General features: G+C 32.3%; 2 protein-coding genes, 1 long non-coding RNA gene and 1 other non-coding gene across 5 annotated transcripts; 1 reads left to right on the top strand and 3 right to left on the bottom strand.

Moving 5' to 3' along the window:
• Window positions 1-27,026: 27,026 nt before the first annotated feature.
• On the top strand, window positions 27,027-34,090 carry LOC115705860 (putative ABC transporter B family member 8). Its single transcript, XM_030633305.2, has 9 exons — window positions 27,027-27,438; window positions 27,593-27,647; window positions 28,028-28,206; window positions 28,285-28,742; window positions 30,088-30,628; window positions 31,149-31,328; window positions 31,421-32,734; window positions 32,827-33,242; window positions 33,432-34,090. The coding sequence occupies exons 1-9, from the start codon at window positions 27,151-27,153 to the stop codon at window positions 33,787-33,789; spliced, it is 3,789 nt and encodes a 1,262-aa protein (XP_030489165.2). The 5' UTR covers window positions 27,027-27,150; the 3' UTR covers window positions 33,790-34,090.
• Window positions 34,091-34,111: 21 nt separating this feature from the next.
• Window positions 34,112-46,639, bottom strand: LOC133033678 (pseudo histidine-containing phosphotransfer protein 5-like). Of its 2 annotated transcripts, XM_061108705.1 has the most exons (7): window positions 46,531-46,639; window positions 46,111-46,202; window positions 36,132-36,170; window positions 35,941-36,015; window positions 35,119-35,190; window positions 34,608-34,680; window positions 34,112-34,525 (listed from the first exon to the last, which is right to left on the bottom strand). In XM_061108705.1, exons 1-7 carry the CDS (start codon window positions 46,588-46,590, stop codon window positions 34,478-34,480), a joined length of 459 nt encoding a protein of 152 aa, XP_060964688.1. In that variant the 5' UTR covers window positions 46,591-46,639; the 3' UTR covers window positions 34,112-34,477. The 2 variants fall into 2 exon arrangements, with proteins under 2 accessions (XP_060964688.1, XP_060964690.1); XM_061108707.1 differs by lacking the exon at window positions 35,119-35,190.
• On the bottom strand, window positions 38,670-38,776 carry LOC115701668 (small nucleolar RNA R71). Its single transcript, XR_004008658.2, has one exon. It is a non-coding gene; the product is annotated as a small nucleolar RNA R71 (small nucleolar RNA).
• Window positions 46,640-66,525: 19,886 nt separating the features above from the next.
• LOC133029659 (uncharacterized) lies at window positions 66,526-68,571 on the bottom strand. Its single transcript, XR_009683788.1, has 3 exons — window positions 67,856-68,571; window positions 67,673-67,747; window positions 66,526-66,945 (listed from the first exon to the last, which is right to left on the bottom strand). It is a non-coding gene; the product is annotated as an uncharacterized LOC133029659 (long non-coding RNA).
• Window positions 68,572-72,089: the final 3,518 nt, after the last annotated feature.

The raw sequence follows: 72,089 nt of genomic DNA, 5'->3' as shown, positions 1-72,089 counted from the left end.
CTTGTGGAACGCCTGTCATTAGGGTTTGCAATGGTTTTGTTAGGTGCAGACCATACTCAATGGTGCCAGAGAGATACTTAAGAATTCTCTTCTGTTGTCCAATATGATTGAAGAGGATTATGCATGAATTGGCATACTTTGTTGACACTATAAGCAATTTTAGGCCTTGTGGCAACAAGGTATTGTAATCCTCCAACAATGGACATGTAAAACTTCGGATTTTCAACTGGATCACTCCCTTGAGAGAAGAGTCTAGAGTTAGGCTTTGCAAATTGCATCTTTTCCCTTGTGAGAAGAACCTTCAAGTACTTAGTTTGTGAGAGATGCCCCTTTGATGTGTATGTCACTTCTATGCCCAAAAAGTACTCGATTTCCCCCAAGTTTTTGAGGGCAAAGGTATGGTATAGATATGTTATCAAGGTTTCAATGAGAGAGGGGTCACTGTCAGTTACAAGGATATCATCAACATAGTTAAGGACAAATGTTTGAGAGCCATTTGAGTGTCTGCAGAAGAGAGAGTGATCTGCTTTGGACGAGAAGAATCCAAAGGACATGAGAACAGAGGCTAACCTATCAAACCAAGCCCTTCGGGTCTGCTTGAGGCCATATAAGGCCTTGTGAAGCTTGCAGACACCATTTGGCTGAGAGGGATCTTCAAAACTTGGTGGTTGTTTCATATAAACTTTCTCTTGAAGAGATCCATTGAGAAATGCATTGTCAACATTAAGTTGATGCATTGTCCACCCTTTTGTTATAGCCAATGTGAGAATAATCCTAATGATTATAGGTTTAACCACTGGACTAAAAGTTTATGAGAAATCAAAACCTGGTTGTATGTTGATGATACCTTTTAGCAACTAATCGAGCCTTGTGCTAGTTGACAAAACCATCAAGGTTTTCCTTGATTTTATACACCCACTTGCAGCCTACAACTTGTCTTCCTTCTGGTCTCGGGACAACAGTCCAGGTTTATTTTTCTTAAGGGCAGTAATCTCAATTCCCATAGTAGAATTCCAAGGTTTGGACAATAAAGCTTCAGCTTCTTTAGTGGGAAGTAGAGAAGTGAGATACACTTTTAATTTATGAATGCCACTTTTGGATCTTGTCTGCATTTTATGCTGATTTGTAACCACAGGTAGAGCAGGAGCAGCATTTGTAAAAGAGGCAAATGAAGCAGTTGCATTATCAGAGGTGACAGGTGTAACAATAGATGAAGACTTTGAGTATGGAGATGAAGCTGGTTGGAATGAACCTGTGGGAGTACCTGCATTGTCACTGTGAGAGCTAGAAAGAGAGCTAACATTATATTGGTAAGATTGAGAATTTGGAGTAATAGTTATTTCTTTAGGTGGAATGAGTGGAGGAGTAGTTGAGATATTGGGATGTTTAGGGAAAGAAGAGACAGTTGGAGTGGGATTTAGGGAGAATGAAAAGAGTATTCATTAAATGTCACATCTCTGGATAGATATACTCTTCCATATTTGCGCAGGCACTTGTAGCCTCTGTGCACAAGGCTATACCCCAAAAATGTGCACTTAGTGGATCTGAACTGGAGTTTATTTTTATTGTAAGGTATAACATTATGGTAGCATGAGCACCAAAATATTTTCAGAGTTGCGTAGTCAGGGATCGTATGAAATAACATCTAAAATGGAGATGAAAAATTCAGTTTTGGGGTAGGAACTCTGTTTAAAAGATATACATCAGTTTGAAATGCCTCATCCCAGAATTTTAAAGGCATATGTGCATGTGCAAGGAGTGAAAGTCCACTCTCAACTATATGCCTATGTTTCCTCTCAACCACACCATTTTGCTCATGAGTATGAGGGCATGATTGAGTGTGAATGATTCCACATTACTCAAAATTTGTCAAAGGGTTTAAATTCAATTCCACGATCAGATTGCAGGGCTTTAATAGGAAGATTAAATTGTAGTTCAACTTGCTTTTTAAAATTTTGAAAGGTGGAAAAGGCCTCATATTTGATTTTTAATAGATATAACTATATGTACCTACCGTATGCATCTACAAAACTTGTGTAGTATGTGTAGCCATTGAAATAAATTTGAGGTGCTGGACCCCAAAGATCTATGTAGACCATTTGGAGTGGTTGTGTGTACATAACATTGGAATAAGGAAATGGAAATTTATGAGACTTTCCCAAACAAGCATGACCAAAATAAAAAAAAAATTGTTTTATTCCTTGATTGAATGTTACAAGTGAATATTATTTTTTGTACAATAGGGGCAGACGGGTGACCCAATCTGTTATGCCACAACTAAAAAATAGATGGATTGTTTTGAGTAGAAAGGAACGTGATAAAATTACAAGTAGAGGAGCTAGTGATTGGGGGATCTATGGTGAGACTGGTCTCCAATTTGTGTATGATCAAACACATAGAGGCCCTTGTCAAGCTTGCCAATGAGACGTGTCTTCTTGATCACCTGGTCCTAACAAAATAATGTTAGCATGGAATTCAAAGAAGACATTGTTATCTAAGGCAAATTGAGAGACTTAAGAGATTATTTGTGATTGAAGGTACATGTAAGAGATTTTTGAGTGTTAAGAGTTTTGTGTTGATAAGGAGATGAAAAAGAGGATTGACCAATATGATGAATTCTCAAACTTGAGCCATTGCCAACAAAAATTTGCTCCTGGCCAAGGTAGTCAGTGCTATTGAACAAGTTTTGAGCATCTGGAGTTAAATGATTTGTGGCTCCTAAATCAGGGTACCAGTTCGAATTAGACATAGTATCTGGGGTGACAACCATTGCTTGCATTTGACCCATGGATGAAGAGGGTGAACCAGAGGAGGGGGACCCTGGAAGGATTTATCAAATCTGTGAAAAAACTGTAAAACAAAATGACTTGATTTGTGGCATATTTGGCAAATTATTCTGGATTGGTACTTTTGGTTTGACCATTGACCTCCATTACCACGACCTATCTAAGTATTCGGCCAGTATAGATTGTAAGCGAAAAATGGTGACTTTTCATCCAGAAGGTGAAGATCCATTTGTTTATTTTGGATTAGTTCAGGGGTCTTGGATCCCGGTTATTTCTGTACTAAGGGCTAGAGATTTACTATGCAGTGGCTGTGTACGATTTCTAGCAGTAGTAATTGACTCCGGCAGACCTGAAACATTTGGGCCTGAGGCAGTCAGGGTGGTGAAAGATTTTCTCGACGTGTTTCCCGAGGAGTTGCCGGGATTGCCGCCGCAACGAGAAATTGATTTTGTAATTGAATCGGTACCTGGAGTCGAACCTGTTTCTAAAGCTCCATATAGGATGGCTCCAGCAGAACTCAAGAAGCTTAAGTTGCAACTTCAGGGGATGCTTGACATTGGGTTTATCCGACCCAGTGTATCACCCTGGGGAGCTCCGGTTCTATTTGTGAAAAATAAAGATGGTTCCCTCAAAATGTGTATTGATTATCGGGAATTAAACAAGCTGACGATTAAGAACAAGTACCCGTTACCCAGAATCGATGATTTATTCGATCAGCTTCAAGGAAAGACAGTGTTTTCGAGGATTGATTTATGATTTGGTTATCAACAACTCAGAAGTCGAGAGGAAGATATACCGAAGACTGCTTTTAGAACCAGATATGGGCACTATGAGTTTCTGGTAATGTCATTCGGATTGACTAATGCTCCTGCAACCTTTATGGATCTCATGAATAGAGTATTCAAGGATTTCCTCGATAACTGCGTCATAGTGTTTATCGACGACATTCTAGTATACTCTCAGTCAGAAGAGGAGCACGAGCATCATCTTCGAATGGTAATGCAGCGACTTAGGGATCACAAGTTGTATGTAAAGTTTAAAAAGTCTGAGGTGTCTTTTCTGGGTCATATCGTTGGGAAGAATGGGATTATGGTTGATCCAAACAAGGTGGAGTCAGTGAAGAATTGGCCGTGACCAAAGTCTGTGATGGAGGTTCGAAGTTTTCTCGGTTTAGCAGGGTATTATCGACGTTTCGTCGAAGGATTTTCTAAAATCTCTATGCCCTTAACCGAATTGACAAAGAAAAATCAGAAATTTGTGTTGTCAGACAAGTGTTAAACAAGCTTTCAAGAGTTGAAGCAACATTTGATAACAGCTCCGGTGTTAGCTTTGCCATCAGATCAAGAAAAATTCGTGGTTTATTGTGATGCATCCAAACAAGGTCTGGGATGTGTTCTGATGCAAGCTGTCAAAGTCATAGCTTATGTCTCTCGTCAACTGAAAGATTATGAGCAGCGCTATTCAACTCATGATTTAGAGCTTGCTGCTGTGGTTTTTGCTCTAAAGATATGGTGACATTATCTTTACGGTGAGAAGTGCGAGATTTATACTGATCATAAGAGTCTCAAATACTTTTTCACCCAGAAAGATTTGAATATGAGGCAGAGAAGATGGTTAGAATTGGTTAAGGATTACGATTGTGAAATTCTGTATCACCCCGGGAAGGCCAATGTTGTGGCCGATGCTTTAAGCAGAAAAGGTTCCGGGCAGGTTTGCACCACGGTTTTGATAGCCTCTCAACTAGCCTCTGAAATGGTTAGTGCAAGGATTGAGTTCGTAGTTGGGAAATTGCACAATTTGACACTTAAATCTGATCTATTAGAAAGAATCAGAAAGGCGCAACTGATCTCGAGCTAGTTAAAGTTCGGGACGAAGTAATGGCTGGTCGGCCTAAAGACTTTTCAGTCTCAAACAGTGGAATGTTGTTATACAAAGCTCTAGTTTGTGTTCCTAATGTTGATGAGCTTAAGAAAGAGATACTTGATGAAGCTCACACCACACCTTATTCATTGCATCCGGGAACCACCAAAATGTATTAGGAGTTCAAACCTTACTTCTGGTGGTATGGAATGAAAAGAGATGTGGTGGATTACGTGTCCAAGTGTTTAACCTACCAGCAAATTAAGGCTGAACATCAGAGGCCGGCAGGGTTACTGCAACCTTTAGTCCTTCCTGAATGGAAGTGGGAGGACATTGTAATGGATTTCGTAACTGGCTTACCTAGAACTACGGGAATGTATGATTCAGTATGGGTCATAGTGTACAGATTCACAAAATTAGTTCACTTTCTGCTAGTGAAAGTTACATATTCAGTGGATTAGTACGCTGAATTGTATGTGAAGGAGATAGTTCGTCTCCATGGAGCCCCTAAATCTATTGTGTCAGACAGGGATCCAAAGTTTACATCGAAATTTTGGGTGAGACTTTAGAAGGCTATGGGTACCAAGTTAAAGTTTAGTACAGCCTTTCACCCTCAGACTGATGGTCAGACAGAAAGAACAATTCAGATATTGGAAGATTTACTGCGAGCCTGTGTCATGGACTTTGAAGGTTCATGGAGTAAGTACTTGCCTTTAATTGAATTCTCCTACAATAATAGCTGCCAGAGTACAATAGGGATGGCCCCCTATGAGATGTTATATGGTAGGAAATGTCGTTCTCCTATTCATTGGGACGAAACAGGAGAAAGGAAGTACTTGGGTCCAGAGTTAGTGCAGAGGACCAATGAAGCTATTGATAAGATCAAGGCTCGGATGCTTGCTTCTCAAAGCAGGCAGAAAAGTTATGCTGATCTGAAGCGCAGAGATGTTACATTTCAGGCAGGGGAACATGTTTTCCTGCGGGTTTTACCAATGAAGGGTATTAGGCGCTTCGGGAAGAAGGGTAAGTTGAGCCCTAGGTTCATTGGGCCATTTCAGATACTTGAGAAGGTCGGTAGGTAGCGTATCGGCTAGCCTTACCACCAGCATTGTCGACTGTTCATGACGTATTTCATATTTCCAAGCTGAGGAAATACGTGTTAGGCCCGACTCATATCTTGAGTTATGAAGCCCTTGAACTGCAATAAGACTTATCATATGAAGAGCAACCTGTACAGATTCTTGATAGAAAAGGAAAGGTTCTTCGGAACAAGACTATTGCTCTGGTTAAGGTGCTCTGGAGAAACAGTAAGGTGGAAGAAGCCACCTCGGAGTTAGAGTCGGATATGAGGACTCAACATTCAGAGCTATTCAGGTTAGATTTCGAGGACGAAATCCTTTTAACGGGGGGATAATTGTAATGACCGCTTTAGTAATTTGGATTAGTAAAGGCAATTAGCACTAATTTCTGTTATTTTATAATTATTTATGAATTTATTTAATTGTGGACCCCAATAGTTAGAAATAAATATTAGAGTTATAATTTCTCAAATTCTGGAGATTTTATTAAACTCTAGGGGTATTAATTAGATTATATGTGAAATATGTTATTTTTGTAATTTTTTTTGCTCGGCGACAACGGAAAATGCGATGGATGACTAGTTTGATCACATGGGTAAGTTTGGAACCTTATTTCTTAGTGGGAAATATTTTAGGGAAAATAAATTATCGGGATTGAGCGGGGTTATGGGATTTGACCATTTTACCCTAGCTTTAGAAATACCTTAAGTTTTAAGTAAAGGGTAATTTAGTCTTTTTCAAAGAATGGGTTAGGTGACTGCCCTACTATTTGACACCTAGCACTCTAATTAAAATGCAGCAAAGGATTAGATAGAATCCTTTTCATTTGAGGAAAATTAAGAAAGATGGAGAAAAGCCAAAATTGAGGAAATTCATTCCTTTTCCTCTCTCTCTTTGCTCGGCCAACCTAGACCAGAAGGAAACCAAGCTCATCTTCATTGTTTTTCTGGAAATCAACTAGAGATTCAAGTGTTCTTGGAGACAAGGTAACCCTAGCTTCTTTTCCCCTTAAGTTCTTGAAGTTGTATGTTAGTTTCAACATGTGATTTCTAGGTTTACGGGCTGTTAGGTTTGCATATGCTTAGGGTTCGAATTTTAGAGTTTATTTGAGTTGATTTTAGTTCCTAGCAGCTGGTATTATTGATTGGTTTAAGTTTTATGCAACTTTGAGCTTTGAGTTCAAAGCTTTGAGCTTTAATGGCAACTTAGGTGTTGATGGTTTGTTCTGTGATTTGTTGGTTGGAAAATGTTGTGTATACCCTTATTAGGTACTCTGGAAGGTTTCATTGCATTTGGTGGGGAATTGAGCAACAAATGGAGGGTTTTGGGAACTCTGGTGCAAACCGGCTAGCCGGTTTGCAGTGCCACAAAAACCGGCTAGCCGGTTTTGGCAGGGTTCCCCGGGCCTTTCATTTTCTCAATTTTCGTCTTTGCAGTGCCTTAGTTGGGTGTTTCCCCATTTCCAGAGTTAGAATAACCCATTGAGAGTATAACAGAACCTAGGGTTTTAGTTTTGGGTTTCCCGGGATTAGGGTTAAATCATGTAACTTACCCAGTTTCAAAATGTGAATAGGGCATCCATCTAGCACAAGATTTCCGTTCAGGTCGGCCAGCACACTTGAATTCGGAAATAAGGTAAGAACTGAATATAACGTGTGATATAAATATCTGGGTGTATGTATATGTATGATATATATGCATGTTGTGTGTATCATTGTATATGTTTGGGTGATATCATAACGACACAACCATTGTGTCGGTTCAACAGTACAGGCATCGTACTGGTTAAGAGTGATATTCACCCCAAAAAGTATGAATTGGTACTATCATAGCGACACAACCATTGTGTCGGTTCAGCAGTACAGTCATCGTACTGGTTAAGAGTGATATCATGTCCAATTATACTTTTGGGTGCTATTGATGCTATCATAGCGGCACGAACATAGTGCTGATCCTACAGCACGATCATAGTGCTGGTAGGAGTGATATCATGGTCAATAGCACAAGCAGTTAGAACGTTCATGCTCATCTGTTAAGCCCTGTAAATAGGTGTATGGGCGCCTAATTACAGGTCGGAAATTATGTGATATGTTATATGCATTTCTTACTGAGTCTATCGACTCACAGTTCTGCTTCCATGTGTAGGTAAAGGAAAGGCGAAGGCTGAACAGGAGTGAACTTGAGCTCGGATGGGATTGTACATGTCAAAGCAGCGCGACATGGAGTGTTCGGTCTCGGGACATCTGGGGATTGTATTTTGGTAGTCGCTGTGCGACCTGTAATTTGTGTATTTTTGAATATTAACTTTTAAAAGTTTGAAAACGGGATCCCGATGCTTGTAAATATTTTATTATATTATAAAGTTTATTAATTAATATAAAAGTTTTAATTTGACACGATTTTCGAGAAAAATTCTTTGATTAGCAAAGATTGCACTGTAGTTGAAAAAGTAATGTAGCGTGCCTTAGCATTAAGGCGTTACAAAGAGTGTGGAGTTTATGCCATGTTTTTTATCATTTGCTTCATTGTTGAATGGTATTACTTGGACCACTTATTTATTAAGGGGCCCAAAATTTTATATCGTCTTAGGCCCCCATTTTTTCAGGGTCGGCCCTGGGTATAATGGTAAATTTATTCCTATTCAATGTAGATCACCTATAGAGGATCTTTGACTATTAGGATTGTAACAATGGATAATCATAACGTATCTATATCGTAGTACATATAGAGCGTTCTATATAACTCAGAGTGTTATTCAATTCTAAATCTATAGTGGCGCAAGGTGGAATTAATGAGTTAAAGAATTTACTTGGTGAATTCTATATCTACTTATCTACTTATTGAAAGCTCGGTTATATAGGCCTATGGTCTCCTCACTAGTTGAGGTAATACTGCTTGCAGACTCAGTTAATTGGTTTTAATTAATCAATTATAATTCTAAAATTAGACCATGTCTTATTTATGAATTTTCACTAAGCAATGGCTTAATTGTGAAGAAAAGAGGTTTTGGAGTCAATTTATTAATTAAGAGACTTTGTATAGTCTAATTAATAAATTACATAAATGACAATTTTACTTGATAATTAGCTATAATTATTAAATAAATGGTTTTGACATTTATAGGATTGAACTGGAAAATATGGTACTATTGAAAAAAGAATATATGGTTGAAATAAAGTAGCAAAATTGTAACTAGAGATTGGTACTTTATGTGGTCGGCCCTAGTGTTGATTTTTGCCCAATATTTTATTCTTTTTTAATCTATATAGTTTAGCCTTAAGCCGTAGTTGAAACACTATAAAAGGAACATGATGCTCTCATCTCATCCAACTATTCTCTTTAGCCAAACTTAAATCTAGTTTTCATTCTCTGAGAACTAGTAGATAAGAGAGTTCCTTCTAGATTGATTTCAGTCTCCTTCATTGTTCTTCATGTTGGGTTTTAGGCCCTAAATAAAACTCATTTTAATATAATCTGATTTACTTATTAATATAGATCAGAAATAACATTTAATGTTGCATGGTTCACATGATTTATTTCATGATTATATGTACATAATGTATAAATTCATCTGAAACCCTTTTCACATACTTGATCCTGTTTATTGTGCCGTCAACACATTGGAAAGTAAACATGACTATGTGAATAAAGTTTCCTAGATTTATCAGACACAGGGTTTTACTGATATGATAATCTACAACAGAGTTTACTTGCATTTGGAGAAGTGCTATGTTCTTTCCAGAGCATTGGTTAAAGTAAAGCTCAGGTTGGATGCATGGAGTATGCATCGGAAGGGACCGATATTGAACTTTGACTTAGATTTATTAAACTTACCGTAATATTTATTCAAGTCAATATCGCCTAGTTGATCCTAGATCAAATGATCTTAATCCTGATATGATTAGGCTCAATCTCGAGAGGCTATTCGTGTTCTTTGATTTGTTAGTTAAGCCTACTTTTAGGTCAGGGTGATACGTACATTTTGGGAACACGGTAGTGCAATTGAGTGGGAGCGCTATCATAAACATGGAATCTATAGCTTCTATCTGGCGAATAGTAAGCAAAGGATGATCTCCTTCGAGCTTGACCAAACGAACATAAATGGTGGAGTACTCATTTCACATAAGCTGAAATATCATTTATACGGAGTCAAGTGTTTTAAGGAATAAATACATTGTAGGGTGTAACGGTAATTTAATCCCTTTACATTGTAGATCATTCATATAGAAAATCATTGATCGCATTAGGATTATAACAATGGATAACTAATGATGTGGCTATATGGTGGAACATATAGAGCATTCTATATAACTGAGAGTGCAATTCTAAGTTCTATGCGTGTATTCAACGAAGAATTAATAAGTTAGTGAATTTTAGTAATAAATTCTTGATCTACTTATTGGAAGGTCGGTTATATAGACCCATGGTCCCCGCACTAGTTGAGATAATATTTCTTGTAAGACTCATATAATTGGTTTTGATTAATCAATTATAATTCTCAAATTAGACTATGTCTATTTGTGAATTTTTCATTAAGTAAGGGCGAAATTGTAAAGAAAGAGTTTATAGGGGCATATTTGTTAATTATGATACTTTGTATGGTTCAATTAATAAATATGATAAATGACAATATTATTTAATAATTATTTATAGTTATTAAATAGTTAGAATTGGCATTTAAATGGTTGAATTAGAAAATTGGCATTTTTGAGAAAATCAGATGCAGAAAAGATAAAACTGCAAAATTGCAAAAAGTGAGGCCCAAATCCACTCTGTAGGGCCGGCCACTTTTGTAGGGTTTTTCCCTATGATATTTTCATTATTTTAATGCCAAATAATTCAAATCTAACCCTAGTGGAATGCTATAAATAGATAGTGAAGGCTTCAGGAAAATTACACTTTTCTTCTGACACTTAAATTTTCTACTTTTTCATTCATAAAAAACTGAAACTTCTCTCTCTCTATCTTTGGCCGAACCCACTCTCTCTCTCTTCCTCATTGAGATTTCGAAATTCTTAGTGTATGAGTAGTGCCCACACACAGCAAGTGATACCTCAATCATAGTGAGGAAGATCGTGAAGAAAGACTTTCAGCAAGAAGGAGGTTTCAGCATCAAAGATTCAGAGAAAGAGATCCAGGTTCAGACATTGATAATGTTCTGCTACAGAAAGGAATCAAGGGCTAGATATCTGAACGGAAGGAGTCATATTATTCCGCTGCACCCAATGTAAGGTTTCTTAAACTTTATATGTGTTTATTTCATCGTTTTAGAAAGTTCATATTTAGGGTGTTAATCAACATACTTGTGAGTAGATCTAAGATCCTGGTAAAATAATTTCCAACATTTCACCATATTCAAACCCTTAGTGAAAGAGTACCATGTCCACACATAGCAAGTCAAGTACTCAATCATAGTGAGTAAGACGGTGGTAATCAAACCTGAAGGAGAGAAAGAGATCCAAGTTCAAATCTTGATAATGCTCTACGGCAGAAAGGAATCAAGGGCTAGAGATCTTGAACAGAAGGAGTCATATTATTCCGCTGCAACCAATGTAAGGTTTTCTAATCCCTTATGTGTTTATTTTCATTATTTTAGAGATATATCCATATTTAGGATGTTAATGAAATATACTTTTTAGTAAATCTAGATCCTAGTAAAATATTTCTAACAAATATTTACTGAGATTTTTAGAAAATAATTATAAGAAATTAGAACTGAATAAATAAATACTTCAAAGAGAGAAACAGAACAACACTTAGAGTTTTTTACGTAGTTGGGGCATTAAAGAGCCTTACTCCATGAGTCGATATTATTATGTATTTTAGCTAGAAAAGCCTTTGGAAATACAATGCGTATATGTTCTCTGTTTTTCCCTGAGCAAATATTGCAAGAGAATTTAACCCTTAATTTGAAGGATTTGTTGGGTAATTGTAGAGTTTACAGGAATTACACTTAGTTTCCCTCTCCCTTTAATGGGGAGTTTACATGAAAAATACACAAGCTAGGGTTGTATTTGTGAGGCCCAGCCCATGAGGTGATCGGTGTGCAGACTAGGAAGGTTGAACATGATCAGGCTGTCATTACCGTGTCCTATAATTGTGAATTAATTACTCGATCTTTCTTTTAGGTAGTTTCCCTTTTAGCTTGATATGATCTTCTGGCCGAGATTTGTGGAAAGTAACTCTCTTATTCTGTGCAGATTGACAAATGGGAAACTACTGTTGGCCTCCAGATTCATGCTAATGGGTCTCTTCGGCTACGCGGAACTTGAAGTTCTCCCAATACGGATTGCACTTGGCGAAAGCTTACTTAGTTGTGCACCACGATTGCCTTCCCGGAAGGCCAACTTTTATATTGGGCTTGGCTCAATTCTTGTTGTTTAGGGCCCATAGATGGGCTTTGGTCATCTGTCTTGTGTCCACTTGTCCCTTGCCAGAAACACAAAAAATATTTAGGACCAGCCAAATAAGGTCCTTGTTCCAAAGTGGGATAAAAGTCAATACCTCACCCATTAGGGACTTGTTTTCCTGGTAATTCAAAAACTCATCTTTAACTCATTTTTATTGTGTAATTTTTCTTTTTTAAGGTCAAACCAAACACAACCCTTGTCCTTAAATATATCTTCATCTATTAAGTGCTAAATTAAAAAGTGGGATAAAATATTCCAACATACTTTTTTATCCATTTTTTATTTTAAATCATATATAAAAGTGGGATAAAAAGTCTCATTTCTTGTAGTGTGGATGTCCATAATTGGACAAATATTAATTTTGACGCATGGTTTATGGAGCGCACGACTGGGCTTGGTAATGGAGCTTTGGAAGAAGCAATGGTGGTGTGGGCAATATGGTGTGCACATAATGATGTCATTTGGCAACATAAGTCACCAACAACAGGTTTTATTGTTCTTTCAGCTAGACCTCTACTTGATAAATTTTTATATGCACAATTAAGGACTCATAGTTCCTTGTCTTCACCTACGACTGTTGTAAGTGCTCTTGTGCATTAGACTTTAATTGGTATTTCTCATATTAAAGTAAATGTTGATGGAACTTTATTTGAATCAGTTGGTTGGTCTAGAATGAGTTTCTTAGTGCGTGATAATGGTGGTCAAGTCCTGGAAGCTTTCATCGTGGGAAGAGGGGCCACATTAAGCCAAAAATAGTTAAAATTATTGGTATCAAAGAGGTGTTAAGTTGGATAGATAGACACCAATGGGATCAAGTTCTACTGGAAACGGACAACTTAGTTTGTGTCCAAGCTATCGAGAGTAATTTGCATATGCCTTGAGAATTTGATTTGTTGGTTCATGACTAAAGGAGTTTTTTTAAATAATCTTAGTAATGTTTATTTACATTTTGTTGAACGATATTCAAATAAAATTGTCCATTGATTAATGTGTAGCTCTTGTCTCTCTTCAGGTAGGGGTGTTCATTGGATCACATCCAATGGATTTGGACCCAACCGATCCAATCCAATTATTTATTGGATATTGAATTTTGTCATCCGATCCAATCCAATCGAATTGAGTCATCCGATCCGATCCAATGGATGTATTGGATTGGATCGGTTCTAACCATTGGATGCATTGATTGGATTTTTATTGGATTGAATTGGATCCATCCAATCTATTTTAGCTACCATTTAAGTTGATTTCATTAAAAAGAAAAATATATATGTATAAAAAATATAATTTAAAACTTAATAATCCAACATACATAATAAATATTAGTTTAGTCCAATCTAATTCTCATGATTTCATAATAAAACCACTAAAAAATAAAATTTATTCAATATGCATTGATAATTTTATTAGCGTTTTAGGATGATGAAAATTAATATTTTAAAATTTGAATTTTTTTAATCTCATGTGTTAAATGAATATTAAATTAATTAATATATATTTTTTTAAATATAATATATTAAATATATAAAATTATAAATGTATTTTAAAAATATATAAATATAATTGGATGATTTATTGGATAATAATTAGATTAGTTTGGTCGGTTATCCATTGGATCGGATGTCCCATCCAACAACCGATCCGATCCGATTAGATTTTCAAAATTTACATCTGATCCGATCCAATTATGATTGGATATCCGATTCTATTGGATCGACTGAAAATGGATCAGTCGATTGTAATTGAATTGAATGATTTTCTGTACACCTGTATCTTCAGGTAGCATTTTGTAGGTTTATGATTTATTGTCTAAATTATGTATTATTATAATGACTATTTTTTTTTCTTTAATGAATGTTATCCTTTAATTTAATAAATAAATAAATAAATAATAAATTTATTTTGTGTTGTCAAAAAAAAGCTACTACTATTGAATAAGATAAGACACAATAATGAAAAGAACAGAAAACATTACTTAATTAACAAACTTAATTCTAACTGCTTGAAGTGTGTGTGATTATATTATAGGAATAAAGTTTCACAATGTCACCACTTAAATGAGTTCCCATTACCCCTTTGAAAAAAAAAAAAAAAGCGTTCCCATTAGTGAACATATGAAAAGTAATATATGTATTTTTCATGCTGCAAAAATTTCTATATTTTTCAATTAATATTTTTGTATCTATATCTCTGTTATATAAAATGTAGCTATATTTAACAGAAATTGTTGATTTAATGAGATTATTTTTATTTTTCCTTTACAATTAGCAGTTTTTTTTTTCATCAAAAAAATATTAATACCGTTAAATCAATTAGTTAATTATTTTTTTAATTTTTTTTTAAATATCTAAATTTAATTTAAAAGTATCAACAAAAATAAATAATTATGTTTTATATAAATCTTAATTCAAATTTAAATTAGACCTTAATTTAATTAACCAATCATACTTTATAATAAATTTATTAATTATTTTGTTTAAAATACTTAAATTTATTTACTTATTTTATTGTTTAATATAATTAGTTAGATATATTTTTTTATAAATAAATTTAAAACTAGATTAAATTTTATATATTTAAAAATATAATTAAATTGTATTAATTTTAATTTTATTTATTGAAATTTTTACATTAAAAATACAAAATATTAATTTTATTACCAAAAAACCACTACACGGTTACCCAAACATTTATACCCTTTTCTTTTAATTTTTTACATTTGTACCACATGCACACACAATAAATGCTTTCTTGATTGACACGTGAGATTGATGTACCACATCAATCTTTCTATATATCATTTCTCTCTTTTTTTTTCTCTTCTTTTTTCTTTTTATTTTTCATTTCTTTTTCAGTTTTTTTTCTTTTTAAATATTAACCTCCATAGCTAAACACTTCCCCCTCCACAATCCCAACTCGATTTCCCTCTTCTTTTTGTTCTTTAATTTTTTTTCAACTCCCATTACCGAATCCCATAACTGTAATGATTAAGATGATGCTCAGGAAAAAATTCATCAAGATGATGCTCAAAAAATGATTAAGATGGAGCTGGTCTTCGATCTCAGGTTTGTTTTCGGTTTCTTTTTCGTTTCCCCCCTTGTTGAAATTTTTTTCGTATTTGACATTATTGTGTTTTGTGTTTATTGATTTTACTATTTTAGGTTTTTCATTTTAACATTTCTTTTAGTTTTGTTTAGTTTTTTAGGGCTTTTATTTTTTAGTTTAATTTATTTGTTCTTTTTATGAGTTTTTCATTTTCGTTTGTTTAGTCTTAATTTCTGTTTTTTTTGTTTTTTTTTTCTGTTTTTGTTTTTTCAGATGTTTTATTGTTTTTCATTTCAGTTTCTTCATTTAATTATTTCTCATTTTTTAATAGTTTTTTCATAGTTTTTTAATAGTGTAAACACCTTCTGTATGTATTTTTTTTAAATATGTTTTTTGTCTAGTTGTTTCTTGTCCATTTTTATATCATCAATGGGTAACAATGAGATTTATCATGGATGTTGATGTTCAAAGAGTTTTTCCTGTATTTTAGTTTGTATACAGTTGTTTAGTAGTTTTATTATAGTTTTGCTACTTGCATATATTATTTCATTATAAAACTAATATGCAACTATTTCATTATAACTACTATTTTTTGGTCCCCGTCAAATTAAATTCATGCATAATATATAAACTGTAATAAAACGATAATGCAACTATAAGGCAACCAAAACAAAAAATAAACAGACTTATACGTAACTGGTTGTACCTTAATTCGAATTTACTCTTCTTATTGTGTTTCTAAAAAAATATATTTATATTGGAAACCAGTAATCAATCAAAATGCAACTGTATATAACGTACATGTATTATTCATGAGGTTTTTTTTTAAATTTTCACATCATACAGTTTTTTTGATTTTTTTTCGTCATTTTCTGTTGAGATCATTGCAGGTCTTCTTTTCCAGTTTATTTTGCCAGAATTAATAGTTGTATTTTTATCGTTTTGGTTTCATTTTGGTTGTTTTCCAGTTTTGAAACGATCGCGGTATTTTCACCTTCATGGTTCGCTCTGTACAGCTGAAGACTTAGTGCATGTGGTATTTTTGTAAATATTTATATGTGGACTGTATAAATGTTTAATGGGCCGGCCCAAAGTATTTTTGTAATTTTTTTTCCTTTTTTGTATTTTTCTGTTTTTTTCCCTTATTTATTATGTAAATTAATAATTAATTAATAGCAACTCTAATACAACTCTAAGCAAATAAGTGAGTTATCTATGACCAGGATGAAGCTTGGGTGAAACTAAGTGGAGATACTATTACCTAATATATATAAAATAATTTTATGATAAGAACACCTATTTTATCCCTATAGTATAAATATATTTTCTTATTCTTATATATATATATATATATATATATTTATGGAATACTTCTTAATGGGTAAAAAAATTAATAAGGTAACAATCTAATAACCTTTTATGGCAAGTTTCTAACAATTATTTTTTTTTTAAAAAAATTATATTTATTTTTTATAAAACTGGAAATAATAATTACAACTAATAGTTTGAAAAAAAATTATAAATTATTTTTAAAAATTAATTAAAATTACTACTTTATTATTTTATGAAATTGTGAGTTTATTAATAATTTATTATTGTAAAACTAAAAATCATTTACATGTACATTAATGTGTTTTTTTTATTAGGAGAATAAGAGCTTGATTGTGGAATCTAATTGTCTTAATATTATTCATACTCTTAAAAATAAAACGCTACAATACTTCTTAGTTCTTACTTAGGCTATCATTGTTAGAGAAATATTATTATCATCCAATGATTTTTTTGATATTACCATGCATCATTCTCCTGGAATAACTAATGAGGTGTTGTTCATTATTTATATTTTTAGGATTGGAAGATGATAATCTTGTCTAGGGATCAAATATAATTTTTTGTGCTGAAATTCTTGTGTTGGCAATTGCCATTATTCAATAATGTTTATGACACTTTTTCTTCATTCTTTTTTTTTTTGTTAAAATTTTCTTCATTGGTTTTGTTCTTATAGATTTGGTAAGCTCAAGTATTTTAAAAAAAATAAAAACATATAAATAATTGTTAATTATTATAAAATTAAAGATTTTAGGTTTAGAAAAAATCTTATACATTTTATATGTATTACAGTTTAAAGCTTAAAATTATTATTTTTTTTGTTTTCAGTAATGCAATTTAAAATTCTAGTTTGAAGAAATTTTATAAAAAGATAAATATACATTTTTTTTTCTTTTTAATCTTTAAAATAATTTTTATTAAAAAAAATAGTTTGTTAGTTTTTTAGTGTGTTTTATTTTTTAAATAACAATTCCATTTATAAATTTTTTATTTCTATTAATAGTTTTATCTATTTAAGGAATATATAGAATAACAAAATAGAAAATATTAATTTTTTAATATTTAATTAATGATTATAAATATCAACCATTAGATATTTGATTCAATGGTCAAGAATAAAATATGCATGTAATACCCATTAAGAGCATACCCGATATATGTATATGTTACCAATTAATTCAAAGGCCAATTGATTTTTATTTGAGATAATTTTAAAAAAATACGTAAACAACAAAAAAATTAAAAAAAAAATATTGTACGACTTTTTAATATTTTTATAATTTTTTAAATTTTGTGTACATAAAATATGATTTTTTGGTATATTTTTATGTTATATTTTTATTATTTTATTATTAATTTTGTGTTATTTGTATATTATTTTTTTTAATGTTGTTTTAATGTTATTTTCTTATTCTTTTTATATAATTTTTTTTATATTTTTATAAATTATCGTAAAGATGTAAAAAAAAAATTAATTGGAGTAAATTGGTGCTTTTTTACTTTATAATGGGCGGCAAACCTATTAATGTATGGAACGATAAGTAAAATGTTATATAAAAAGACAAGTGTTGTTGTACCAAATCCATTAATTAGAAGCCGGATTTTTACATGAATATGGTGAATAATAATGTACAATGTGTCATTAATAAGAATACATATTAAACCTTTTTATAAATTAATAGTAATATGTTTTTACTTTAAGCTTGAAGTTCTCAGTGGATATTAACTAAATGAGCATATTAATTATTCCTTGAGTTCAAATTATAATAGTTCTCTGGGACTGAATAAGTCAATCAGTTTTGCCTAAACAAATAGGTTATTATTCTTATTAATGTAATGTTTCCGATTTGCCTAACTATAGCCACTATGAAATTAAAATATTTAAATCATTAATAGAGTACTAATATATATATATATACAATTAACATTCTTATTAATTAGTCTCAAATTCAATTAACGCACGTGATTCATATGTTCACATCAGTCACAATATCGGGAAAATATTTTATTCGTATTGAAAGCAAAAGTTAAATAACATTCGATATCGATGTGTAGTTATATTTTAGACGATGAGATTTGTGGCAGGTTTAATTATTTGTTTGTGACCCAATACTTAAAAAGACGAGCCTTCATTTATTGTGATTTTTGGGTCAATTTATTATTATTCTATGGAGAAAGATTTTTTTAAAGTAATACAAGATTAACTTCTCTTCTAATTATAATAAGTGGGGCAATAAAGAAAACGATCCTCCACATTGTATAAGAAATATATAATTATATATTGTATTCAGACTGAAGTATCCATTCACACACCAGCACCATTATTGTCACAAGTTGGGGTCCCTTCACTTGCTTGCTTCTTCCTAAATTTCTAGCCCTAGTTTTTCTTTTTCTTTTTTAATAATAGTATGGAAATAGCTTGCACTAATATAATATTGTATTATTATTGCAAATAATAATAATAATAATAATAATAATAATAATAATGATAATAATAATAATAATAATACCAAACTTGCTTTTGGCGCCCCTAAAACTGGGGGATATATTTTGGAAAAAAGGGAAGCTTAAGAACATCAATTAGCAAATACAAGTTTAGAAGTCACATATTTGTTTATCAATTATATATAGTGGCCACGTACGTAATGATATTATTTTGAGTAGACTTAATTACATTGTTAATTTATTACAAATAGAGTGATGCTAATTGTAATGAAATTAAGTTAGGTATATAATAGGGAAAGTGTGTATATTCTATTTCTAACATATGTTGGTGGTTTCTTAATTAATTTAGTTTAAGTCACGAACCTATAAATACGTACCACAAGGCAAGAGTTTAATAGGCTCAATTTCTAATTTCTATAACATTTTTGTAGGTATAGCTATTGTATTTGATTGTGCTTATAATTAGTTCTCTATCAATTAAATATTGATGATGTGTATAAAGTGATATATATAATTTTAGCATTCTTTAAAGAATTAGTTTTCTAATAGACTGTATTTAAAATTATATTTGCCAAATTTTTAGAAATAAGTTGAGAAATATTATTTTTTATTACACATTAATTAGATATAACTACAAAAATAATTTTAATTAATAAATATAATATTTTATAATCAAAGTATTAAATATAATCTCACACATCTTATCAAAATTAAAATCGTTTAACACACGTAATGAGAATATAATCTATAAAACTAACTTAAAAAATAATAAAAAAGATAAAAATTAAAATAAAAAATATAAAATTGATATACAATACGGTACTCAAACTTAGATATGGCCTTTTATACACTTAATTATATTTAATCATCGCTTAGAATAAATTTATAATTAATTATTAAAGTAGATAAAAATGCAAAACAATAACTTAAAAAGAAAAAAACCATTTTTCCAATTATTCCTTTAATTAATATACTTAATTATATCTAATCGGTAATTATTAAGAGTTTATAGCTTGCTCGCATTACAGCATATCCTACAATTAAGATCTTGTATGTTTTAAAAATTTATGTATAATATTACCTACGCTATGATTAAGTATATATACCAAGAATTTTTTTTTAAAAAAAAAAAAAAATTAAATAAGGAATAATATTCGATGTGGAAACATGATTTGAACGAAAGAATGATCACAAAGTTAATTAATATATTTATATATATATATACCGATAATATAAGAGAGTTGAAAATTAAATCCACGCTTTATGCATTGAAAACGAGTCAAAGAACATGGGAAACGTACGTGACATACAAATTCAATCTATGATGACTTTAAGAATATATCTATGTAAAGGATTGATGCTGAGGTTAACAAATTATAATAAAATACATGTGAGTGAATCAGTTGTACTGGCTACCACCACACTTGCTTTGATGCTCCATTAGTTAAAACCCTGCTCTTTGGACCAATTTTCACTAATAATAATAACTTATTCGAATATATAAAATCTCTAATAATTTGCATATTAATTGACAAGTGATAAGCTACCACGATTTTTCTACTTTTAATGCCACTTGTAATTAAGGATCTGTTTGGAAGGAGGGAGCCATGGGTGGATGGAGAGGGAAGGAGGGAGAGGGGTGGTGGGAGATGGAAAATCCATTTGTTTGGCATAGAGGATTGTGGGAGGGAGAGGAGAGGTGGAATGATTTACAATTTATTTGGGCCCACCATTTTAAATCCTTCCTCAAATGGGAGGATTTATACTCTTCTTTTTTATTTATTTTAAAATTACAAATACACTATCATAAAAAAAATTATAAAAAAATAAATAAATGGATAATAAAATAATTTTATAAATATATAGTAATGTATCCCTTCATCTCTCCATCCTTCTTTCCAAACAACTTGAAAGGATAACTACTATACTCTCCCTCCCTTATATTTTCTATCTTCTCTCAACTCTCCATCCTTTATCCTCTCCATCTATCTCATCAAACATAGTGTAAGTCATCAAAGAACATGTAACAATATTGTTTTGGTGGCGAAAGAACATGTGAAAATTTATAAAGAGAAATGTTAAAAGGCACTATTAGTGCCAAGCACCCTCGTGTCAATATCGCTATTGGCGTAATTTAGTATCGGGTTTCATATATAGTTTAATATAATAGCTTTTAGGGAGTATCGCTAACCAATTGTAAGGCGACATGTCTTAAAAGTGTTAGACACCGCTGGTGTCCAATAGCAATGCTCTTAATAAAAGAGAGGTGAGAAAATTAAGGCACCAATTAATTAATGGTGCCTAGCTACCTAGTAGTACCACTCAATATATTATATTATTATTGTTATAATTAAGTATGATAATTAAAAAACTCTATTTACATCATTTAATTTAATAAATATTATAAAATATGTTAAGTTATTGATCACAAATTAATACCCAATAATATTATCTATCCTAAAAATGGATATATGGTTGATTAGCTTTTTCTAGTAATAAAAAATTATAAATAGACGACGCATTTAATTTTTGTTTTTTTTTTTAATTCTATAAAATAACAAAAGTAATTACATTTTGTAATGTTTTATTAATTATCAATAATAAATATACATGTGTATTATATTCGAATTCATTTGGCAAAAAAAAAAAAAGAAACAACAATTTTTTTTTTTTTTTGCTTAAACTAACTGCCCTCCGTTATTACTTCTAGACCAAACGTAGGAATGTCATAATTCGCAATTTGTTGTTCCAAATATCAATTAATTTGGACCAACTATTTGAGATCGGCCGACTAAATGAATTCAACGTGAATGATTTAATCAATCTAGACTGTTTTAAATTCTCGTTTCGATCACGGTTTTAAAAATCTCAGTAACGGTTCAAACTAAACCAATCCGTATAATTATTATATATATACTTAGGGTAAATAGCGCCATAAGTATCCAAAGTTTTGAGTTTGTAAGTGGCATAAAGCCAATGATTTTTTTTAGTGGTATAAGTACCCAATGTTTGTAAAAAAATATAATTTTTCTCTATTTTCGTCAGTACAGGCTCCGTTTTAAATTTATTAAAATAAGATTTGGAAGTAACTGATACTACATATTTTCGTCCAGACCAAATAATCTAGAATTTGAGTCTTATATGTGTCCTGTTTAAGACAATAACAGAGTCTGTACTGATGAAACTGAAAGAAAATTACAGTTTTATAAACATTGGGTACTTATACCGCTAAAAAAAATCATTGGGTTCATGCCGCTTACAAACCCAAAACTTTGGGTACTTATGCCACTATTTACCCATATACTTATAATGTTTTTTTTTTTTTTGACAAAATGTTAATATATTTAAGAACAACTTTAAGTAGAATATTGATATTAAGTTTATATTTTTACGATAATAATTTTTTATTGTTAGAAAAAATAAATAATTATTGAATAAAAAAAAATAGAGCAACTATAAAATACAAATTATGGTTCAAACCAAATCAATCTGTTTCTTAGTGGTTTGATTTGGTTTGATCATTTTATTGGTTTTGTTTGGTTTTGAATTTTTAAAAAACCGTAATAGTGGTTTTGTTTGAAAAAAATTAAAAATCTGAACCAAATCCATCTGTAAAGGACCTTACGCATAAAATAACTGTAAAATTTGGTGGTATTATATATAAGGAAAAAAACAAGGAATATAACATGAACTCATGAAATCTCATTGAAATCCTTTTCGTATAGAACTAGAACATATAATTTAAATGTTAATATAATCAGTTAGAAAATATTGTAATGAAAGCTGGATATATCTGATGATCTAGGCTTTTGTGAATGGTGATTTTGCTTGAGTTAGGATGTTTAATTAGAGCACTACAATATACAGCGACGTGGGCTTTAATTAGGAACGAAAGTATTAAAAACAACATATTAATACTAAAGACATTCTTAATACTAAAGGCATTAACGACTTGTACGTATTAATTAGGAACAATTTGTGTTTTTAGGCAAGTTGAATTTTTTGGTGAAAAAAAAAAAAATTATTTCTAGAAAAAAAGTGTGAAAAATGCAAAAAAAAAAAAAAAAACAATAAAATAAAATAAAAATAGAAATAAAAAATAAAATAAAATCAATTTTCATGTTTTTTTTTATTTTATTTTTTGAAAAAAATGCAAATTATATTAAATCAAGAGTTGATAATACAACAAGCATTAAGAGGTGGAGGAACAACTTCCAACCAAAAATAAATAGTGTTCACCGAAAGAGCATACTTTGCAAGCAAGTGAGCAGTAGTATTAGCAGATTTAAATACATGAAAAATCTGCACTCTAGGAAAGTTGGACACTAAAAGAGAAATATTAGCTAACAGACAATGAAATTCAGAGGTGGAAGCATGGGAGGATTGTAATCCTTTGACCACTAAAAGAGAATCAGTCTCTATAAAATGAGTTGGTAAACGAAGATCTTTAAGCCATTGCAAACCATACATAAGAGTCATAGCTTCCATGATTTCTGGTTTAAAGGTGCCTGGGAAAGGTACCGACATAGTAGCGATAATATTACCACTGCTGTTACGAAGAATCGTACCAAAACCAAAAAAATTGTTCTTCTTGTTAACTGCAGTGTCGTGTTCAATTTCAATCTACTTGATGGTGGATTCATCCACGGTGTCTCTTTGTTAACAACATGATCAAAGGTAGAGAAATTTTCATGTTTAATATAAAAAATTTTGTTAAATCAATTGTTTTTCCATATAATTTTTATACTATATATGCGAAATTGATTTTTTTTATTATTATTATTTCCGCTCCTTTTTTTTCTTATATTTTTCTTACTTATTTTTTTTTTCTCCACTAAAATTTAACTTCCAAATAAAGGATTAGGCACGACAAAATTGTAATTTATTACAAATGTTATGTTGGTTGAGTAAAAATATTGAATGTTTAGATCAAATTTTTTTCTTTACCTTATATATAATATACATTTTATACATATGTATTGGTTAATTTTTATGAAATCATGTTATTGAAAAAAATAATAATATTAATATTCACCATTTTTAATGAATATATGTGGATATATTTTAATTAATAGTAATTAGTATTATTGGTGATCATTGTATATTGTTAAAAAGAAAAAGGAATAATATTATAATATTTGATCTGGCCACGATCAAACAAATAATATTATTAAAGGTCAAAATGAAGTGTAAAATAAATAATGTACATTTTTTAGAATATTATTAATTGATATTTGGAGGATCCAAAAAAAAAAAAAAGATGGACAAAAGGACAGCAGAGAGATGAGAGAAGCTATTCGCTCCATACACATGTAGCTTTAGGAAATTTATAGGTCATGTTGGCCATTTAAAGATAATACTGATAAATAGTAAAACGGAAATTAAAGGTTATATATAATTATAAAGTTTTGAAAAGAAAATCAAAATGGTACCATGCTGATTTTGTATATTTATTATTATGCCTTATAATATTTGCATATATATAATAAGAAAAATGAAGTCCAACATATACAGCTAATTAGGACATAGTGGGATGGCAGTATACGATTTTGGGATGCAGCTAAATTAAAAACCATTATATATATGCCATATACATTATATAATATATATTAGTTATCCCTTGCTTTCCTAATTTTTTTATTACCATGTAGCTATTGTGGCAATTTATGTAGACTGAAATTATAACATGCCACAAATTTTATTCACACCTTAAAAATTTATAAAAATACTTATTTTAATAATTTTTATTTATATAAATTTATAAGATTTTTTTTTTTTATTTTTATACTTCAAAACAGTTTTTTTTTTTGTATTTTTACAGAATTCTACATAGAAATACATATTGCAATCAGTGTTGCAACCTAATTTATAACAACAAATCGTATAGAAACCCATTTTGTAACTAGCGCTGCAACCACTTTAAAAACACTAACCGTAAATTTAAAAAAAAAATTAAAAAAATAATATATATGGGGTAATTTCCCAAATTTATATCTTTAATTGTATTAAACTTTTTTAACTTTTTTCTTCTAATTTATATTCTATTTATATTTTTAAAGAATATACCTACCAAATAAAAATAAATTATATTTTAAATATTATAACAAAAAATAAAATAAAAATTATATAAAAATTTCTAAGAAAAAAAAAATAAAAAAAAAATAAATACATAATTTAGGCAAAATATATGTAAATAAAATTAAAATAAATATTAAAATTAACATAAAACAATATAAGAAAAAAAATAAAAAAAATATTCAAAGTAATTTTTAAAAATGATTTAAATTTATTTTTTTAAATAATAAATGTACTTATTTGAGGTACAAATAATTTTTTTTTTAATAAACTAGAAATATATATTTATTAACCGAAAACCCAATAGCTTAGAGTGGGAACTAGGGAGATCCTATTTATTAACTCTTTTTCCCAATTTTAATAATTCAACCATTTTTATAATTTATATGATATGTGTGCTGAGATTACGGGATTTGTGTATATATATATAAATATATATATATATATATATATAAAGGTTATTTTGCCAAAGATTAATAATAATAAAAAATAAAAATGATATTGTGTGTGGCTAAGGGAAAAATCCGAAAAGAAAAAGGAAAGAGCTATGATAATATTATGAATTATAAAATAAAATAAAGTAATTAATTACAAAAAGAATTGCCTCATCTCATCCCTCTAGATCCATCTCCATTATTTATTACGATTTTAACCTAATATATAATAATATGATCATAAAGAAAAATTACGCATGCATAATTTACAACAACACCAATATAAATATACTTTTAAAATATACTAGGTGAATGTACGTGCTGAGCCACGTATTGCTAGTTTTATTTAAGATTTTAGTCTTTTTAAGATTTTGAATGTATTTTATTTTTAAAGATTATAAATTTTTTGTTTGAAAAAATTAAATATTTATATTTGAAATATTATTTAATAATGTATTAAAAATAATATTAGTGTAATTATAAATTTGTAAATAAATTTATTATTGGAGTAGTAGATTATTCTATTTAGTTTTTTTTTTAACATAGCATTGTAATGTAAGTTTATATCTATAAATATTCTGTAAAGTGTTAATATTATATGAACATCTCCATTTATAAAGCTAAAAAGTGGGTCAATGACAGAAGTGGTATATCTGCAATCACACAAAGATAGAAGTGGTATTTCTGTTTCCTATGCTTATCCAGAGAAAACATTAGATAACGTGAGGTTAACTTTAATATATAAAGATTTTTATTTTTTAAAAAATAATAAAAAAAAATATTAATATTCTCCCAAGATAGGTTTGTTAGAGAGATATGTGGCTAAGATGATTTTTTTAATTTAAAAAGAGATTATTAATATTTAAAAGATTGTTTAATTTTTTGGTTTAATTATTGGGTTTATTTGTTAACGGGAGATCAAACCTAATCGTTAAATTTAACAGCCTAATCGTTAAATTTAACAGAATATTCTTTTATTTTTAAGTATATTCTGTTAAACCAAGAATTGCCGTTAGATAGACACTTTTAATATATAAAGATAGATAAAGCCAAAATGGAAACTATTTAGTGACACAAAAATGCATATATAGTTATTTACAACAATGACATAAATGGATTGAACGAAAAAGTGGATCAACCAAAAACGACATGAATTTAAAAGTAGCCTAGCAGATCACTCCAACTTAAACTTAAAAAAAATTAAAAGCTTTATTGATAAAAAAAAAAAAAAAGGAAGAAGGAGCAAAAAAAACAAAATAAAACTGGCCAATTGCATAGTGGGTCATAGTCATCTTTTGTTGAACAGTACTCTCTCTCTCTCTCTCTCTCTCTGCATATAAATGGTCATTTCACCGATTCTAGATCAGGTGGGTTTTGAAAGTAACCACCATTATTACCACATTTTTATATAATTATATAATATATAAATTTAGAAAAAAAAGACATAAAGCCTAGCTATCACCATCAATAAAATTGATTCAATATGGAAATTCACTAGTTGGTCACTATTATTAAAATTAATATAATTAACTATTATATATTATATTCTTAATTAATTTCCAACAATTAATTAATAATCTCTCTCTCTGTATGTGTACACACACGCAAATATTTATATATATATAAACATAGAAGACTCATGAGGTTCCAAATAAATAAGTAAGAACTAAAAAGGAAGGGAAGAGAAGAAATGGGTTCTGCCAAGAAGGAAATAAAGTTGGAGAAAAGTGGAGATGAGAGAAGAATAATGACGAGGAGTAATAATAGTGATAACAGTAGTTCAAATTTGATGATAATTTTTAGATATGCAGATTGGGTGGATATTTTGCTGATGATTTTGGGTACAGTTGGAGCTATTGGAGATGGAATGTCAACAAACTGCTTGTTAGTCTTCGCTAGCCGTCTCATGAATAGTTTGGGATATGGCCAGACTCAAAACAATCATGCTGGGACTAATTTCATGGACGAGGTTCAAAAGGTTTGTTTTGTAACACTATTACATATATATGGTCAACAAATTATTATTTCAACCCATATATTTACAAAACGTGTATATATAATCTTTGATTATTTGTGTTTTCTTGTCTTTCTCACATTTTTCTTGTCTTTACTTTTCTTTTCTTTTTCAACAGTGTAGTTTGAACTTCGTATACTTGGGTTTAGCAGTAATGGTGGTGGCTTTTATGGGTAATTATAAGTTCAAACCACTTAATTTATATGCGTATACTGTTTTTCTTTTTTGCTTTTGCTTTTTTAAGTATGTAAATTAATCTCAAAATACAACAAGCTAGTCATATATATGTGTCTAGTTTCCTCGGTCGTATTGAAAGGAGACATTATCGTCAGTACCAGTAGTAGTTGAAAAATTAATTCAAGTGAAACCCTAATGTTTGGGTAAAAAAGAAAAAAGTGATGAATAATTAATTACACACTCAATATATGCCTTTTGGTGTATAATAAGTACAATTATAGCAAAATTATCTTATATTTATTATTAATGTATAAGAATAAAGTAACTAATTAAGATTATTACTTAATTAACATCAAGTAATTAATGATTATTACAGAAGGTTATTGTTGGAGTAAAACAAGCGAAAGACAAGTTTTAAGGATGCGTTACAAGTACTTAGAAGCTGTTCTAAGACAAGAAGTTGGTTTTTTCGATTCACAAGAAGCAACCACGTCAGAAGTCATCAACAGTATCTCCAAAGACACTTCTCTCATACAAGAACTTCTAAGTGAAAAGGTATATATATACATACATAACATAACATCACATACATAGTGTTATGTTTTTTATTAACTTGGTTGGTTTAATCTACAGGTACCAATATTTCTGATGCACTCTTCAGTGTTCATATCTGGGCTAGCTTTCTCAACTTTCTTCTCATGGAGATTATCCTTAGTAGCATTCCCAACATTACTGGTTTTAATCATACCGGGAATGATTTACGGCAAGTACCTAGTCTACTTGTCTAGAAAGTCACACAAGGAATATAGTAAGGCAAACGCAATAGTGGAACAAGCCTTGAGCTCAATTAGAACGATTTACTCGTTCACTGCAGAGAAGAGAATTGTTGAGAGGTACTCAATCATATTGGACAAAACGACGTCGTTGGGAATCAAACAAGGCATTGCAAAAGGTTTGGCTGTGGGGAGCACAGGGCTGGCTTTTATGATATGGGCTTTTCTTGCTTGGTATGGGAGTCGTTTGGTTATGTATAAAGGTGAAAGTGGTGGAAGGATCTATGCTGCTGGCGTCTCATTCGTATTGAGTGGACTGTATGTATATTCTACTCTTCTCTCCATCATTTTATAAGTATATATACATATGAATGCATTCTTTATAATGTATGTAGTCAAGTCATGTGTCTTTAATTATATATATGCAAGTATGCATGAATTCCCCATTTTCCCTTAAAAACAAAATATATAATTAATCAACCAGCTTTTATGTATGAATATGAATCATGTTTATTAAAAAAGTAAATGCGCGTAAGGAAAATTAAGTCTTACAATATTATACTAGTATAGCTAATATAGTACTATATATGATGTTTCCTAAGGACTAGTAGTATAGAATCTCATTTTATTTCAAAGCGAATTTCTTCTTTTTTATTTTGTTACTTTTTGTACACAAAAGTTGTGTTTTAATAATTTTAGGTCATAAGATTATTCTCAAAAAATAATAATAATAATAAAAGAGAGATGTACATATATCGAAAATTGAGAAATCTTAAAGGGTATCAAGAAGTACAAAAAATAATATATAATTATTGGTGCAATTTAATATCAAGTCTCACATATAATAAATAATATAAAAAATTATTAATCAAATCATAACGTAGTTAACGCGCTACGTGAATACAATGTTTGACACTTTAACATATACAATATGCTGATTTTTTTTTTCTATATATACATTTGGTACCCTGTCAAATAATTTGTTAGGATAACATAACTTATACTATTAATCAATTAATTAAGTTCATGCTTATTCAATCAAATAAGCATACATGCACTGGTTTAATGTCTAATTAGTATTGTAGTCAAACAATTAATCTATTGTATCATCATGACATATAGGTTATTTTGGTGGTAAATTACTGCTCATAAAGTTGCCTAATATATATAATTATTCACTCCATCCTTACGCTAGTTTATGTCTTTTTTTGATGGAATCACTAGTTATTAATATGTCATTTTATTACTAACAAATTATTATAACAACTTACATTATAGTTTTGTTATAAGCTAGAGACAAGTAAGAATAAATCACAGAAAGTAGAAACTGAATTGTCGGTAGCAAATGGCCTGCTTATAGTTAACCAAAATACAATCATGTCTAAACTTTAATAATCAACATGGAACTTTAATTTACATTATAATAAGTAAAATTAGTTTGGAATAATACATAATTAATTAATTAGTAAAGCAAAAGGCTAGGAAAAGGAGAGGAATGATTATACTAGGAATCAATTAAAATATACAGAATAAACATCATTGATCTTACCTAACTAGTTAATAATTAACCTTTGAGTCACTATACACAAAAAACGTGCATAATTAATTACTTCACCAAAAATAATTAACAAGGCCATAATTTGTATGATTATTATTAATGCAGATCTCTTGGAATGGCACTTCCAGACCTGAAATACTTCACAGAAGCCTCAGTTGCTGCTCAAAGAATTTTCCATAGGATTGATCGGGTACCACAAATCGATGGAGAAGGGAACAAAGGTCTTGTACTAGAGAAAATCAAAGGCCAACTAGAATTCGAACATGTCAAATTCACCTACCCTTCTAGGCCTGACTCTGTTGTGCTCAAAGATTTTAATCTAAAAATTGAAGCAGGGCAAACTGTTGCTCTTGTTGGAGCCAGTGGGAGTGGCAAGTCAACGGCCATTGGATTAGTCCAACGATTCTACGATGCAGATAATGGGGTTGTGAGAATTGACGGTGTGGATGTAAGAACACTTCAGTTGAAATGGATAAGAGGGAAAATGGGACTTGTTAGTCAAGACCATGCTTTGTTTGGGACATCAATAAAGGAAAATATCATGTTTGGGAAGCTTGATGCTACCATGGAAGAAGTTACAGCTGCAGCCATGGCTGCCAATGCTCATAATTTCATAAGGCAGCTACCTGAAGGGTATGAAACTAAGGTGGGTATTTAGTATATTTTTGAATTATTTATATATGATTGAAAATTTAGAGGCTTATTCCTTTAATTTTCACTTGGCCAACACAAGAAGATAATGATTCCCAGGAATAAAGTAACAAAAGGGTAATGAAGTTCCAAGAAAAACTTTTGCTTTTTCACTTGAAAAATATGCATTTAATTGTTTGAGTATAAGCGTAAAATTTTAGATTATCTTACAAATACTCATGAAGTAAGAGAAAGCGCTCAATACATACTCTTTTAAGTTTTAACTTGGTAATCTGCAAGAAAGTAAAGCAATATATTGTTTCCATATATGCTCAATTTCATAAGAATATATATGGTGGATCGTAACTCGTAGTATAGTTAGTTATAGTATACATAATAGAATTGTTCTTTTCTACATGTAGTATTAAGAATGTGTATTTGTTGCATCATTCTAAGTGTGACGTGGTTTATCTAGCTTTCAAGTAAAATTCAGAGTATTCATATTTAAAGAAAGTAAAAAACATAAAATGTGACAGATTGGAGAGAGAGGGGCACTTTTATCAGGTGGACAAAAACAAAGAATTGCCATAGCAAGAGCAATAATCAAGAACCCTGTAATTCTCCTACTTGATGAGGCAACAAGCGCTCTCGACACTGAATCAGAAACTCTGGTCCAAAATGCTCTTGATCAAGCCTCCATGGGAAGAACCACTCTGGTAATAAAAACAAAACACTTCAAAATTGGACAATGGTATTTTACAGAAAATGTCCAAATAAATATAACATGCATTGTCGTTTTCTTGATCAGGTTGTCGCACACAAGCTCTCAACTGTTCGCAACGCAGACCTAATCGCCGTCGTAGGCAGCGGTGCGGTGATCGAAATCGGGTCCCACAACGACCTCATCAACCAACATAACGGTCACTATGCTAACCTGGCCAAAATGCAGAGACAGTTCAGTTCCATGGAAAATAATGACCAAGAACAAGAACCCACCGTCACCTCCGGCCGAATCTCCTCCGTTGGCGGCGGCCTAAGCACGGGGAGATCGAGCCCTCTTATCTTCTCTACACCGCCCAATTCCACAGTCGATCAAACCCCGGCGGTGGGACGCAAAAAAACTCAAACCCACCAGCGAGGTTCTTTCTCTCGACTCATCTCATTCAACGCACCCGAATGGAGGAACGGCCTAATTGGTGGACTCTCCGCCGTCGCCTTCGGGTCCGTACAGCCAACATACGCCTTGACCATAGGTGGGATGATCTCCGCCTTCTTCGCTCCTACCCATGAAGAAATTCGGAGCCGCATCCGGGCATATTCTCTGATCTTCTGCTCTCTCTCGCTGGTCTCCATCGTCCTGAATCTCCTTCAGCATTACAATTTCGCCTTCATGGGAGAACGATTGACGAAGCGGATTCGAATCCGAATGCTGGAAAAGATCTTGAGCTTCGAAACAGCTTGGTTCGATCAGGAGAAGAACTCGAGCGGCGCGTTGTGCTCACGCCTCAGCAACGAGGCTTCCATGGTGAAATCCCTTGTGGCGGATCGCGTCTCTCTCCTAGTCCAGGCCGCTTCTGCGGTGACGATCGCCATGGTGATGGGTCTAATCGTGGCGTGGAAGCTAGCTCTGGTCATGATTGCCGTACAGCCATTGACGATCCTCTGTTTCTACACCCGAAAGGTCCTGCTATCAGCCACATCCGCAAACTTCGTCAATGCCCAGAACAAGAGTACCCAGATAGCCGTGGAAGCCGTGTACAATCATCGAATCGTGACCTCGTTTGGCAGCGTGGGAAAAGTGTTGCAGCTATTTGAAGAAGCTCAAGAGGCACCGAGGAAAGAGGCGAGAAAAAAGTCTTGGATGGCCGGAATTGGATTGGGTTCTGCTCAGTGCTTGACGTTCATGTCTTGGGCATTGGATTTCTGGTATGGCGGCACTCTTGTTGAGAAGGGTGAAATTTCAGCCGGGGACGTGTTCAAGACATTCTTCATCTTGGTAAGTACTGGTAAGGTTATAGCCGACGCTGGGAGTATGACTTCTGATCTTGCCAAGGGCTCTGCCGCTGTCGCCTCGGTTTTCGACATTCTCGACCGCCAGTCACTCATTCCAGTATCTTACACTGTGAGTAAACTAACTAATGCAATGCACATATTATGTTTACTTTCGAAATATATAATGTATAATTGACACTTTTTGTTTGGGATAATTTTAAGGACTCGGATGAAAGTAGTGGTTGCAAATTGGAGAAAGTAATGGGAAGAATAGAGATGAAGAAAGTGGAGTTTGCCTACCCAAGTAGGCCAGATATTCTAGTGTTGCGGGAGTTCAGCTTAGATGTGAAGCCAGGGACGAGCATTGGGCTAGTTGGGAAAAGTGGGTGTGGGAAATCAACGGTGATTGGATTGACCCAAAGGTTTTATGATGTAAATGGAGGATGGGTGAAAGTGGATGGAGTTGACATAAGGGAACTAAATATCCAATGGTATAGGAAGCACACAGCACTAGTCAGCCAAGAGCCCGTCATTTACTCTGGAACCATTCGCGACAATATCTTGTTTGGTAAGCTTGATGCCTCTGAGAATGAGGTGGTGGAAGCTGCTAGGTCCGCCAATGCTCACGAATTCATATCGTAAGTAATCAACCTATCTTTTTGTTTATTTGTTTATTTGTTTTTGTAGCATGTTTTTGTTGAATAATAATATTTACAAATAATTATTAAAACTAGACCAAACCCCATGTTTAAGTAGAGTAGAATAGTATGTGTGTGTATGGTAAGTTGCTTGGAATTATTCTCTAACAAGATTTTTGTTTTTGGAAGGTCATTGAAAGATGGGTATGAAACAGAATGTGGAGAAAGAGGGGTACAATTATCAGGAGGTCAAAAGCAGAGGATCGCAATAGCGAGAGCTATCATTAGAAATCCAACCATACTATTGTTGGACGAGGCAACAAGTGCGCTAGACGTGCAGTCAGAACAAGTTGTGCAAGAAGCGCTTGACCGAATCATGGTTGGGAGGACCACAATTGTGGTGGCTCATAGGCTAAACACCATTAAGGACTTGGACTCCATTGCCGTTGTGGCTGATGGCAAGGTCGTAGAGCGTGGGACCTATGCTCACCTTAAGAACAAGAGGGGTGCTTTCTTCAACCTTGTTAGCCTTTCAAACTTAGGTTAGGTCCAACTAATTAAAAATTAAACACTTTCATATATATATATATATATATAAATATATATAATCGTAATGTTGTCGTATAGTATAGCCAGAAAAAAGTTGGGTCGACGATGGAGTTTAGTTCTAACATTGAGGACATGCAGCCTCATTTTATGTACAGAGGCCCAAATGATGTTATGGCCGAAGTGATTTAAGCTATATATAAGATAGACCAACTACTATAGTAACTATTGTTTATTAGCCCAAGAAGAAATGTAGTTTTGATGAATATGATCAATCAATCTATTATCATCTTCAAAATCAAGGATTTTTGCACTCACATTTGAATAGTTTTATTGCCAACAACCATTACAAGAATTATATGTGAAATAATGACTTAATACATTAATAAATTATCCTCAAACAAAACGAAATTACAATGATTCAACCATAAAAAAAAATAATAATAATAAATAAATAAAAACGAATTTACAATGACATTTTAATTTACTCGACATTAATGTCAAACTTCCGATTAATCTTTACTTTGATATAACAACTATTTTTATGGAACAGAAGAACAAGAAGTTTGTGATGTAATGGGCCTCTGAGCTATTTCAACAGGCCCAACTTTGATAGAGTATGGGATACTTTTGTGAGAGTCTCTGAGATGCTTGCTACTGTAAGTTAGTAAATCTATTACTTCGGTTGATTAACTAGGCCTCTGAGCTGTTTCAACAGGCCCAACTTGTCGCAGTAGCTGAAATGAATAAAAACCTCATTATCAGTCATTTATAACTACTTTTATATTGTTTCAATAAAAGAGAAGAATTAATATAGACCTGGAAATAAGGTTCAATTCGTCCTCGTAATTTCTCATGCTCTTTTTTAACTTGTTGGAGGGTCGTCTTCATCCTAGAACATCCAATAAAAAATAATATTAGAACTTATGTTTCTTTTTAGATCAAAAAATATAAAAAATATTATTGATGTGGCGACACGTGGATCAATCAGATAAAAGACATTCCTAAACATAAATGAATATTGTATTTCATCCAAAAAAAAAAAAAAAGAAAAAAAAGAAAGAAAGAATGAATGAATATTGTAGTTAGATGGATGGATGTTTGTTTCTAATAAAAATGTATAAATTATTTTATTCGTATACTTCAGTAAATTGAGTGAAAGCAAAATAATATATATTTATATAACCTTAGAAAATATATAATTATTTTAAGTTATCATCATGATGTAGCTTCCTGATGTTGTTTTCTAATGAATCAGGGTGATTTGTTTTTGGATCCATAATAATAATAATAAAATGAACAATAATAATTGTCAATATAAAACAGCAACCTTTCAATGTCATGTTCTCGTGTGCATTTTCTCATATTATCGACTTCAATGCTTACTTGGTTTGCGCCAACGCTGTACATGTATATATAGAAATTATTATAATAAATTATAATTTTTTCAGTATCATAAGATATTGGACAACACTATTGGTACTAATAACAATACTCATAATATTAAAGATAGTGCTCAACTTCTTTAATTTTATGGTTCTACATTTCTCCTCATAAAAGAGAATATTTCAAGTTCAAATTTCCCTCTTCAGTATAAAAATAAAAGAGAGAGAATAACTAAAGAATTCTAATATTGCTTAATAGAATTTTATATATTTTAATTTAATAATTATTACAGTAACTTCTCATAAATTTTAACTTATGTGGTAAATGACAAATAAGTAAATAACAATTTCATATAGCATTTTTATATTAGAAATGAATGTTAAATAAATAAACATTTTTCATGCCGTTGCTAGAAAATATTATCATTTTTTTATAAAAGAAAATATTATCTTTTAAAGTGTTGCAAAACTATAATTTAATATGAAACTTCACTATTATAATTAACAATAATGAGTTTACTTTAGTATATATTTATATATTTATAGGGAATCTCTCTAATATCTACTTTAATTTTGACATAGTGTTGTTAGAGCCTCTAATCAAAAAGAGATATCCAAATTCAAATAAAATATACATTATTTTTTCTATTCAAATGTTATCTATTATTGGAACAATATAATATTCTACTTATCAAATTAATCTCAAAAAAATTATAAGAGATAATTGGCAAAAAAAAAAAAATGACTATAATCGTTTATTTTAGTACCTTGCGCTACTTCCTGCGAGCTGATAGAGTTGTTTTTCCATGACAATGAAATCATGGTGGGGTTTCTCTTTCTCCCTGTGTTTATATAGCCACAGAATTAATGACAATCATATATATATATATATATATATATTATATATAGAATCATATATATATATATTATATAGAATTATATATATATGTATACTTACAAAGCTTGTTCAAGGTTAGCTATGAGTTGAGTTGAGTCCTGATTAAAGCTCAAATTTGTATATTTTAAGCCTTTAATTATACACATAAAATTAATTTAAGTAGATATTTTCATAATTTTAATTATAAAATTATTCTAGTTGAAAATATTAATTTATTTTAATTTTGTGTTATTTTTCAGATTATATATGAAATTGGATTGTTTTTGAAAAGGCCCATTAAATCTTGTCTTTGTTGGATTTAAGAAGCCCATATCAATTAAAGCTTTAGTTGATCATCTCAAATGACCACAACAACACGAGACAATCCAACATCAAAGGGATCACATTCCTTAAGGAGCAAGTCCACTTAGTCAGCATGTACTCCACTACGCCTGACACATGCATATGTTGATTGAAGATAGCTGTGACGTGTCCGGAGTGCAAGTCATTATTCAATCAAACTGAGATGTGCCCATGTTCCCATTTTATCTCAGCATTTTAAGCCACTAAACCACTAAATAATGTACGAAAATTCCAATTTGGAGAGCAAATGTGCTCTATAAATATGATCATTATGGAGAGCAAAATATGAGATTTTACCTAGAGTTATTATACCAAAATTTTATCTTTTTCTTTCTTTCTTCTTTATTTTACTTTATTAATTTTGGTGTAAAGACAATGCCTTTTCTAGGCTAATTTCTTTGGCAAGACTCAAGTGTAAGTTCATGCAATTTTTATTCTTCTAATATATTGATTCTCTTTGTTCTTCATTTTCACATTTGTTATATTAAATTTCTCTTCTTCTTAATTGCACTTTAAATTTAATAGTACCTTTTATATAAGTTCAGTCATGCTTTTCTTATGTAAGTTAGGCTATTAATTATTAGAGTGTTTATTATATTATATGATTTTTACTGCATTCTGCCAATGGTATTTTGTCGATTTAAATTATATAATATGATAGTATTTTTAGAAGTAGTTTTAATTTAATTAGAGAACATATTTTTCTAGTGAGCTTAATCATACATATTTTCCAACTATAATTAATGGTGTAGAATTATAGTTGAGGTTAAAGAATCAATTTTATTAGGAAAATATAATTGCATGTACAAAGCTTGTGTCTTCCATAATCATTTTCTGATCACTTCTCATTTTAATTACTTGTTTAATTTTTAAAAATCATTTCTCAATATTCTCATCACATTCAAGGTTCATATTTTATTCTTGTAAAATTACTAATTGTCCTTTTGAGTGTATTTTTCCTCCCTGTGGATACGACATATAGCCCGTTTACTACCGCGACCGCAGTGTAACTAATTGGGCGACATCAATTTTTGGCGCCGTTGCCGGGGAGGTTTCTGCGCTACAAGAGGTTAGTATAGTAGTTTTATTTTTTTTTGTCTCTCTTTATTTGTTTATATATAAAAAAAAAAATTTAGTTAATATAATATAATTTAGTTTTTTTTTTTAAAGTTATATATAGATTCAAAAAAAATCATTATATATTATTATTATTATTCTTTACTCTTTTAGTAAAAAAAAAAAAAAAGCAAGTACTTTTTTTGTTTAGTTTATTTGTTAGTCGTATTTATTATTTTGCTACTATATTAGGGTGTTAGTTTTTTTTTTAACATTATTTTATTTTGTGTACTTTTTTTAGGATTAGCCATTTTTTTTTATTTATTTTAGGTTAGTTGTAGACTTTTCTCCTTTAGGCTAAAAAAACAAAAAAAAAAATAAAATAAATTGTGCATAAAATATTTTCATAAACTTTTTAGTGTAAACCCAATTGTGTAATGGTAAAAGTGGTACAAACTGAGATCATTCTGTCTAAGAAAGATTGGCTTTAAAGGTTTGTGATAGAGTACCCTCTACACTTTCTAGCAACCCCGGGGAGTTCTAGTAAAAGTGTGGGACGAAGCGGTACCTTGGCAACCTTCCCAATCGGCCTGGGAATATCTTGTGTGAATACCCTTGCATTATTACATAGTTGTAATTTACATTATTTAACAAGTGAAAATACACACACAAAAAAAAAAAAAGTGAATGTCACGAAATAGAGACAAATTAGGGAGATTTGTAAAACAACAAATTGAAATTTTAGAAAACTCTCCTCAATCGTCTTCTTCCACTCGTTCTCATTCACCACCATCACCCATACTTCCTGCACTTCCAATGATGGCTCAACAACAGGAAATCCAACCAAGAACGCTACAGGATTATCTACATCCTACGCGTACGGCCACACCTTCATGCATAATGTATCCCATGAATATGCCCAACTTCGATTTCAAACCTGGCATGATTCAACTTTTACCAACCTTTCATGGTATGGAAAATGAGAGTCCATATGTGCATATTCAGGCCTTCGAAGAGGTGGTGGCCACATTCAACAACCAAGCTGACATCATTAACTTGGTGAGATTGAAGTTCTTTCCTTTCTCACTCAAGGATAAAGCCAAAAGCTGGTTGTATTCCTTAAGGCCAAGGTCTATTGGGACATGGGATGAGATGACAAAAGTATTTTTCTCTAAATTTTTTCCACCCCATAAGACCAGCAGCCTTAAGAGGCAAATCTCTACCTTCACCCAAAAGGACCATGAAACGTTTCATCAGGTCTGGGAGAGGTTTAAAGATTTGATGGGCCAGTGCCCACATCATGGATACGAAAGTTGGCGTCTTGTCAGCTATTTCTATGACGGTCTCACAGCCGACAAAAGACAATTCGTACAAATGATGTGCAATGGCGACTTCCTACAGAAAGATCCCGAAGAAGCTTTGGAATATCTTGAAGAAATTTCTGAAAAATCATACACATGGAGTGCGCCCAGTCCTACGGACAAGCCACGAACAGCCGGAGTCTACCAATTGAAGGAGGAGGACAGTGTGAAAGCTCAACTTGAAGCTTTGAAAAAACAATTTGAGGCTTTCAAAACTCAAGAAGGTAAAGCACTCAGGATGGTCGCAAAAGTGGAAAAGCAAGAACCATGCTTCATTTGTGGAGGGACCGATCATCAACCACGGGAGTGCCCTAGTCTTAGTATGTTAAGGGGAGGAGATGAGGAACAGTGTAAATGCCTTAGGGGATACAAAGAAGCCTTATAATGCCTACTCCAACACATACAATCCTGGTTGGCGTAACCATCCCAATTTCAGTTGGAAGGATACAAGTCAAAATCAAGCATCTGGGAGCCAATGGAGGCCTGATCAACAAAAGAATTCTCTTGAGAGTTCCATGAAAATTCTCGCAGAATCCCAACTAGAGTTCAGGACTTATTTCACTCAGGTGATAGAGGAATTGAAGGACATAAAGATTCAAATAACAAAGTTAAATGATTCTTCAGTCATTCAAGAGCGTGGTAAGCTTCCCGCTCAGCCTCTAATCACTCCCAAAGGGCAACATATGGCACAAACCTCCGCTCCTTCAGAGTCTAATCTCAAAGGGGTTAATGCCATTACTACCCGAAGTGGTCAAAGTACGGTATCACCATTACCTAAGACCACTAGTGTACCAATGCCCGCTCCAGATGCTGATGTGCCACAGAACCTTCCAGTAAAGGTGCCCTTTCCTCAGGCTTTGAAATCCACTGGGAAGGTACTGGAAAGTCATAGTGAAATCCTTGACTTTTTGACACAAGTTAAGGTTAACTTGCCATTACTTCATGTAATCAAGCAAGTACCGGCTTATGCCAAAGTTATCAAGGATCTATGCACTATCAAAAGGAAGCACCATGTCAAGAAAACTGCATTCTTGGCAGAACAAGCTAGTGCGGTGATCGACTGCAAGACACCGCTTAAATACAAAGATCCTGGTTGTCCCACCATTTCATGTCAAATAGGGGAACAGGAATTTGGCCAAGCCCTCCTGGACTTAGGTGCAAGTGTAAATCTCATGCCTTATTCCATATACTTGCAACTAGGCCTAGGAGAACTTAAGCCCACATCTGTGGTGCTACAATTGGCCGATCGATCAGTTAAGAAACCTCGGGGAATAGTTGAAGATGTCTTGATTCAAATTGATAAATTCTATTACCCCATGGATTTTCTCATCTTGGACACTCAATCTGAAGTCAACTTAGAGTCCAAAATTCCCATCATTCTCGGACGACCATTCCTCGCAACAGCAAATGCACTCATCAATTGTAGGAATGGTCTCATGAAAATCTCTTTTGGGAACATGACTCTAGAGGTGAATGTTTTCAACATTGGTAAACAACCACCTGATAACGATGAGTGTTTCCAATCATTTCTGATCGATACACTTATTTCAGAAGAGGTAGAAGCACAATACACTTCCACTCATCTCAATGACCTCTTTGAAATTTCTGAGATTTCTGAGTCGGGTAATACTGAAATCAACCCTGAAATCATCAATCAATTACCGACCAAAAGAACCATGTTTTGGAATCCAATCTTCGAGGGACTTCCTCAAGATAGGGAAACACCAAAACCATCCACTGTACAAGCTCCTCAACCAAACTTGGCCCCACTTCCTAAGGAACTTAAGCATGTCTTCTTGGGAGCAAACAACACTTTCCCTGTCATCATATCCTCCACCCTTAATGCAACTCAAGAGCAACAACTTATCAACGTGCTCACAGAGCAAAGAGGAGCAATTGGTTGGACGTTAGCTGACATTAAAGGGATTAGTCCCTTGATTTGCTCCCATCACATTAAATTGGAAGACGGGGCCATACCACGACGTGATCCTCAAAGGAGATTAAACCCACCAATGAAGGAAGTGGTAAAGACAGAAATCTTGAAGCTTCTGGATTACGGGATACTTTATCCTGTTGCCGACAGTAAGTGGGTTAGCCCAACTCAGGTTGTTCCCAAGAAATCGGGAGTAACAGTGGTACCAAATGATAAGGGAGAACTCATCCCTACCAAGGTCACAACAGGTTGGCGCATGTGCATTGATTATAGAAAATTAAATGCCGCCACCTGTAAAGACCATTTCCCACTTCCATTCATCGATCAAATCTTGGAACGTGTGGCGGGTCATCCTTTCTACAGCTTTCTCGATGGTTATTCAGGGTACTACCAAATCGAAATTGCTTTAGAAGATCAGGAAAAGACCACATTCACTTGTCCTTTTGGTACCTATGCCTTTCGGCGTATGCCATTTGGCCTCGTGTAATGCCCCACCACCTTCCGCCGCATGATGAGTATCTTTAGTGATATGATCGAGAATTGTATGGAAGTATATATGGATGATTTGACAGTCTTTGGTGATTCATTTGAATCAAGCCTTCTCAATTTGGAAGCTGTGCTTAAACGATGCAAAGAGAAAGGCTTGGTACTCAACTGGGAGAAGTGTCATTTCATGGTGCCATCTGGCATAGTCTTGGGGCATATTGTTTCACAACGAGGAATTGAGGTTGATCAATCCAAGATTGAACTCATATCAAAGCTGCCCGCCCCCAAGACTGTTAAGGATGTTCGATCCTTTCTTGGGCATGCTGGATTCTATAGGAGGTTCATCCAGAATTTTTCGACGATAGCTCGACCTTTGTCGAACCTCTTGGCAAAAGACGTGGTGTTTAACTGGACACCCGAGTGTGAGGAATCCTTCCAAACACTTGTCACCAAACTCACTTCTGCCCCTATCATTCAACCACCTGATTGGAACTTGCCATTCGAGATCATGTGTGATGCTAGCAATTACGCTATAGGGGCCGTCCTTGGTCAACGAAGGGAAGGGAAGCCCTTCGTCGTATACTATGCAAGTAGAACTCTTAATAGTGCTCAAATGAACTATTCTACTACTGAGAAAGAGTTGCTTGCCGTAGTATTCGCACTTGACAAGTTTCGTTCCTACCTGATCGGTTCCCCTATCACGGTCTTCACCGACCACTCTGCTCTTAAGTACCTCCTTTCCAAAAAGGATGCTAAGGCACGCCTAATTAGGTGGATCCTTCTGTTACAGGAATTTCACTTGACCATCAAGGATAAGAAAGGAGTTGAAAATGTGGTAGCGGACCACCTATCTCGTTTAGAGTTTTCTGATTCCGCTGATGGCCCTGCTATCCGAGATGACTTCCCTGATGAACATCTCTACACCATCACTAAGTTACCATGGTACGCTCATATTGTTAATTACTTAGTGATTGGTGAGCTTCCCCGCTTCCTGGAATGCACAGGATAAAAGTAAATTTTTGGTCGAGGTCCGTAACTTTTACTGGGATGATCCATATCTTTTCAAGTACTGCCCCGACCAAATTATGAGACGTTGCATTCCAGATGATGAAATTTTTAGTGTCTTGAACTTTTGCCACAACGAAGCATGTGGTGGTCATTTTTCTATGAAAAAGACTGCTGCAAAAATCTTACAGTGTGGTCTATACTGGCCCACTTTGTTCAAAGACACTAACAATTTCTGTCGATCTTGTGAAAGGTGCCAGAAACTAGGTGCGCTATCCCGCCGACACATGATGCCATTGAACCCAATGCTCGTCATAGAAATATTCGACTGTTGGGGAATTGATTTTATGGGACCGTTCCCACCTTCTTCTGGCTACCTTTACATTCTCCTCGCCATAGACTATGTCTCCAAGTGGGTTGAAGCCGTGCCATGTCGAAATGCAGATAACACAACTGTTGTGAAATTCTTAAAAGAAAATGTGTTATCTCGTTTTGGCACACCACGAGCTATCATCAGTGACCAAGGCACCCATTTCTGCAACCACTCTTTTGAGCATTTGATGCAAAAGTATGGTGTACTTCACAAGGTTGCACTGCCTTATCACCCACAGACAAATGGCCAAGCTGAGTTAGCTAATCGTGAAATTAAGCAAATTTTAGAAAAGACGGTTAACCCTGACCGCAAAGATTGGTCCTCCCGACTTCTCGATGCTCTCTGGGCCTACCGCACTGCTTACAAAACTCAGCTAGGCATGTCTCCTTACAGACTAGTCTATGGCAAGGCCTGCCATCTCCCTGTTGAACTGGAACATAAAGCATACTGGGCTGTAAAAAGCCTAAATTCTGATCTCAACGCGGCAGGCCTTAATCGTAAGCTTCAATTGTCGGAAATTGAGGAGTTGCGCAATGATGCTTATGACAACTCAAGGATCTACAAGGCTAAATTAAAAGCGGCTCATGACAAGCAGATCCTGAGGAAAGAATTTGAGCCAAATCAGCGAGTGCATCTTTATGACACTCGCTTGCATCTCCACCCTGGGAAGCTGCGATCCCGGTGGACTGGGCCGTATACTGTAAAAACTGCCTTCCCCCACGGTGTTGTTGAGGTCGAAGACCCAACCGATGGGAGAAAATTCAAAGTGAATGGCCAGAGACTAAAACACTACATAGAGAGGGTGCCCCAGCCTATCGAGGATATCCTCGTGGCTCCGGTTTACCAGCCCTGAGTCGTGTTTCCCTGATCTTGTACATAGGTTTGTTCTCTTTTTCCTTTTATCTTTGTCATCTTATTTTGTTATTTGTTATCATTTTTCTTTTTCAGTTTTTATGTTTTTAGAGGATCCATATCGCTGCTATCCATGGTTGCTTGCTCTCCAGGTGTTCTCTTTCCCTATTCTTTTAATTTTTATATCTTTAGACATTGAGGACACTGTCTTATTTTAGTTGGAGGTGGTGAGCATATTCAAGCATGTTTCTTAATTTTTGTCATATTATTATTTTCATGGTCAAATTTTTTAAAAATTACTCATTTATTCTTGTAACATGTTATTTTCAAGCCAATTTTTGCTATCTTTGGTACTTAGAATTTTTCTAGAGTTATAAAATGCACATGCCAAACTTTTGTGGTAAGATGGGTGTTAGCACATATTTGCTTAGAAAAGCTACCAAGTTTAAGTGTTTATGTTTTTGTGAGTGGCGAGATTTGAGAAAATAGCTTTTGAATTTTTATTGATTCTTAGAAATGATTATAATTATTTTGGACATGGTACTAGGGTTTGATTGGATGTTGCTTTAAGGGATAATTTTTATAGACAAATCTTATTAAGGAGCCTTTTTGTAATTATTTTCTTTGTGCAAAAAAAAAAAAAAAAAAAAAAAAAAAACAAGAGCAATATTTCCATCATTATATCCAACATGTTGCCTCTTGTTCAAAAAAAAAAAAAAAAAAAAAAAAAAGAAAAAAAATTTGCAAGAGCAACATTTCTCTCCATTTGTCTAACATGTTGCCTCTTGTTTGAAAAAAAAAAAAATATAGAAAAGAAAAAAAAGAGTTTGTAGTATTTCATTTTTTATTATTTGTTTTGGCTCCTAGAATAAATGTAAAAGATTGTCTATTTTTGTTTAAAAATCCCGAAAAGCTGGTTTGTGGTACTCTTATGGTGGTTTGTCCAAATAATTCATAATCTATCTTCGTTTCAATATTTATTCAAATGTTTGTCCTAAATTAATCTATCCTTTTCGAGTGCTCACTTTTCAATTTCCAACTCCATGAGTGAAATCCTTAGCCATGAATAAATATTTTCAATACCTGTGAGGCAAATGGAGTTGAGACTTTTACTTGGTATAATTTTCGAAAGCATCTATGTGTTATGGTTTGTGGTAAGAAGGTTCAGGTTTGGCGCACACACTCACAACTCTAGATTTATTCAAGGTAATTTTTTATAGTTCTTATTGGCTTGTTACTAATATTTTTCTTGAATATTTGTGCTTTTTTTAAATTTTTGACCTAGAAAATATTATGTTGACATTATTCTTTTTCGCTTGAATTGCTAGAGACTAGCAATAAGCTAGTTGGGGGTTGTGATTAAAGCTCAAATTTGTATATTTTAAGCCTTTAATTATACACATAAAATTAATTTAAGTAGATATTTTCATAATTTTAATTATAAAATTATTCTAGTTGAAAATATTAATTTATTTTAATTTTGTGTTATTTTTCAGATTATATATGAAATTGGATTGTTTTTGAAAAGGCCCATTAAATCTTGTCTTTGTTGGATTTAAGAAGCCCATATCAATTAAAGCTTTAGTTGATCATCTCAAATGACCACAACAACACGAGACAATCCAACATCAAAGGGATCACATTCCTTAAGGAGCAAGTCCACTTAGTCAGCATGTACTCCACTACGCCTGACACATGCATATGTTGATTGAAGATAGCTGTGACGTGTCCGGAGTGCAAGTCATTATTCAATCAAACTGAGATGTGCCCATGTTCCCATTTTATCTCAGCATTTTAAGCCACTAAACCACTAAATAATGTACGAAAATTCCAATTTGGAGAGCAAATGTGCTCTATAAATATGATCATTATGGAGAGCAAAATATGAGATTTTACCTAGAGTTATTATACCAAAATTTTATCTTTTTCTTTCTTTCTTCTTTATTTTACTTTATTAATTTTGGTGTAAAGACAATGCCTTTTCTAGGCTAATTTCTTTGGCAAGACTCAAGTGTAAGTTCATGCAATTTTTATTCTTCTAATATATTGATTCTCTTTGTTCTTCATTTTCACATTTGTTATATTAAATTTCTCTTCTTCTTAATTGCACTTTAAATTTAATAGTACCTTTTATATAAGTTCAGTCATGCTTTTCTTATGTAAGTTAGGCTATTAATTATTAGAGTGTTTATTATATTATATGATTTTTACTGCATTCTGCCAATGGTATTTTGTCGATTTAAATTATATAATATGATAGTATTTTTAGAAGTAGTTTTAATTTAATTAGAGAACATATTTTTCTAGTGAGCTTAATCATACATATTTTCCAACTATAATTAATGGTGTAGAATTATAGTTGAGGTTAAAGAATCAATTTTATTAGGAAAATATAATTGCATGTACAAAGCTTGTGTCTTCCATAATCATTTTCTGATCACTTCTCATTTTAATTACTTGTTTAATTTTTAAAAATCATTTCTCAATATTCTCATCACATTCAAGGTTCATATTTTATTCTTGTAAAATTACTAATTGTCCTTTTGAGTGTATTTTTCCTCCCTGTGGATACGACATATAGCCCGTTTACTACCGCGACCGCAGTGTAACTAATTGGGCGACATCAAGTCCCTAAAATACATGGCCATGATGTCCTCTGCAAAGTTGGGATTGTTTTTATCTTCCAATTGCTCCACTATTAGGTAGTGTTCATCAAGCATTTTCTGCAATTTCAACCACCCTACCTCCCCAATTATTCAATATTATATAATCTTCTTTATATGTAAATAAAAATTAATAATTACTACACATTATATATATTGAAAAACCCAATTCATAATACTTAATAATTTCATTTTTTTTATATTATTATTATTTCTCTTCTGATGTTAATTTTGAATTGAATAAAATAAACAAAAAGTGAAAGATAATTAACCAGCTGCAGACTTGAAGTTCAACAAACAAAAATAATATTATATAGTTTCTATTTCTAGCTATATATATTAGACAATTGAAAGAAGCAGAATTATAAATAATAATGATATTAAGAACCTCATCAAACAGGGATTGCCTCATATTAGCTATCTGTTGACGCAAGGGATTGCTCTCCATATATCCTATCCTCACTGGAAGAAGATGTTTAGATCAAGGTATAAATATATATATATATATATATATTGAAGCTCGAGCTATATATTTATACATATATAAGAGGTGTAGATGGTGATGATGCTCACATGTATAAGCATGCATTAAATCTAAATCCTTGGTAAAAAGCAAGATTGCAAAATCCAAACTGGATACAATTTGATTATTCTGATCATCAAGTGAAAAAAAAACACCTCCAAATGTTGAAAAACGTGACAAGTTTGTTACATTCCGACTTTAGAAAATTTGGCATTGTGATTATATACACACAAAACTATGGTTCATCATCATCATATTCTTTCTTTTATTCCCTTTACAGAAATGAATATTTCCAACTTTATTTCATATTTTTGCTTTTGTTTATATTTTGTAGTTTTTATCTATGTATGTATACATATCTTTCCAGGATTGTGACATAAATGAATGAAGATTCTAACATTTGTTGTTTGTCTATTGTAAATTAGTTCTTTTTTATTCGTAGATTTATTTTTATTTTTTAAAAAAGAAAAGGAATTAATCAACTAGGTAAAAGACGAAATCTATTCTCAAAGGAAGAAAGAAAAAAAAAAAAAACAAAACAAAATCGTTTCCACTAAATAACTTAATTAAATTTGGAAAAATAATTTAGAATTACCATGATTTTTTTTAAAAATAAATAAATAAATAAATAAATAAGAAAGAAAAAAGAAAAGACCGCAATTTTATTAATGGACTACTTTCTTTCTTTTTTTCTTCTTTTTCTTTTTTGTTTTTTGAAATTAATAACTATCTTACTAGGAACGTTGTTCATATAATTCATAATTTGTAATTCAGAACTCTAATAATCTGAACTAATCCGGTAAAAATAGTTAAGTCAATTTGTGTAGAATGTAAAAACTTTGAATGAATTAAGAGCAGAAAACAGAGAAACAGAGTAAAGAGAATAAGAGAAAGTTTGGCTAAAAGCCTCAACAATTAGAGAGCTAAGATACTTTACTTATAGAGAATTAAAGGAATACATCAGAGAAGTTAGTTAGCAAAGATAACAACTAAACAGCTTTTAACTAACTCCCTATTTAAGTAATAGCTTCACTAATTATTAGTTTGTTAACAATTTGAATTGTTTATGATTCTCTACTTTGGTTACAATTTTAGAATTCCCGACATCGGTTGAAAGGATACAATATTATTTTATTTATTTATTTTTTTTTTGAGAAAATAGCCTCAGAGAACACCACTAAAGAGCATAGAACATCTGAGAGGCCGAGAGCTAAGAGTTTATTGATGGATGGCCTCAGCCAAGATAAGGTTCCTAATACAATTTGGATACCCAGGCCACCAGACCATATTTGCAGTAGCTGTTAAAACAAATTTAGCAAGAGTGTCAGCTAGTGCATTAGCAACAAAACTTACAACATTAAATGTATATATAAAACTCTATTGCCATCAAGAATTAAACCTAAAGACAAATCTAAAACAATGAACATATTAAATTTATGGATTAAACTTTAGCAATCAGATTTAATTTGAATGTTGTAAATTCCAAAGGAGATGCATTGGGAAACCACCTTTCTAATTGTAAGAGCCTGTGCCCACTTAGGTTGAAAAACAGCCTCGACTTTCCAAGCAACAGAAGCAAACACCACACCACTAGAATCACGAAAAACCATTCTGAGACCACAAGAACCCCCATTGAAGTCGATGGCGACCGTGTTAACTTCGAAGAAATCAGTGGCTGGAGGAGACCATTGAGAAGGAGGCTTATCTTGCCTGGGAACAGGAATACTAGAAATCAAAGATGCAGGATAGTTGTTTAATTTTCATGGTGATAAGATTAGAGAAAGTTAGTCACCTAAGGACCCACCAGTTCCGGCAAAATAGTAGAGTTTTCATGCACAAACTTGTTTCGATTTTGAGTTTAAGTCCTAGAACGGGTTAAATTGAGTTGTTTATCGATTTACTGTTATTGACATAGGGCCCGGAATCGTTGAGCGTTTTCCACACAAGTTAATCGGCACACTTGAATTTCTACTTGAGGTTAAGAAAAAGTATAATTTTACCACCTAGCATGTCAATATATGATTCGGTAATTACCGTCTATAAGAGAGAATTGTTACGTTATTTGGTTGTCTCATTAGGCAACAATTTAAGGAAGATTTATTACTCTATTGGCTGTCTCATTAAGCAACAGTGTTAGTTTTAATAGTTCATATCGGAGTTGCAACGGAAGTAGAATAAAATTTTGGATTTAATAAAAATAATTATTGAATCTGATATGAACCATAAATCAAGATTAGCTAACAACCTACAATTGGTGATCAAGCAAAAGTAGGTAGACAAATATTAGACATCCTTGAATGAACAAAACTTCATTACCAAAAATATCCATAAAACCAATAAAATTCATGCCTCTACTATGGTTAGAAGGAAGAGGAATCACATATGGAATCTTAAGAATGCGAGTGGGCAATTGTGTTCCAAGGAAAGTGAAATGGGCAGTATTCTGAATGAATAATTCATGAAGTTATTCTCTTCTAAGGGGGAGGTCCCTTACTATGGTTTGGACGAGTTAATTTCTCCTTCTGTGTCTTTGGAAGATAATGCCATGCTTTCGGCCATCCCCGACTTCGAGGAGATAAAGTCCCATGTCTTTCTTATGCATCCTCTCAAAGCCCCGGGACCCGATGGATTCTCTGGGTGTTTCTATTGTAAGTGTTGGGATCTTGTTGGCAATGATGTGGTAAATAGCGTCCAGAGCTTCTTTCGCACTGGGGTCATGAGTCCGGGATTGAACCACACTTTCATTTGTCTCATCCCTAAGTGTTTCAACCCTGATAGTGTGGATCGATTTCGACCCATTGCCCTTTGCAATTTTGTATAGAAGATTATTGCTCGTATTTTGGCTCAAAGACTCAGGGTGGTTATGGATTCTATGATCGCTCCTACGCAATCGGCTTTCCTCCCAGGAAGGTGGATTGCGGAATCATCTATCCTCACCCAGGAGATAGTAGAGGTTATTAAAAAGAAGAAAGGGAAAGGTGGTCTTATGGCGCTAAAGATGGATACGAATAAGGCTTACGATCGTATGGAATGGCACTTCCTTGAGAAAGTCCTTCAACTGTTTGGTTTCAACCCAATAATCACTAAGTTGCTTATGAGTTGTGTTAGATCGGTGACCTATGCCATCCTCCTTAATGGCAATCCTTTGCGTAAAATCGTCCCGGGGAGAGTGTTGGAAATTTATTTTACCAGGATCTTAGATCTACTCACAAGTATGTTGATTAACATCCTAAATATGAACTTTCTAAAACGATAAATTAAACACATATAAAGTTTAAGAAACCTTACATTGGGTGCAGCGGAATATAATGACTCCTTCCGTTCAGATATCTAGCCCTTGATTCCTTTCTGTAGCAGAGCATTATCAATATCTGAACCTGGATCTCTTTCTCTGAATCCTTGATGCTGAAACTCCTTTGCTGATGATCTTTCTTCACGATCTTCCTCACTATGATTGAGGTATCACTTGATGTGTGTGGGCACTACTCATACACTAAGGATTTTGAAATTCTAAGGAAGAAGAGAGAGAGTGGTCAGCTAAAGATAGGGAGAGAGAAGGCTCAGTTTTTTCTGATTCAGAAAGTCTGAAGAAAAGTGTTGAAATTTAAGTGTAAATTTCCTGAAGCCTTCACTATCTATTTATAGCATTCCACTAGGGTTAGGTTTGAATTATTTGGCATTAAAATAATGAAAAAATCAGTTTAAATTTCCTACAAAAGTGGCTGGCCCTACACTTAGTGGATTGGGCCTTGCTTTTTGCAATTTTGCAATTTTAACACCTTTTGTATCTGATTTTCTCAAAAATACCAATTTCCTAATTCAACCATTTAAATGCCAATTCTAACTATTTAATAACTATAAATAATTATTAAATAATATTGTCATTTATCATATTTATTAATTGAACCATACAAAGTATCATAATTAACAAATATGCCCCTATAAACTCTTTCTTTACAATTTCGCCCTTACTTAGTGAAAAATTCACAAATAGACATAGTCTAATTTGAGAATTATAATTGATTAATCAAAACCAATTACATGAGTCTTACAAGCAATATTATCTCAACTAGTGGGGGGACCATGGGTCTATATAACCGAGCTTCCAATAAGTAGATCAAGAATTTAGCACTAAAATTCACTAACTTATTAATTCTTCGTTGAATCCACGCATAGAACTTAGAATTGCACTCTCAGTATATAGAATGCTCTATATGTTCCACCATATAGACACATCATTAGTTATCCATTGTTATAATCCTAATTTGATCAATGATCCTCTATATGAATGATCTACACTGTAAAGGGATTAAATTACCGTTACACCCTACAATGTATTTATTCCTTAAAACACTTGACCCCGTATAAATGATATTTCAGCTTATGTGAAATGAGTACTCCACCATTTATGTTCGTTTGGTCAAGCTCGAAGGAGATCATCCTTTGCTTACTATTCGCCAGATAGAAGCTATAGATTCCATGTTTATGATAGCGCTCCCACTCAATTGCACTACCGTGTTCCCAAAATGTACGTATCACCCTGACCTAAAAGTAGGCTTAACTAACAAATCAAAGAACACGAATAGCCTTTCAAGATTGAGCCTAATCATAACAGGATTAAGATCATTTGATCTAGGATCAACTAGGCGATATTGACTTGAATAGATATTACGGTAAGTTTAATAAATCTAAGTCAAAGTTCAATATCGGTCCCTTCCGATGCATACTCCATGCATCCAACCTGAGCTTTACTTTAACCAATGTTCTGGAAAGAACATAGTATTTCTCCAAATACAAGTAAACTCTTGTTGTAGATTATCATATCAGTAAAACCCTGTGTCTGATAAATCTAGGAAACTTTATTCACATAGTCATGTTTACTTTCCAATGTGTTGACGGCACAATAAACAGGATCAAGTATGTGAAAAGGGTTTCAGATGAATTTATACATTATGTACATATAATCATGAAATAAATCATGTGAACCATGCAACATTAAATGTTGTTTCTGATCTATATTAATAAGTAAATCTGATTATATTGAAATGAGTTTTATTTAGGGCATAAAACCCAACAAACTCCCACTTGCACTAATATAAAACAAAAAGTGCGTTTCAAATAATCTCAACACCTTGATATACAAATCAAGTGTAGTAGTAGTAAACTCCTCGTAATAGGATCTGAAAGGTTGAATTAACCACAACCTTTTCTCCATCATTACTCTTCCTTTAATCACAAAATCATTGATAATGTGAAATTCCTCTCTATATGTCTACTCTCTTGGGATGTTTGGATTCTATACCTTTGGCAACTACTTTTGGTTAATCAGGAAATTAACACTAGTAGTTTAAGGCAATTTGGAATGGTGCCAAAGATGTATAGAACTTTCCTTAGACTGAATAAGTACCTTTCCTGCAGCTTTAACATTCAGTCTCTCTCTGGTAGACCTAGAGACTTCAGATAGGTTTTTACACTTCTCCAAAATCACTATTCCACCCCCAGAGTAACCACCATCTTATCAGAAAAATTTACTAGCACAAAGGCAAATTTTTTTTGTAATCTGATATGGTGTAGTCGAAGAGTTTTAAACACACCCTTATAGACTAACATATAGTTCCACTTCTTAATCTTAGAATTTACTTGATTGTCTTCCAATGTTCTTCTCCTGGATTAATCTGATACCTACTCATTACTCCCACTCAACAAGCGAGGTGTCCGGTCTAAGGCATACAAAAGCATATCTAAGACCTCTCACTGTTGATGTAAGAAATTCTTTCATGGCTTTATCTTTTCTGGAATAGTTGAAACTTTTCCTTAGATAAAATCTATGCCTAAGAAGTTGTGAAGCTTCTATAGATTGCCATTAGAAAGAAAATGCTTCAGCATCTTAGTAAAGTAAGTTGCTTGCATTAGAGTAAGTAATTACCAGGTATACATAAGCCATAGGTTTAGATAAACTCAAACCTATAATGCTAGGAACAGGAAGTTTTGTTAAGTCCATTGAATGGACTTATAAACGAAAATTTCCTTTTATGTCCTTGTAATAGAAAACTTTAAGTTACTCCATGTGAATGGATTAAACCATAGTTCTATTGGCTTTCTTCTTAGTTTCTTATCTTGACAATCCATTACTTGTTTAAACTCACAATGGATTTTAATCACTAGTATCTCCCAAGTCATAAGAAGGTGAGTTCCTAGAAACTCTCCCACTACGACAAGGTACCGTGAATTATGTCGAAGAAAACTAAATGGTATTAACCTCTTTGGTTGTGACAAGACAACAGAGGCAGTGGGATCATCATATATTATATAAGATGATAGAACACTTTTGGAATCAAGAATTAAATATCTCCTTTATTTGCTACTTGTTTTCAGACTTAGTCATTTTCTTAGAAAAGTAGTATTTGTTTGAACAAACACTTTCTTATCTATTGACAATGGGATGGTCCACCCCTAATCATTTAGAATAGCTAACAAACCATGGTTAACAGTTCTAGCTTTTCTTAAGATTTTGATTAGGTCATCCATGAATCTGGTAATGATTTACGTTAAGTATACAACCATTACATCATTCTGAAATTGTATTACCATAGAAGGAATTAGGCAACGACTAGTAACTAATCATCAATATGCAACTCGAAATTTCTGGGGAGGTAAGTTTGGATATAATTCAAAAATCAATTTAATGATCTTTGAACTGCATATCTACTAACTATTTCTCCACCCCTATCAGTTCGCAAGATCTTTAACCACATACCTTAATGGTGTTTAACCATTGCTAGAAATTAATGAAATTTTTCAAACATTTCAAATTTCTTTGCATAAGGTATAATCTAGAGTTATCGTTTTAAGAATACAACGAAAAACTCATATCCACCCCTGAATGTACATCCATCTGCGAATGAGATGAACTACTTTCAGTGGATATAGGCATATTAACTCTTTGCAGAGATTGATCTTGTCAAATCCATTATGAACAAGATACAAATGCCATAGATTAAAAAAAATGTGGTAGTGTCTATTGATGACATAGGTTTAGTTACATCAAAGAGTTCTTAGAATACTGCAAGTGGATCCTGGTCACAGAATACCTAACTCATATTCCATACAGTTTTAATCCATTAATAGAAGATGGATATAAACACTTGAGAAAGTGTAACTGTATTGTATTCTGGAATTAGAAATATAAGAAAATTTCTATTTGGAATCTAAAATTAAAGTCAAAGACTTAAATTTATACCAAATATAATGAGTAATTCTATCTTGGACCATCACTACTAATATAACTCTAAGTCTGATTTGCCCATACAAGTAGGAGATTTCTAAGATTGAGGATTTATATCAATTGGGAATAGAATTTCGGGATTATAATCATAAGCGTCATTTAATTTCTTAAGAGAAAATATAGAATGACATGAAATGATTTATAGACCATTCATCCAATGATATGTTTTGAAGCTAATTCAAAATGAATAAGCTAAGAGGAATTAGGATAATTTCGTTTATAAATAAGAATCCAACGATGCTTCGATTAGCGAAAGTCAAAGTAATCTTATTTATACAATCTTCTTGTTTCATATCGTAAAAATACTAGTCTAAGGTGTCATCAATTGATGAACAGCTAGATGTCGCATATACAATATTTATCTTTCGAGATCTAACACTATTATGAATGTCTAATGGTGAAAATCCACTAGGGATTTATCTCATTAGATAAACAAGCCAAGTTAGACCAACAATGAAGATTCGAAATTAAACTACAACTTAATAACAGAAAATAACATGGTTCAATATAAATTCATACACAATTCAGAACATATAGCAAGTAGGAATGACAAGTGAAAATACTAAAACTTACAATCCTAAATAATTTCCAAGGTTTTCAACAAACTGATATCAGTGTCCCGTTTAGGCGAGAGTCAAAGCTACCATTCATTGAATAGAGTTGTCAGCTCGTCTAAAATGTTAAACATTCTAGCAACCTTTTATTCGATCAAGATTGGAACTCAGCGTTGTCCCGTTTAGGCGAGAGTCAAGGCAATTCTATCTTATGAGCTTCCACCATTGTTTCATAATTTGCAAGTCAAGTATGGTCGCCACCATTAGGGTGATCCATACCATACAAAACACTTACAAACTACTTATCATGCGAGGTTAAACGGTGCGAAATTGCTAATGAACGTTCCTCCATTAGGGAGGATTACTCACTAAAACAAACGCGGTGTAAAACCCACAATGGAGATCGAATGTCTCTTGATAATAAAGCTCATTATTTAAAAAAAAAGTTGTATTTTCTTTTATTCTCTTTATTTATTCTATTTATTTTAAATATATATTTATTTAATTAAAATTTCCAATTTAGAATGAAAAATTCTAAATATAAATTTTAATTTAATATTTATAAATTTTACTTAGATGGATATGAAAATAACATGAATTATTTTCATCTTAGTAATAATTTCCAATAAATATTTAGAAAAAATATTTAAGTTGTTACAAAATTAATTTAAATTAATTTACAACTCAAATTTAATTTTCTATAAATATATATTGCATTTCGAAAAATTAAAGTATATAAGAATACAATTTTCGAAAAATGCATTTTAAAATAAAAAATAAATCCTGGAAAAATTATTCTAATTTAATGTTGGCCCAAAATTAATTAATAAAATTAATTTACAACAAAAAATATAATTTTCCTATTTAATTAAATATATAAGAAAAATGTCAAATATTTAAGTATGATGATGAAAATCAACTTAAATATTAATTTTCTATTTAATTAAATACACTAGAAAAATACTTCAAGCAAAAATATCACCTATCTAGATTTTCCTTTGACTAATTAATTCAATTTCTAATAATATACTTTAATTCAATTTATTTTAAATTAATCAATAAATGAAAAAATCATTGATTTAAGTTGATCCAAGAATTAATTAAAATAAATAATTAATTTACAACTTAATCTATTTTTCAAGATAAAATTCGAAATTCTAGCATTTAAGAAATGCAATTTCGAAAATTGATTAATAAAATAAAGAAAAAATATATTTTGAAAATTATTTAAATTTAGTTGAAAAATTAAAATTTCAACTAAAAATAATTTTCTATTTAATTAAATGTCATGAAAAAGAAATATTTAAGTATGATGATAAAAATCAACTTAGATATTTAATTTTCAAATTAATTAAATGTATTAAATTCAAGAAATAAATAATTAAGTGTAGAGAAGGCTTAATTATTAATTTCTAGTTTAATACTAGGAAAAATATACTTAAAATAAATTGTACCAAAATTAATTATATAAATAATTAATTTCACAATTTATAATATTTTCCTATTTAATATTAGAAATAATAAGTAGTCTAGAAATAACTATCTAGAAAATATCTTATTTGACTAAGTATCTTTTCCACAAAATTTGAAAAAAATATCTAATTTAGGTTGTATTAGAAAAAATCTAGAACCTAAATATTTTTCAAATTTAAATTTAATTAAATATCAAAAATTAAGTTGTAACCACTTAATTTGAAAATATTCCATTTTAAGTTAATATTTGAAAAGATATTAACTTAAAAAATATCTAAAGAATCTTAATAACCAATGCCTAAAATTCCTCAACTTAATTTTGAAATTTGAAATTCAAAAGATATTCAGATTTAAGTTGGTTAGTTGTAGATAACTAAATATCAACTTAAATAGGAATATTTAATGAAAAATTTAAATTAAGCTCCAGAAAGAATCTAGATGGTTATAATTCTATATTTAATTAAATACAAGAAAATACATATAGTTTAGCTTAGAATAAAAAAATTCTTTAAACTATATTTTTCTTAAATTAATTTCAAAATAAATGAAATTAATTATGTTGCTAATCAATTTTTATTAGGTTAAACTAGTGTAATTAACCTAGTACAGTTATTCAAATCAGGCAAATGGGCCTTCACAATTGGGGTGGTTTGTGTGAGGGGGTGCTGGGTTCAGTATGTCGTACCCACTTCTATGGCTCCCAACTCTCACACAAGGCCCAAAAGAGAGGAATTTAACCTTAATAAGAACAACTGTTATTAATTGAATAGGCCCAAAAACTAAATGGGCCTAAATAAATTCTATCAAAAACTATGATAATTTATTTTAGCAACATTAACCTATATGCATCTATAATAAAATTAAACACATAGGCTCACACAGGCACACTTTGGATGGGTCCTATCATGTTGCTAGGTCATACACAGATGAAAGAAGATTGTAAATATACCTGTTACAAATTATTATCTTGACCAAGGGAGCCATCAGATCATTAGATCTGGCAAAAGGTAACCATGGCTATTTGCAATCAAGTAATAATAGGTTTTGAAAACTTATAAACAAGCTAAAACCACATACTCCTGCAACAAGGTTAGCTGGATAGTTGGATGTAGGATTTATTTAATTTTAAATAAATATTTAATTTCGAAAATAATTAATTAAATAAAAAAAATAAAAAAATTTGAAAATTTTTTAAAAAATTTAAAAAAAAATTCGAAATTTAAAAAAAATTTAAAATTAAACCTACAATTTTTGAAAAATTAGGTTTCAACCAACCTAAATATCATTTCAAAAATTTGCTAACTACTTTTAAATTTTAAATGTTATTTTATAAATAAAAATTAAATAAAAAATTAGAAAAGATAAATAAATATCTTTTTCAAATTTTTAAATGTAATTTAAATAAATAAAATAACAAAATTTTAAAAAAAAATTAGCAAAATATCTTATATCTATTTAAAATTACATGATTATAAATATCTTATTTTAAATTTAAATATGGTCAAAATATCTAAAAAGATTTAATTAAAAAATCTTAAAAGATAAGATATTTTTAAAATATCTTAAAAGATATTATAAATATCTTTAAAAGATATTATAAATATCTTAAAAGATAAGATATTTTTAAATATCTTAAAAGATATTATAAATATCTTAAAATATCTGACCTTAAATTTAAAAAAAAATATAATCAAATTTAAAAATAAGATAGATTTTTAAGCAAAAAGATAAATACTAATTCTATTCAAATTCAAATTACACTAATATCTTGAATTAAATTAAAAAAAATTTAAATTAATTCAAAATGATAATTAGAATTGATTTAGGAATAGTAATAGTATATATACAAAACCATACAAAAAATTGGAAGTTAATTCCATGAAAAAGTATGAAAAATTGAAGAAAATTGAAAAAATTCGAAACTGTACGGACAGTTCAGCGATCGCAGGAAACTATCAAGACAAAATTTCCCGATTTTGTCAAATCTTCAAAAAATCATAACTAATTCAAATAAAATCCAAATTGAGTTCTGTAAAAGGCTAACTTGCTTAATTTTTTCCATACTATCCAATAAAAATAATTCCAGAAACGAAATCACAATTATTTTTCACGAAAATTTCACAAACATCAATCAATCATCAAATAACACTCAATACAACATGATACCATCCAAAGAACATACAAACAATCGTTTTAAAGTCCAAATTTCTTGCAAGTAAATCAATTACCATGGCTCTGATACCAGTTGTTGGAAATTTATTTTACCAGGATCTTAGATCTACTCACAAGTATGTTTATTAACATCCTAAATATGAACTTTCTAAAACGATAAATTAAACACATATAAAGTTTAAGAAACCTTACATTGGGTGCAGCGGAATATAATGACTCCTTCCGTTCAGATATCTAGCCCTTGATTCCTTTCTGTAGCAAAGAATTATCAATATCTGAACCTGGATCTCTTTCTCTGAATCCTTGATGCTGAAACTCCTTTGCTGATGATCTTTCTTCACGATCTTCCTCACTATGATTGAGGTATCACTTGATGTGTGTGGGCACTACTCATACACTAAGGATTTTGAAATTCTAAGGAAGAAGAGAGAGAGTGGTCAGCTAAAGATAGGGAGAGAGAAGGCTCAGTTTTTTCTGATTCAGAAAGTCTGAAGAAAAGTGTTGAAATTTAAGTGTAAATTTCCTGAAGCCTTCACTATCTATTTATAGCATTCCACTAGGGTTAGGTTTGAATTATTTGGCATTAAAATAATGAAAAAATCAGTTTAAATTTCCTACAAAAGTGGCTGGCCCTACACTTAGTGGATTGGGCCTTGCTTTTTGCAATTTTGCAATTTTAACACCTTTTGTATCTGATTTTCTCAAAAATACCAATTTCCTAATTCAACCATTTAAATGCCAATTCTAACTATTTAATAACTATAAATAATTATTAAATAATATTGTCATTTATCATATTTATTAATTGAACCATACAAAGTATCATAATTAACAAATATGCCCCTATAAACTCTTTCTTTACAATTTCGCCCTTACTTAGTGAAAAATTCACAAATAGACATAGTCTAATTTGAGAATTATAATTGATTAATCAAAACCAATTACATGAGTCTTACAAGCAATATTATCTCAACTAGTGGGGGGACCATGGGTCTATATAACCGAGCTTCCAATAAGTAGATCAAGAATTTAGCACTAAAATTCACTAACTTATTAATTCTTCGTTGAATCCACGCATAGAACTTAGAATTGCACTCTCAGTATATAGAATGCTCTATATGTTCCACCATATAGACACATCATTAGTTATCCATTGTTATAATCCTAATTTGATCAATGATCCTCTATATGAATGATCTACACTGTAAAGGGATTAAATTACCGTTACACCCTACAATGTATTTATTCCTTAAAACACTTGACCCCGTATAAATGATATTTCAGCTTATGTGAAATGAGTACTCCACCATTTATGTTCGTTTGGTCAAGCTCGAAGGAGATCATCCTTTGCTTACTATTCGCCAGATAGAAGCTATAGATTCCATGTTTATGATAGCGCTCCCACTCAATTGCACTACCGTGTTCCCAAAATGTACGTATCACCCTGACCTAAAAGTAGGCTTAACTAACAAATCAAAGAACACGAATAGCCTTTCAAGATTGAGCCTAATCATAACAGGATTAAGATCATTTGATCTAGGATCAACTAGGCGATATTGACTTGAATAGATATTACGGTAAGTTTAATAAATCTAAGTCAAAGTTCAATATCGGTCCCTTCCGATGCATACTCCATGCATCCAACCTGAGCTTTACTTTAACCAATGTTCTGGAAAGAACATAGTATTTCTCCAAATACAAGTAAACTCTTGTTGTAGATTATCATATCAGTAAAACCCTGTGTCTGATAAATCTAGGAAACTTTATTCACATAGTCATGTTTACTTTCCAATGTGTTGACGGCACAATAAACAGGATCAAGTATGTGAAAAGGGTTTCAGATGAATTTATACATTATGTACATATAATCATGAAATAAATCATGTGAACCATGCAACATTAAATGTTATTTCTGATCTATATTAATAAGTAAATCTGATTATATTGAAATGAGTTTTATTTAGGGCATAAAACCCAACAGAGAGGACTTCGCCAGGGGGATCCGGTATCGCCTTACTTATTCTTGTTGTGCAATGAAGTCCTTTCTCGGCTAATCTATCATGAGCAATATAAGAGTACTATACATGGCATACGGGTGGCCCGTGATGCGCCTGAAGTTTCCCACCTTATGTTTGCGGACGACACTATCCTATTCTGCAGAGCCAACACCTCTGAAGTGGAAACATTATTGCAGTGCATTAAAAAATACGAAGATTGGTCTGGTCAAGTGTGTAGTAAGCAGAAATCGAGCCTTCTTGTGTCAAATAATTGCCATCCAAATGTGAAAGCTGCTATTCAAAGGATATTGGGGGTTGGGAACATCCATTCTAATGAACGACATTTGGGCAACCCTTTTTATTCGGCCGTAGTAAAAGAAAGGATTTCAATTTCATCAAAACAAGAATGTGTGAAAGAATAGAAGGTTGGAGACTTAAACATCTATCTAAGATTGGTAGGATGACTTTCATTAACTCTGTAGCCTTATCCATGCCCTCTTATTCTATGTCCACCTTCAAACTCCCAAGGCTTTCCTGTAAGGAACTTGATTCCCTAGTTAGAAGATTCTGGTGGACTGGAACGGTTGATACCAATCGTTTCCTTGCTGTGAAGTCTTGGAATGTCCTGTGCCAACCCAAACAAAGAGGGGGTCTTGGCTTCCGTCGTTTGGAGGATATAAATGATTCTTTACTTGCTAAATTAGCGTGGCAGCTAGCTTCCAAAGAAAATCGTCCTTGGTGTCTTGCTTTGAAAGGCAAATACTTTCCGAGGGAGTCCTTTTGGAGTGTTGTGGGGAAAAATTCAGACAGCTATGTTTGGAAAGGGATTCTTAATGCTATTGAATGTGTGGCTCATGGCTCTTGCTCAATCATTGTTAATGGGGAAAGTATAGACATTTGGTGGCAACCTTGGATTCCGTGGATGAATTATAACGAATTCAAGTCCGTCATGGAGAATGTTAGAAGCATTGCCCCTGGTTTATCTTGTGTGGCTGATCTAATGTACCGCAGGACGAGAAGCTGGAATAATGGTTATCTTCGGTTTCTTTTTGGGAATGAGTTGGGTGACGAAATTGGAAAAATTCAGATTGTTAAGCATGGAGATGAGGATTTCCTAATTTGGAAGAATTCAAGATTAGGGAATTTCTCTGTTAAAGGGGCCTACTGGGATGCTCAAATGCATAGGTTCGGGGGAGGGAATAAACTTTGGGGTTGGATTTGGAATGGCAAGGTTCATCCCCGTCTCAGCATGATGCTTTGGCGAGTTTGTGAAAATGTTTTGCCTACTGGGGACATTTTCTGCCCTTCTGTGAGCAACAATTGTTGCTTCAGTGGGGCTTCTCGAGAGAGTCCAATCCATTTGTTCGCTAGGTGCTCTTTTGTCACTGTCTGTGGTTCAGTTGTCCTTACCCTGTTCGTATTGATACTATTCAAGATGACAGTATTGCTGGTATGTTGGGTAATCTGTGTGCTGGAGTTGACGAGGATTTACAGTGTAAAATGCTTAGCTGCTTCGCGATTTTGTTTGATACAATCTGGAATACCAAAAATAGAATCTATCACGAAAGCAATGTCACTTGGAGTGTCGATCAAGCCCGAAGAGAAATCCTCAAGAGATTTTCTGAATTTTCTACTATCCTTGCCTCAGCTCCTTCGGACCCTGGTGCTGCTTTAGTCCCTGTTGAGAGTTACCTTATCAGTACCAACATGGTGATTGTTGTGGATGGATCGTTTTCCAGTGGTAGCTTCGGCTGTGGTGCTTTGGCCCTTCGCAATGACTCCTCTGACTGGTTCTTTCGTTCCTCTTTTGGTGCTTGCGACAACGCTCTGGCTGCTGAATTGGAGGCTATTCGGTTCGGCATCAACTGGGCAAAGGACTATGGCTGGGACAGAGTCACAATCGCCTCTGATTCCAAGGTGTTGGCCAAGGCTTTCCGAGACTTGAAGTCTCCTGATTGGCATATCACTGCTCAATTTTTTTCTGCTTTAAGTTTAATGAACTCTTTCACTTCTTGTTCTGTTGTGTTTGTTAAAAGGAACAATATCACTTTTGTGGATGAACTTGCTAAGAATGCTAGACATTCCCAAAGCGGTTCTTTGTTTTGTAAAGGGGAGGGATTTCCCCCTGTGAATCCCACTCTCTTTTGGTGTTAAGTCTTGAACTGAGGTTATTTTTCAAAATAAATAAATAAAAATTCACAATCCAAGGTTCATTAAAAGTTCTAATTAAGATAAATTAGTTCATGCTCAAAAACACAAAAATACCCAAAATAAAAATAAAGAAGTATGAAAATGAAATACAAAAGATTAAAGGAGTAGAAGAAACTATGTGGATGGATCCTCCTTCTTCCTTCTTCCTTGTGCACTCCTTTTCTTCTTCTTCTTTTTCTTCATTCCTCTAGGTATTATTAATAATGGTGGCTGCCAAAAATTATGTTCCCCCCTTTCTTTAAAGCTAGGGTTTTTTATCTCTCCAAAAATGCCCTCCACATGGTTCCTTAATTCCCACTTAGAGACTTTTCCAACTAGATCAGCTCTAAACCACTTGTCTTTCGCCACCTTAGCCTCATATTTGCTAACTCAATTAATGAAGTGCTATATCCTCTTTTTCTACATTAATTTCAACAATCAGGCCCTGCCACTTTAATTTGCTACAGCAAAATTCCTGCAAAACTTCAACAAAACCTTGCACTTTTTCTATTAAGTCTTTTTCTTTACCAAAATCCAAATAAAACTTAATAATTTCTACTAACAACTCCAAATTACCCAAAAGAACATAAAAATACAAAATAACATATATTCTCACAAAATGGAAGGAAAAGAACTAAATATAAGTTAAATACACACACAAATTAAGCTAAAAGAACATGACAAATAACTCTTTATTCAAGAGTTATCAGTTGTCTCATTAGGCAACAATTCAAGGAAGATTTACTTGGCTGTCTCATTAGGCAACAACGTTAGTTTTTATAGTTCATATTAGAGTTGCAGCGGAAGTAGAATAAAATTTTGGATTTAATAAAAATAATTGTTGAATCTGATATGAACCATAAATAGTGGATCTCAACACAATTATACATAATGCAAATTTAACTATTAGTTTAGAGATTTTACCTCTTATTGCCTATCAGGGTTTCTTTACTATCTTTTTGTGTTATTCAATCGAACATTCAATCCAGAAGAACTTGTTAAAGAGTTCACACCATGGTATTAACACTCCACGAATAAATTGGGCTATTAGATCCGATTTGGATAATGTAATTTAGTAAATCACTATGTGTATACAATTCATGAGACTCTATGATTGAGATAGGAAAGAACACAACACACGCACCACACTATAAGAGAGAGGCGTACGTGTGTGAGAGAGAGAGAGAGAGAGAGAGAGAGAGAGAGAGAGAGAGAGAGAGAGAGAGAGAGAGAGAGAGAGAGAGAGAGAGAGAGAGAGAGAGAGAATGAGACGTGGGTTAGAGAGAGAGAGAGAGAGAGAAGGTTGGAAAATCCAGTCATATTTTCAAACCTAAAACTGGTCTCTCTAAAGTCACATATTTTTCATTTGTTAGTTATTCTAATACATATCATTATATATACATAATGTTATAAATAAATACTTTATCCAATCTTATAAAATAAAAGATAATATTTCTTTTAAATTTAAATTTAAATATAAATATCATATAACTGATTAACGTAAATTAGTTATAGCCTTCTATTTAATATTAACTTTTAAATACATTATTTAATAATATATTTAATATAATAATTAAAAGATAATAATTAATTTAATTTGATTTATTTTAATAATAAAATTCTCATGGGCATTCATATGTCACCCTACATGTGTGGGCCATATTTTAAGGTTCAAATTGATTTTTAAATTTTACCACAAATAAGATTTATTATTTATTTTGTCAATAAATAACAATTTATTAATTATCATTAATCTCATATTTTACTAGGATTAAAATGAATATTATTTTCACAAAAATAATATATTTCTTTTTTTAATATTATTTAAGAATAATATTATTTTTAACTAATTAATATAGTTTTAAACATATAAAATTAAATAGTTAAATACTAATTATATAATTCATAATTGATATAATTATTCAAAATAATAATTTCCATAAAATTACAATTTTTCCTTAAGAATTATTTCTCATAGAAATTAATTCTCACTCAAATTTTTTCATCAAATTAACGATTCCCATGTACAATGTTGTAAATACTTGATTATTATTGAACTCATCAATAGAACAATTCAATTTCTTAAACTCGTTATTACTCCACTATAAATATGAAATTTCACTCTTTGACAATATAAAAGTATATTTACAAAATTCTAACTAGTAGTCCATTAATATAATCAATATAAGTAGTTTGCCCTCCAATTAGTTAGTCAAAATTACTGTTTACCCTTCTAATTATCTCTTGATTCTTTATGTATCATAAATTCAATGTGAACAATTAATCAATAATCTAATTATATATTTGGATCTAACTGTTAGCACTCCTAGAATTAACACTATAAGGGAACTAATATTCGATCCTTTCAGAAAGCTTGAATTCCATTATTGTATAATATGTTCTCAGTCACTCATTTTATTAAGTTCCCAAAACAAATTTGTAAGAATTATCTTCTCTGAAAAACTTTAACAAGTGAATCAAAGAACTCAATGAAGACAAATAGGAGTTCATGTATACTCAGGATTCAAACTGATCTACTAATGATTATCATTGTAATATGAATACTTCTTTCATAATAAAACGGGATGTTAATAAAAGATGTTATTGACACATCAGTCCAGTCATGTATATACACAATACATTTACTACATGTATATCCATATATGTAATCTGAATCAAAATCACACAGACTAGAGTACATTGTATAGTAAATCATACTTAGTAGTTTCATATTAAAGATCTCTTACTTTAATACACTACCGACTTACTTTATTCATATTTATAATCTAAATTTCTCTTATACGACCTTACAAGATTATACCATCTCCATATGAATAAGAAATTTTTAAATATCTATTAATTATACTTCTATAATTAATGTATTCATTTATCTTATAATCGTATTTCTTATATTCTATAATATATTATCCATTAAATACTTATGTTTAGAGCATAAACCCCAACAAATAGTGTAAAAGAGAGTACTACTCTAATTGAAATTGTTGGTAGGTTTCTTACTTATTGGTTGTCTCATTAAATAACGATAGTGACATGAGATTATCTTGTTAGGCAAAGGTGAGAAACTGTTATTTTATTAAGTAACCGTTTAGTTTGTCTTATATTATAAATATTTGATTATAGTGATTGTTTATATTAGATAATGTGAATTCTTGCTTTTGAGTTAAGTATGTGAATATTTGGTATTATTTAATGGTTATGTTTGGTTATAGTTGTACTTTGATGCATGCTTTTACTTTTTTTACTGGGTCTTTGTGACTTACATGTATTTTATGGTGTAGGTAAGGAAAGGACTAAGCTAGGTCAGCCATGAGTTAAAGATCTTTTCCAGTAAATGTACATATCAACTTATTTGGCCGGCAGTGCCGAGTAGTCAGGGTTTTAGTTATGGCAACTTTGAAAGGAATAATGATGAGTTCATATTTATCTTATAAATATGATTAATTTATTTATTAATATTCTTAAATTGATTCTTTAAATTATTGATTAGTGTGATTTTTATTTGTTAGGCTATTTTAAAGACTATTCATGCATTTTGAGTCTTTTGGAGAGATTTTAGCATATTTTGGTGGAAAATAGTGGAAGTCAGCGAGTTTGTTTGTACAAGGCAGAACTTAATTACAAATTCGGACAAACTTAGAAGCATAATTGGACTTGGAGCTCAACATGAAAGTTTTAGGTCTCTTTCTTAGCTTTTCAGAACATCTTGAATCGTCCAATTCCGAGTAATATCAAGAGAGTTATGGCCAAAATACTATCAATCTTCGCAGCAGGAAATTTCTGGAAAAAAGATAGCGAAAATAAAGATAGCTTTTCAAGTAGAGTTGCGATTTTTTTATCTTTTTTTCAAAAGATGAGTTATCTTTTCTTTTAGTGAGATATTTTCTAATACTATTACAAATAGAATTCTAATTCTAAGGAGATTTATCTATCCACTATAAATTGAATCCTAGTTCTAATAGGATTCAAATCTATTTTCCTATTACTATAAATAAGACCTCTTAGACTACGAATGAGAGAAGTCTAAAAAAAGCTACAAATTAGAGAGAGAAACTCTTACTATTTATTATGATTATTATTATAATGTCTAGTTCTGAGTAGTTTTCTTTTAGTTAAGGGTTATTTCAAAACTCGAAACATGAATTCTTAATTTCATTATTGAATGTTAATTTTTAGTTTCCATTATATCAAATTGCTTCTATTCTTCTATGTTCAATGCTATGATTATTGTTTTAATCTTGTTTAGACGACTGCTAAATTAGGTTTTACTTTAATCTACTGTCATCTTAAGATTATGTAATGCCCGTACTTTTATAAAAATATTAATTTTATTTATAAGCGTTAAACGCGGAAAATCATAATGTCGCATTTTTATTTAATACTTAAAAATGTTCACAACTGGCCAGTTTTCGTACAAAAGACATAATAAATAATAATTAAAATAATTGCGACATAAACATGATAGCGTAAATAAATAAACAGAGCGTCCTAGACCGCCCGCAGTTATATGGCCCTCAGCGAGTTCACACACACAAGCGTCCAAAGTTCCACTCGCCACCGGCATTCTAGACTTAATTTCAGTTACCTTGATCTGCACATGGTAATCTGATAAGGGTGAGCTACTAAACTCAGTAAGGAAATGTGTGTCAGGTAGTCACACAAATAAAAATAAAACTTAATTAAAATGCACATGCACATATTTAGGCAGATAGCAAAACATAAACTTAATCATATCACTAGTCACTAATAACTAGGTTCTAAGCTAAATCACACAGTAATGATTACGCCCGAGTCCAATTTTGCAAATAAACTCGAGCTATTGGACTAAATGGCGGAGGGCTGGGTTCAGTAAAATCGTACCCACTACTAAATGGCCCCCTATATACCATATAGACCCAACAGTTAAGTATTTAACCACTATCTTCTCGGTCAAACCATGTCACATAAACTATAATCTATCTAATTTAAATAATGTCAAATTACTATACATTATTTAAATAACAAAACAATCATAACTAAATAATGTGAATCTTATAAACACACTATTTACATACATACTTAAATAACATGAATCTTATAAACATATTATTTAAATATATATATCTTTAGCAATGGTCATGCTCTAATACTGTAAACATACATAAATAACATGAATCATATAAACATATTATTTAAATATATATTATACAGTACATTAAATAACAAACAATAAAGAGTCAGGCAGAAGACGTTAGTTAACTTCTCTTTTACTATTCCCACTCCTTTTATGAATGTTATTACATACAGAAAACTTATGTTTTCCTACTTAATTTTCTTACCTCGAATGTGGAGTCCTAGCCTTGATTGCAATGAAAGTGATCCTTTTGAGAAACAATAATTATCTTATGAAAAACCTAAATTTCATATTTATTAATTAGAACATATTACAATGGTATATATAAATATATATATACACGAGACCTTAACATTGAATCTACAACTCTAAAATTATAGAATGATACCTTAGATTAGAAAGGAAATCTGGCAGGAAAATAATGGCGGTGATGATGTTGATATATATAAGTAAATAATAGTAGAGTATCTATATATGAATAAGTAAGAGGTTGGTGATGGTGATATGTGAGTATGACAAGAATGATGGAGATGAAATAATTGGTTGGGATTAGTGTTGGGATGATGGTAAAATAATAGAAAAAGAAATTGTAAAAAAAAGATTATAGAGAAAATGATAAAGGACGATGGTATTGATGGTGGCGGGAGGTAATAAGCAATGAATATTATGGCATAAAAGACAAAATAGGGATTAGTAACAAGAGACGAGAAAGAGATAGTAATCTTTTATATGTGATAGCTTAATTGATGAGTGAAGAATGAATACCTAAAGTTCTATATATAGGCTTAGAAAGTAACCACCTAAAGCTATCACATAATAGCCGTATATCCTACTAGTATGATTCAAATTTTAAATAACATAACAACTCTTCTAACTATACCGTTCATGATCCCACTTAATAGCACATGTGTCAAATACTTAAGGAATAAAATAATTTTCTTTTTTTTTTATTTTCAAAGTTACATATATGTAGGAAGGAAATGGTCTTCAAGGACTAACAAAAATGAGAGCTAATCTCTCAATGGAAGCCACGTTATCAACCTTCTCAAAATTCTTAATTTTCCACACACATCTCCACCTAATTGGAAAAAGTTTATTGTATTCCATGCATTGCTCAAACTAACTATATGCCCACGTGTAGGTCTCTAATTTAAATCATGGACACTTAAATCATGCACCCACATAAATGACTAACTATACTAATATTAATAATAAAAAAATAATAATTATATTAATCCCTTACAATATGTATGTAAATGTCTAGGCCCGGGATGAACTTGTATATTCTAATAATAACATAGTACATAATACCAACATAATTTTTCTTAAATTCCTAGCCAAAAAATATAAGGCCCAACAAAGTAAGAATACTTTCTACTTTAATTAAATAAAAATACCACTTTCTATTCTTTAAAAGATAGTAACATATTTTATGCAATCACTATTTCCACATCGAGTCATCTAGACTAGCGTAATAGAAAATAATAACTAAATATTTTGGTTATTACAATATACCCTCCTTAAAGGAATTTCGTCCTCGAAATTTACTTACTTGAGAATAACTCGGGGTACTGATTCTGCATGTCCTTCTCCAACTCCCATGTCGCTTCTCTATCAAAACTATCACTCCACAGGATTTTGACTAAGGGTATAGTCTTATTTCGTAAGACTTTTGTTTCTTTTTCTATCACGCACACAGGGCGTGCCATATAACTCATGTCCTGCTGTAAGTTCAAGTTCTCATATTTAAGCACATGTGTCGGATCAGGTACATACTTCTGTAACATGGATATGTCGAAAATATTATGTGTTTCTGCTAATGTTGGCGGTAGGGCCAAACGGTAAGCTACTTGACCATCTCTATTCAGTATCTCAAAAGGACCTATAAATCTTGGGCTTAACTTTCCCCGTTTTCCAAAACGCATAATCCCCTTCATAGGTGATACCTTCAAGAACACTAAGTCCCCTACAGAAAACTCATCCTCCCGTCTTTTCAAATCTGCATAACTTTTCTGTCTACTTTGGGCGGTGAGCATCCTTTGTCGTATCTTTTCAACTGCTTCTGAAGATTCTTTAACAGCTTCTTGACCTAAGTAGCGTCTTTCTCCAACTTCATCCCAATGAAGCGGTGATCTACATTTTTCGTCCATGCAACATCTCATATGGTGCCATTTTGATTGTGGCTTGATAGCTATTATTGTAGGAGAACTCCATTAGAGGTAAATATTTACTCCACGAGCTAGTGAAGTCCAGTGCACACGCTCGAAGCATATCCTCGAGTATTTGGATGGTGCGTTCAGATTGTCCATCTATTTGGGGATGAAATGCTGTACTTAATTTCAATCGCGTCCCCATTGCCTTATGTAGACTCTCCCAGAACTTGGAGGTGAATACTGAACCTCTATCAGAGACTATCGTCTTTGGAACACCATGCAACCTCAATATCTCCTGTACGTACAAGTCAGCGTACTGCTCTGCGTTGTAAGTAGACTTCACTGGAACAAAGTGTGCTGACTTTGTGAGTCTATCTATAATTACCCAAATTGAGTCGTGTTGCTTGGTTGTTCGGGGTAGTCCTGTCACAAAATCCATGGCTATATCTTCCCACTTCCATTCAAGGATTTCCAGGGGTTGCAACATCCCTGCTGGTCTCTGATGTTTAGCCTTAACTTGTTGACATGTGAGGAATCTAGCTACAAATTCAGCTACATCCTTCTTCATCCCTGGCCACCAATACAAGGTTTTTCAGTCATTGTACATTTTGGTTGATCCTGGATGCATTGAGTAGGGTGTAGTGTGTGCTTCCATCATGATCTTTCTTTTAAGCTCTATGTCGTTGGCTACACACACTCTTCCCTTATACCTCAACATGCTGTATGTACCTTCGGAGAAACCTTCTGCCTCCTTCTCTGGCAGGCCTGCTCTTTTCTTCTGTAAGAACTCATCAATAATCTGTGCATCTTTAAGTTCCTGTAGCAGCGTTGAGACAATGGTTAGGTTAGCTAGTTTTTGTGTAATGATCTCTATACCACTTCTTTGGAGTTGCTGCTGTAGGGGCTTCTCCATTTGTGCCAGTATTGCCAAGCTAGCATAACTGCGTCTACTTAGCGTGTCTGCTACTACGTTGGCCTTGCCCGGATGGTAGTGGATTTCACAATCATAGTCCTTAACATGCTCTATCCATCGCCTCTGTCTCATGTTGAGTTCCTTCAGCGTAAAGAAGTACTTCAGGCTCTTGTGGTCGGTATAAATTTCACATTTCTCCCCGTAGAGATAGTGCCTCCATATTTTTAGCGCAAAAACTACTGCTGTCAACTCCAGATCGTGTGTTGGGTACCTTTGTTCATACTCCATAAGTTGTCTTGAGGCATACGCTACTACTTTGTCATTTTGCATCAACACACATCCCAACCCTTGTTTCGATGCATCGCAGTACACCACAAACTTATCCTTGTTATTGGGAACACATAATACATGGGCTGTTATTAGTTTGTCCTTAAGTGTTTGGAAGCTACCCTCACACTTTTCTGACCAGACAAACTTCTGCGTCTTTCGAGTCAAGTTGGTTAGAGGGGTTGCGATCTTGGAAAATCCTTCAACAAAGCGTCTATAGTAACCAGCTAGACCCAAGAAGCTTCTTACTTCACTTGCAGTCTTAGGTGTTGGCCAGCTCTTGGCCGCTTCAATCTTTGTAGGATCCACCTCGACTCCATCTTTGGAAACTATATGGCCTAGGAATGCCACCTTCTCTAACCAGAATTCACATTTCTTGAATTTTCCGTATAGTTGGTTCTCCTTAAGTCGGCTTAGAGTCATCCTCAGGTGTTCCTCATGTTCCTCCACGATTTTGGAGTAGATAAGAATGTCATCAATGAATACAACAACAAACTTATCTAGGTACTCCTTGAACACCCTATTCATCATATCCATGAAGGCTGCTGGGGCGTTAGTTAGTCCGAAAGACATTACTAAGAACTCATAGTGTCCATATCGTGTTCTGAATGCTGTCTTGGGTATGTCTTCCTTCCGGACCTTCAGCTGGTAATACCCAGATCTTAGATCTATCTTTGAGAACACAGCCGAGCCTTGCAATTGATCAAAAAGATCGTCAATCCTTGGCAAAGGATACTTATTCTTGATGGTCACCTTGTTGAGCTCACGGTAGTCTACGCACATCCTAATACTTCCATCTTTCTTCTTGACAAAGAGTATCGGCGCACCCCAAGGTGAGTAACTCGGTCTAATGAACCCTTTGTCTAAGAGCTCCTGTAGTTGTATTTTAAGCTCTTTTAACTCATTAGGTGCCATTCTGTATGGAGCCTTTGAAATTGGATTTGTCCCTGGGGCTAATTCGATGATGAACTCCACCTCTCTGTCTGGAGGTAGTCCCGATAAATCTTCTGGAAAGACCTCTGGAAATTCACAGACTATGTGCACATTCTCCACATTTAGTTGTGTCTCTATTGCTCGATCCACTACGCTGACCAAGAATGCCAGACACCCCTCCTTCATTAGCTAACTAGCTTTTAGGGAAGAGATTAATGGAGTCCTAAGGGCCAGCTTGTCGCACTTGAAAATAAACCAATCCCCAGCCTTTGTTTCAAAAACGACCAGTTTCTTTC

This window comes from Cannabis sativa, chromosome 1 (genome assembly GCF_029168945.1).
Source record: "Cannabis sativa cultivar Pink pepper isolate KNU-18-1 chromosome 1, ASM2916894v1, whole genome shotgun sequence".
In the NCBI taxonomy this organism is placed as follows: domain Eukaryota; kingdom Viridiplantae; phylum Streptophyta; class Magnoliopsida; order Rosales; family Cannabaceae; genus Cannabis; species Cannabis sativa.
The sequence above is the reverse complement of the archived record's forward strand: the minus strand, read 5'-3'. Positions and strand labels throughout refer to the sequence as shown.

Excerpts from the sequence above, each read along its gene's own strand:
- LOC133033678 (XM_061108705.1), bottom strand. The coding sequence starts at position 46,590 with ATGGAGAGCAATCCCTTGCGTCAACAGATAGCTAATATGAGGCAATCC. Across the intron at positions 36,171-46,110 it reads ATCATGGCCATGTATTTTAG|GGACTCAACTCAACTCATAG; the intron begins GGACTTGATGTC and ends GAGCTTTAATCA. Across the intron at positions 36,016-36,131 it reads GCTAACCTTGAACAAGCTTT|GGAGAAAGAGAAACCCCACC; the intron begins GTAAGTATACAT and ends ATATAAACACAG.
- LOC115705860 (XM_030633305.2), top strand. The coding sequence starts at position 27,151 with ATGGGTTCTGCCAAGAAGGAAATAAAGTTGGAGAAAAGTGGAGATGAG. Across the intron at positions 27,439-27,592 it reads TCATGGACGAGGTTCAAAAG|TGTAGTTTGAACTTCGTATA; the intron begins GTTTGTTTTGTA and ends CTTTTTCAACAG. Across the intron at positions 28,207-28,284 it reads AAGAACTTCTAAGTGAAAAG|GTACCAATATTTCTGATGCA; the intron begins GTATATATATAC and ends TTTAATCTACAG.